The sequence below is a fragment of the Clupea harengus genome, chromosome 12 (genome assembly GCF_900700415.2).
Source record: "Clupea harengus chromosome 12, Ch_v2.0.2, whole genome shotgun sequence".
In the NCBI taxonomy this organism is placed as follows: domain Eukaryota; kingdom Metazoa; phylum Chordata; class Actinopteri; order Clupeiformes; family Clupeidae; genus Clupea; species Clupea harengus.
The window spans coordinates 18578952-18649688 of NC_045163.1; the positions used below are offsets into that span (position 1 = coordinate 18578952).

Below are 70737 nucleotides of genomic sequence, written 5' to 3' on the forward strand. Positions count from 1 at the left end.
AATTACTATTGTGTTCATGTTAGCACCAGTATTTACCTGTGCCTGTAATTCATTGTTCAGTTTTGAGGTTGAATGAAATTAGATTAATTACAAATATTGTGTATGTCCTCATCTAACTTCCATCTGGGTTAAAGAGCTCTGAGATCTGCCCTAATAAGCTGCAGTGCCAGTTTAATAAGTGATTCAAGTCCTCCAAAACTCAGCTTGGCAAATGGTATTCAAAATTAAAGTCCTGCTTTTTCCAGCAAATATGCCAATCAATATTATGGGACTGGTACGGCAACTCACAGATGGAATTCGGCAGATAGCATTAGATTAAGCTAGAGTAGGAACACTACTATGATCGCACAATTCTACCATAGTCAAAGAGAACAGCACGATAGAGTTAAGGTGTGGTCATGTGAGAAGAGTGGGTGAACCTATGTGACGACATCATGACGTGCAATGTCATATTCAAACTGTAAAGCAGACTCCAGGCCACTACTGAGAGTGCAGTACCATTCACAATCTCTAACACAGTAGGACTGAGATGTGTACAATACAAGGCAAGCTAAGGAATTGATCAGGCAGAGAAACACATTTTGATGCATAATCAATACAATTGAACCATGTAGACTTTAATGGATGACTGCAGAACCCAGGGGGTCACAGCGACATTTTTAGTTGAAAATCAAGAGGAAGTATCGGTCTATATATCTGATACGCCTCGTACAGCACATTGTGGGTTTGGTGAGACAGTATTTATTATAGCTGTCTGTCCTACCAGGTTAAGAACATCTAATGGTAAATGGGTGAATGGCCAGTCTACATTTTACTCCCAAGAATATTTTGGAGTCTTGTGCAAAGGCATAAAAGCACAACTACCGGTAAAAGTTATACGTGTTTTGATTGCATTAATCTGTTTCATTGTCTTCAATAGCATGGTGACCAGTGAGTTGATGTGCTTTTGAGTTGAACTTTGATTAAACTCATGTAACTATCAGAGTTGAGGATGTTTAGACCATAGAAGTGACATAATGACTCTATGTAACTCTAGGCTGGTCTACTCAGAGATGGTGGGCAAGCTGGCGTAAATGTTGGTCCAGTAGTAGACAAACCGCATCCTCATCTTCTGCTTGACAGAGTTTCTGCCCATCCTGTGGTCGATATCCACATACTTGTGGGTCTCTTTGTTAAATGCAGGCCAGGTGACAGGAACCTTAGACTCACCTTCGTTAGGGTTTCTGTTGATGAGGGAGTAGAGAGAGAAAAAACATTAAATGGAACTTTAGCATTTCTCATTATCTTGATTGAATTTAGATTTAAAATATGTACATAATTCAGTTACAAAAAAAGTTTGTCTTTGTCCATTACTGTCTCATTCTATGATCACAGTTTGAATGTAAATTACATATTGGGGTATTTATCTCTCTACTATACCCTGTCTTAGCAAAGTTGGTCCAGTAGGCGATCATGTATCCAGAGACATCACGGTGCTTGGGCCAGTATCCCAGAGGGCTGTTGAAGGGCTTGCCAAAGACAAACTGCAAGTCGTCAGCGTGGTCAGCCCCCATCCAGCTGGGGAACGTGGGATTTCTAGAGGCCTGAGAGAACAGGTAGGAGTAGGTACGGCCGGTCCTGAGGAGAGAGGAGGGGGAGAGTAATGAGTCCAGAATGTTCCTTTTTGTCCATACTATATATGTATTGCTTCTAGATGTGAGAAGAATTTCACAGAATATTATGTAGTTTAAAATCAGTCATGCTGCCTTTAAAGGTTCAGTGTGTAGTTTTTAGTGGCATCGATTAGTAGAAGAAATGAAAGATAGTTTTAATTAGTGTATAATAACCTGTACATACGAATTGTGTTTTTGTTAGCTTAGAATGAGCTCTTTCTGTCTATATAGGGAGGGGGTCCTCGTCCACAGAATCCGCCACGTTGCGCTGCCATGTTTCTAGATTAGTCCAGAACAGACAAACCAAAATCACTGGCTCGAGATGAGGCTTTTCGTGTTTAATAGCATTTGACGGCCACCTTGCTTGCCTTACTCACACATGCTTGTAAAGGGAAGGGTATTCAACTGGTTGCAATTCAGCTACCTCACCACTAGATGCCATTAAAAACTACACTGTACCTTTAACTTGTCAGGTTATGCATGCCTAAGATATTATTCCCATAGCAAGACAAAGTGGTCATGTTTGAGTGATTTTGTGTGTGTGTCTGTGTGCCTTGCAAGTGAAACCCTTTGATGCCTGGGCTTTAACTGTTTCACCCATAAACTGAGTCTCCATCAGGGAGCCTTACGTGGCAACACTGTTGTGCTGGTAGAGAGCGGCCTGGGTGGGCACCAGAAAGATGTAGTCGGTCTCCGCCTCCACAACGGCCCTCTTTATTTCCTCCTTGGTAGGCTTTTTCCCCCAAGTGTGGGAGTACTCTCCAAAGGCCAGTTCAGCAGCTTGTGGTCCCTTCTCTTTGGTGAGAGCAGCCAAGAGGGTCTTTAAATCCTCACTAAGATGAAAGAAGGAGTGAGAATGAGATGTTGAAGTAAAAGAATAATTATAGGTTGTCAGGTCTGAGCTAACAGCAGTGAGTTTAGTTTAACAATCTGCATGGGTATGTTTCATGAGTATACACAAGGTAAAACATTGTGTTAAGACAGTAGCCAGCCACTTACAGGGGTGTATGCTGAATAGGCTGGTTGAGGGAGGGCACATCTATACCAGCGAAGAGGTGACCATCCATGTCATTGGCACCAATAATGTAATCCATCTCTGCAGCGTTTACAAACAGGTTGGCAGGCTCGTCAGGCAGGAAGTCGCCATCGATGACAGGAGAGAGAACCAGGTTGTTGACAATGGGAGCTGAGGACAATGGGAGCAATCAGAAGGTAGCAGCAACGAAGAAAGGAAGAAGGACCCCGCCCCCCACCGTACACACACCCAGTCAATGTCAGTCACTGCACAATGTCTGCACTAGAAATTCCTTTAAACTGGACACACAGTTTTTGACAACTGTAGCTGAGGGAGGGACATCCAATCAGAAGGTAGCATAAAGAGAACAGGACTCCCCCCCCCCCCCCTCGCCCCACACAAACACAAATGATACACCTTTGTTATTCACGATCAGTTATTGTCAGTCACTGCACAACGTCTGTACGACAAAATCCCTTAAACAGAACACAGTTCTCACTGTGTAGATAATCATTCATTCATTATTGTTAGTTTTAAATGACTAAAAACCTAAACCAAACCTGTTTAAATCATTCAAAAAGGGACCCACAGTCCCAACTCACCATCTGCAGACCCATCCATATTCAAAGATCCAGCAAGAGTCAGAGTAACAGGATCAGTCATCTTCAGACAAGCCGTCATCTTATCATCAGTTGGACAGCGCACCTTTGTGGCAATCTGTGAAGGATCGGTCCCATTAAAATAGTGACGAAGAGAGGAATGACTGAATGTCTCCTGTCAACAGTCTGGTACCACTAGAACAACATATGTCGCATGAACACTCAACTTTGGGAATCAGACCAATTCCTCTTTGCAACTATGCATTACGTAGGCCACAAGCCTCACTGTGGCCCAAACTACAGGTATGAGTGTGTTAATGCATGTAAGAGATGGCGTCTGACTGAAGATAACATGTTTACCAGCTCAGCAAGTTCTCTGGGGTTCCTGTTGATAGCCCAGGAGCAGAGGGCCACACCACTCTGGGAGATGCCTCTGCGGATGAGCCCCTTGTTCTTGGGAGAGATGAGCTGTGAAGAACCAAGAGGGGGGTAGCACTATAAATGTGTGCTGTAACTGGGTATGGCCAGTGGTAGCTCCTTACAGAACACCACAGTGCTACTTTGAGAGAGAGAGAGAGAGAGAAATTTCTACCTGGAGGTTGACACTGACGGCTCCAGCAGATTCTCCGAAGACGGTGATGTTGTCGGGATCTCCACCAAAAGCACGGATGTTCCTGTGCACCCAGGCAATACCAGCATGCTGATCCCACAATCCGTAGTTACCTGTAAGCGATATTGATCACTCCAGGTCAGTATGAATTCCACTTCAGATGTACCAACCTATATATAATTGTCTTCTTTTTAGTTTAATCCAGTGGTTTCCAAACTTTTCGTGGCAGGCCCCCCTTTGACAATGAAAAAGAGTGTGTGCCGCCCCCATTTCCATTTTAAACATTTAAATTAATCATTAGGTGATCAGTGGATAGAATGTTTATGTTAGGTGCATGTTCATTCTATTAATAATTAGGGTCACTATCCTTTCTAAGATATAGGCTAAATAGTAGGCCTTGGCCATATTATATAAGTACAAAGTAGGCTATAAACCCTTCACCTAATAGGTTAGTCATAGGCAACTATGCTCTACGAGCAATGGCATACAAAGTTTGACCTGTAGCTGTTTTCTAGTTGTTTTTTCACCCTCAACTCGCACCCCCCTTGCTGAAATTCCAGCCCCACAGTTTGGAAACCACTAAATCCAAATTCAGATCAATTTCAGTTCAAGTTAATTCTACTCAGTTCAATTCTATTCCATTCAATTCATCTCAGTACCTACAGTGAGTGACTACAGATTCTCTTGGCTCCTAAAGAGCTTGCCCTGAACTACAGTGAGTGACTACAGATTCTCTTGGCTCCTAAAGAGCTTGCACTGATGCCTGTTTACCAGGGAGGCCGTCGTCTCCAGTGCTGAGGAAGCCCATAGCGCCGACACGGTAGTTCAGTGTCACAACAATGACGTTGCCTCTGTTGGCGATCTCCTCTCCATCGTACAGGTAGTTGTTCAGGATGTTACCCCCCATCGAACCACCGACAATGAAGCCACCCCCATAGATCCAGATCATGACAGGGAGGTTGTAAGAAACCTCTGCAGGAGATGAGATGTTAGTTGCTATTTTACAGAACAATACATTTTACATGTTGGTTGTTTGGTTTACTGTTGGAATAATCTGAAATGTACTAGTATATGATATTGAATAACAAAAAATGTTTCCTGCAGCTGTGTGGACAAAACGTGGAGCTTTGTAATCATGTAATAAGTACACACCATAGTGTTTGAAATAAACATCGTCCAACGTGCGGCTAAATGTACGAACAAACCCCACATGATAAAAACTGCATTCTTCCAGCTGCAAGAACACAAAGACAAGTTGTGCATTTTTGATTTTAACATATGCATCCATGGGAGGGCCGTGGGAAAAGTGGGCATTTGGGTTCAAAATGGTGGAAAGAGAAGCAAGGAGTGACTGATTACGTATTCCGTTGTATGTAAAACTGCGAGGAACTTTTCAAAGCTGGTGTAATGCAGATTGGAGAAACCTCAACAAACAATGGAATCAGTATTCTGAGCACCAGTTTGCTCATTTGTACCATATTTGCCTTTCTATGTCTTGCCATCGCTTTCTCACCTCATCCACTTCCCTACATGTAGATGCCTGCTACACTTGAATTCGTTACTTATAGCTGAACAAATAGTATTTTTGTTTTTGAGTGGTGTAGAATTACTGACCTGTATTGGCTCTCTGTTTGATGCCACCTTATTAGCGTGTATATCTATTTCCTGATCTATACATTATTGATGCCTTTAAATGTAGGCGGTTATATGCAGTGGTGTAGTGGTCCCTGGAGAAGTGGGTATACTCTTAATTTTGCAATTTTTTTAAGCAGCCCATACAGCACAGGATAAACGCCCTGTTTTGAGAAGTGGGTATACGCAATGCTGACTGAAAAATAAGTGGGTATACTCCGTATACCTGCGTATACCCTGGACTACTACTGGTTATATGATTCAATGGAATGATACCATTCAGTTGCGGGCGCGGCAAGTTACAGTTAGAGGGCAATTACATGCGCAAGGTTTAGTAAATCCAAAGTAAAATCAAATCAGCGTACGCTTTCCACGTACACCCCTGTGTAGATGTATTGTATCGAGTGTGAACACCCAGGATGCCTAAGCCATGACCTTGTTTTTGCCAGCAGTAAAGCATATGTTAAGTGCTAGCCTATGTGGTAGTGGTGTTTAGGGTTAGGCAACGGGTTCTTGTGTGTGTGTGTGTGTGTGTGTGTGTGTGTGTGTGTGTGTGTGTGTGTGTATGTGTGTGTGTCTGTGTGTGTGTGTGTGTGAAAATTTGTTGAGTAAGCTACCTTTACGTCCCTGAGGTACCCAGACGTTGAGGTAGAGACAGTCCTCATTACCGCGGGTGTCTGTCTGGAGGAGGTTGAGCTGCAGGCATCTATTACTGAAATCTTTGGCTTTCAGAATACCTGTGGACAGGAAAAGAAATATGACTATTGCAGCTGCACATCAATGTCTGTGAGTAATATTGCTATTGCGTTTTTAGGATATTGTCCAAAGTTGTGTCACTTTTATAGTAGTAGCCTATGCAAATAAGTATAGGCCGCATTCTCCCATGCCCTTAAGTAAAAGAAAGAAAAGAAAGAAAAGAAAAACCGCACTGCTACCCACTTTACAGTCTACAGGTATTCTACTCTTGACGCACTTCAGGCAGAGAAACCCCCCTAAAACCCCTAAATTCGGGCATTTCCTATGTAAACCTCATCTAGGCATTTTCTACCGCTTTCCAGCTACTCGCTTTCCAGCTACTCGCTTCCGAGGCGCTGTGGGTGTTTTCGAAGTGCATAGAGGAGAATATCCTTAACTGAAATGTGCATAATTGGAGGCGTGCAAAAAAGGACGAATAGGAGAGCACGGCCCCTAAATCACCAGCTTTAAAATAGTTGTTCTTTCCTGATGTTCACATTGCCTTTTTAATAAAATATCCTTATCTTTCAGAGCCCTGCATTAGTTATAATGCTGCTTTGGAAGCTATTTATGTTTGTGTCTCACTTTAAAATAATCACCAATGACACCTTTTTATGAGAACCCTCATAACCATAACCAACATAACCATATCATAAACATGCCAATGAAAATGCTGTTTACTGCCATAAACCGTCCTGATAAATGATGTCCACTTTCATCAATGTGTCATGGAATCAATAACAGTACCTTTGCATACATTCAGTCGTTGCATATTGACTGTATCGATGACTAATGACAGTTTAATCAAGAATCAAGTGTTACCACACTGACCATGCAGTTTTACTAAATCATGCTTCCCATAAGTAAATCTTAGCGACACTTATCAGATGGGTCACCCACCATCCCAGCCAGGGTGGGGTTTGGGCTTCTCGAAGCGACCAGGAGGAGCGGCGAAGGGGATTCCTTTGAAGACGTCCATGTAGCGGAAGAGTCCGGAAACAGCATAGTTGTCTCCCGAGACCATACCGCCTTCAGTCAACACAGCTCCCAACTGCAAAAAAAAAACACAACAAAGTAGCTCAGATCCTGAAGATCTATATGTAAATCAACAAAAAGGAAATGGAACTGGTGAACCATTAATGTTACACTTGTTACAATAGTAACTCTAAGGTTTCTAATGACTTTGTAATGTCTAGAACACAATTATACAGTGAACACAACATGCCATACATTGTATACATGATCATCTGTTTAATGGTTAAAACATTTATTAACCAAAGTCAACCAAAGTCAATAAGGCTCACAGAAGCTGCAGAGGCAGAGCCCAGACAAAGGGCCGCGACCAACATAAGTCCCAGCATGGCCATGGTGAACTATCAGCAACACCTATAGGACCAAGGGGCTTTTTCTCAGGCCATTTATACCCCTGAGATCCCCTCTCCCTATCGCAGTGTGCTTTAGCCAGCGTTGCATAATCACACGCTAACCTTTAACTAACACGTGAATCTGTACCTCTCTCTCTCGGAGGGTTAAAAAAAACACACTACATGTGGACGGGTTGTCTGTGGTCAAGTGTTGCCAAGTGAATGGGCCCTTTTCCAATGGAGATTTGCATTATAATAATCCTCAATTGAGCAATAAATTCACATGTTGTCTAATTTAATATTCTGAACTCCAGATTCATTACCAGAAGGTTTAGTCCAGTAATTATTAGTTGCTTTTTATCTTTAAGCAAGGGCATGGAGACAGGGGGTGACATAAAAGGACCTTGGTACACTGAAACAAGTAGGAGTCTTTCATTTATTTGCCATGATGTATTTTTCATTTTTCAATTTGATTTATTTTTCCATCAAAACTGTCCCAAGGCACTCACTGACATCTTAATCAGCAGGACCTCTAAATTCAAACCTCCTAAAAACTATGAGCACCTCTAGGGCCCAGCCCTATTGAAGCATCATCTCCTAACCCAAACCCTACTGCCAATGTGACCTATCAAAAACTAATTGCGTTAGTGCTGACAAGTACTACATAAATACACACAAACTGAAACTTTGACATTTTAAGAAAAACATTTATTTTTTAGCAACAACAAAAAACCAACAAACACAGTATTCTTCAATGGTCCAGATTTACATGCAGTCAAGCATTCCGATTTCCATCTCAGTGGCTTAGGTGCTTGCACTGCCGCCTCACAGCAAGAAGGTCATGGGTTCAATTCCCGCATGGGGCGCTGTTGGCTCTGGGGGGCAGGTCCTCCCCAGACCTTCAGTGCTCAGGTGGGCTATCTCCCGGGCCTTTCTGTGTGCAGTTTGCATGTTCTCCCCGTGTTCACAAGGGGTTTCCTCCACTAAGAACCCCAACAGAGAAACATGCAAAAAGATCAGAACACTCCTGTCCATCCCTGACTGAGACGGACGGTTCACTTGGTCCCCGGGCGCTGAGAAGCTGCCCACTGCTCCTGGAGGGTCCTGGAGGAAGGACGATCCGGGATGGGTTAAAAGCAGAGAGTGAATTCACAGCGACCTCAGGCCTGCGTGTGTGTGTGTGTGTGTCCTGTGTCGCCATATATAACACGTGTGTGTTGCAGTGAATCGCTTGTGCAATAAAACTGACTGAAAGTCAGCCTTGTTTTGTTTTGTTTTTGTTTTCTCACGGCCATCAGACGGCTGGTACTCCTGATCATCTTCCTCATCCTCATCATAATCACCTTGGCTGCTACCACTTTGATTGGTGCCACTTCTTTTGGTACAGTCCAGCTAGAGATAAAAACAAGGTAGTCAGACAGAGTGTGGTCATGGCCATGTTGTGAAACTAACATGACTAATAGAATGGCAGAGGCTCAATGTGTATATGACAATGTGAATGTCATCATCGACAGAAAGGACTGTTGTGCAAACTCCCACTTTTCCTGTGTGAATCCTTTGTATTTCCTGTGTCTTTATTACACTTTCAAGGTATGCGGTCAGATGGTCCTATTGTCCAATGTATGTTCTAGCCCGATCCTCGTTGGAACAGCTGCCAGTGACTGTGTTGTTGGTTAATGTGTGACTGTGGTCCTTGAAAAACTTGCAGGTAGTGCTGGTACACAATCATCACATCTCTGATAGGAGCCTTGGTTTCCTCTAGAAAAAGGGGCTCGCCTCTACATTTGCTGACCATTGTTTATTTAACCCCCACTGTCTACATATTCAACATTGTCACATGACAGAATTCTTAATAAAATGTTGCACAAGTTGGACCTGAGACTGCTCCTGTACTCCACTGAACCACTAAGGCAGGGGTTCTCAAAGTGTAGGGGGCGGGGGGGGGGGTTGTACGATGTTACTACTGTAGACATCTGGGCCATCATTACAAAATGGAGGAAAGGCCCACTGGGTCATCTTTAGAAAGACAGATTCCTAATGGCATGTCAATCATGCCAAGCCTCAGGCAAAGCGAGAAACAATTACCCTATAATAACCTATTTATATCCAGATGCCAGAGGGAGCAGCCTGAAGATATTGTCAGTTGAGACAGCCAAACAAGGCCGGATTAACCATTAGGGCAACTGGGCACATCTAAGGGGCCCTGGACATCGTCAACTAAAATGTTATATCACGTTATGAACGCAGTCCTTACTTTCCTTAATGTGAGCACTTTATTGCAACTCGTCCGATCAAAATATTATGTTAAATCACGTCAAAAACAGTGTTTGGGTAGTCTAGTAGCTGCCTGCACAAATGCCGCTTGCGGCTTGCCAGCTCTACGCCACGGACACTGCGAGCAAGAGTCACGTGATTTGAAGCGCTGCGGCTGGAGGAGAGCGTTCTATGGGGAGAGGCAGTGTAGCAAGATGGTTTACTTTTACTCAATACACACTAATTGCCTGCTTCATGGCTAGTGATAATTTCACATTTTTGCATTTTTAAAATGTTCTCTGGTTTTAAGTTAAGGCTTCCCTAGCTGTCTGCTTTATTTCACTGTTGCAGTCAACAGATAATTGATTGGCTACATATTGAAACATTCAATAAGTACTCATCAAGCCACCAAGTTCTGTGAAAGATTCATTGTAAAGTTATGCACAGTTGTGCATCTGTTTTGTCTTTTGAATGCATGCACTTTATGCTGAGGCTATTGTACACACATACACCTCCACTGAGCCATACAGAAGCATATAGAATAGAAGTGTAGGCTATATGATCTTGATGATAGCGTCTTTGCGATTGTTTGGCCGGGGGGGGGGGCTTGAGCCTTGCTGCCCAGGGCACAGACAATTGTTAATCCGGCCCTGCAGCCAAAAGACTTCTGTGTGTCCTCTGTGAGATGCGGGGTGTACCTTGAATAAGTAGCGGGCTGCGAAGGCTTGCGTGAGGTACTGGGGCTGTCCTCCATGATCTTTTTTCAGGCTGGCAGGCTAGGGACCTTCAACAGAACAGATCATGGTTACATTCACCACAACAGCCACGTCATCTCAGAACACTCAGAACACTCAGTCAGTCTTTTCTGTACGTCCTAGACGTGGCTGCAAAACGTGTGCAGTGATTCTCAAATTGTATCTTGGCCTTCACTGGCATATCACCAGCACCATAACCTTTATGGGGGACAAGCAGAACATACAGACGATGTATCAATATTTGTAGTGGATGCATGTTCTCCCAGTGTTCACAAGGGGTTTCCTCCACTAAAAAACCCCAACAGAAAAAACATGCAAAAGATCAGAACACTCTTCGTCGGTCCCTGACCAAGACAGACGGTTCATCTCACCTGGTCCCCAGGCGCTTAAAAAAAAAAGCTGCCCACTGCTCCTGGGGTCCTGGAGGAAGGACAGTCCGGGATGGGATAAATGCAGAAGCTAAATTCACAAACGACCTCAGGCCTGCGTGTGTGTGTGTGTGTGTGTGTGTGTGTCCTGTGTCGCCTCCATGTATTCACGTGTGTTGCAGTGTGCGGTGTGTCGCTTGTGCGATTAAAGTCTGACAATTATATTATTATACACTCACCAGATGGTGTATCATAATACTGTGTTTGTAAATTGTATTAGCTCAGAACTGATTATCATTGGACTTTGGAGCTCTCACCATGCTTCATCCCACAGCGGATTCGGAAGTCCAGTACTTGGTTAATCTAAACTTCTGGATTCTTCCGTGGGTCAAAGCCAAACCTCACCCACAAGCTCATCCAAGGACCAGTCAACTGAACAAAAGACAAACACACACACACACACACACACACACACACACACACACACACACACACAAAGTTCTAAAAAACATCAGAATTCAAATGCACATGGGAAAATACTGATTGTACTGTGTAATTATCATTATCAGGGGCCTGGCTCATTCACACGCTTACCATGTAATATGCCACGTAGGGCAGAAGCAACGTGAGCTTCTCTGGATGCACGTCCATGTTGGCCTTGACTGCATTGCGGGACCAGATCTCAAACAACTGTGGTAGAGTGAGAGCGAGAGAGAGAGACAGACAGAGAGAGAGAGAGGAGAACAGGTGGGGAGGACGATAAGTGTAATAAAACATTGCACAATATCTCACAGTTTCACAGAATTCTGATGCAAGCTATACTGCCAACGGTTTCACCATATGGCTACTCTCGATTTTTGAAGACTAGTACATCATGAAGTCATTTAATGGTATGACAACTTCCATGCCAAAGGCCAACAAATAACTAAAAAACATAACAACAAATAAATTATCACACAAGATTTCAATTTGACCCGGCCTCTCTCTCTTTCAAACACAAAAATAGACACACACACCTTTAGGATCTCTTCTTCGGCCCTTCTCAGTGGGATGGATGCTGACTTTCTTCCAGTTGACCATGGCTGCCTCCAGAGGTCCATATGGCACCTCCTTGTCCTCAAAGATGATAAAGATGACATTTTGTGGGCGCCATGCCTGACTCAGGCCAATAAGGTAATTGCTGGAGGCCAAAAAAGCAAAAAGAAGAATCAGGAAAACCTCCCAAGATTGTGTTGAAATATTTAAACTACCACGACTCCACAGTGGAAGAAACAGCAGTTTAACACTAATGCATAAGATTTTCCACACAGTGAGAACTGCTCTGGGCTCTGTAAAACGCCTTGAGACAATTTTATTGTTTAGGTGCTATACAAAATAAAATTGGATTGAGTTGAATTTGTTGAACTGGACAGAGGGAAGTGGATGTGCTTGTGTGACATGAGGGGGGAACCCTATTTGTTTTCATTTAAACCCACAAGCCTTTTAGCCTTTTTCACTCTGGCTGGGGGACTGCCAATGTAAATGAGCCTTTTGGCTCTAATTGGGTGCATTTACATTTTAATGTTCATGAATGTACACTGTCCCTCTTGATCAAATAAACTAATTGATTGATTGATTGATTGATTGATTGATTGACAAGTTCAAGATGGGAATTGGGACATCTGACAGTCAAAGTGTCCCACCAGAAGTGACTCAGACGAGGCTTCTGGGGTCACCAATGATCGCCAAAACAATACAAAATTCGCTGGATGCCACAGGAGGACCATAACCCTCTCTGCAGAATCAAAAACTAGAGTCAGGATAGCCTCCCAAAAAGCCTCAAAAGCCTCAAGAAGATTCGACAGTGGAAGAAACAGCAGTCTACCTTGATCTTTATGTAACCCTTCTGAACACACCAATATTGAGTAGAGGCAAACCTTCACTAAATTCTACTATGTACTATGGAATTGTATCCCCTATTATGCAAAAAGTAACTATACTTTGACTCTGATAACAATTTCAAATTCATGTAGAAAACCTTCAATATACCTCTACCTTTCTGTAATAAAGCAAAGTAAAATGCAATTGCTTTAGACCAACATTACACCTAAAACACTTTAGCATTTGGTGTTGCTCCTGAGTACATCGTAGCTGAGTATCCTTCAGAAAGTAATGGCCAGTGAGAGCAGTGTATTTCTGACTGTAGCTAAAAGACAAAACACCATGACTTCTGCTTAAGGTTCCTTCCTGACTAACAGGGAGTTTTTCCTTGCCCCTGCTGCCATTGTGCTTGCACTAATCACTTATGGCAAGGCAAGGCAATTTTATTTATATAGCACAATTCATACACCGTGGTAATTCAATGTGCTTCACATAAATACACAACAATGTGCTTCACATACATAAATATGCTACACAATGGCAATACAATGTGCTTCACATAAATAAAAGCAAAAGGTCACTCTAAATTATTATGGAGATAATTTCCAAACACTGTTAATGACTTAATAATATAATAATCAAGTGCCTTGTATTATTGTCAAGTCAAAGATGAGTCTTAACTTTACTTTGGGTTTTTAAAGAAGATGCACGGGGGGGGAAAAAAACAGAAAGAAGAAGGGAGGTGACAATTTCACCTTGAATCAACGCAGCGACATGCACGCGAGGCAGCAGCGTCATACACGCGCAAAGAGAGAGGCTACAAATTAAGCTAAGCAGGTACGAGTTGTTCGAAACGCCACAGCAAACGCTGAGAATAACCTGCTTGCGCTGTATGAACAGAGTGTTGTGCCAACCTGAAATATCTACAAAGTCTGGAGAGGCAGCCGGTAAGAGAAGGAACTTTTCAATCGTGTTTCAAATCGTACCTCCATCAGAGTCTTCCGCTGCTCCTGCATTGTAGCTTGTGCTAAAAATAGTTCGTTACTATAGCGACTGTCTGCTACTGGTTCCGTTTTGAATGGGCATTAAAATAGTTAGTTATTAAATGCCAAATGAAATATTTTGTTCATACTGAGCATTGTGAGAGAATGTATTTGCACTTCGATTTGTTACATTTAAGCTATGAAAGTTTTAACTACATTTCAAAGTGTATTTTTAATAAATATCAAATGTGAATGTGAACTGTTAAGCTGTTTGCATAGCTTATGCTAGCTAGAGAGAGCATTATACTGGTGAAGATGTACTGGAGTGAAGATCACCTGATAACCGTGCTGTGGTGGTCTTTGTATTTTTGTTTATTTCAAACTCAAGTTAATTATTTAAAGCATTTTTCACATGTTAGTGCCTGTGTGCTGTTACTGTGTATTGCTGGGGACTTATGTGTGTTCTATGTTTCTGTTTATCTTGATCTTTAGGTTTTTACCTAATTGCTGATATTGACCAGATTTCCCAGACCTAAAACCGGGACACTTTGCGCGCGACCGTAATGCTCGTGCACGCACACGCTTTTTATCCTGAACATGTGCCCAGGTCAGACATAGACATAGATTTTGCCAACAGCACACGTAGGCCTACTGTTCACAACATAATGGGGTATCTCAGTTATTATTATTTATGCATTTTCTATGTAGCCTACATATCTAAGAAAAAATATTAAAAGACATTGAGTGAGTTTTGTGTGGGACCAACTTTATTTTTCAGAATTAAAGCATTCTTTTGGAAAATGTACCCACTGAACTTGTGAAAAAGTTTGTGAAAAGGTATTTTTCATTGCATGGCAATAAACAAACTATTTTGAACTGCTGCCACAGGCTTGAACTAAAGTTATGGTGACACTTTACAGTAAGGGTACATGAATTATGAATTATTATTGTGCTTTACATTCCTTTATATCTTATGAATCATCAGAATGACATGGTTCATAGCCTCTCAATTCATGACCTCATGCATGAACAACACATCAACTAAGCATTAGGTGGGTACATTATTAGGCACAAGTTGTGTTCAAATCAGAATTTGCGCAGTGATGACCACATTGTTTTGCATAAAAAGAAATAATCATGATCATACTTATTAAAGCACAATTCATAATGATGTGCCGTACCTAATGCTTTAGTTGTGTTGTTCATTTATGAGTTCACGAATGACAAATGAACACGTCAATTCCTGATGATTCATGGGATATTAAGGAATGCAGTAATACATAAATCATTAATGACATAATGCATAATATTACATATACTACATCAATGAATTCATGCGTGAATTCATGATAATTGTATCCTGTACCCTTAGCGTAAAGTGTTACCAGTGTTATTCCAAACAACACACACACCCTATTTGGAAACATTCATTCCGTATATTTGTTAGAGGAGTGAATTTGCTGAAGTATCATTTTATTGGCTAACGTCCCCTCCTCAGCAGCCCGCTTGAGCTCACCACTTCCAGCGCTAACATTGCTAAAATAGGTGGCTATGCTGCTAACCCCTGCCTCTACCCACCTGGGGTTATGTTTGGCTGTTTTCACATGATCTTTCACATCTGCGCTACCACCATGGCTTACAGAAAAATGAGGGTTTTGCAGTGTGTGCAGAACGCTGCATAATCATCGCCCTGGACTAGCTATGGATATAGCCTGACAATTAAAACGAGACAGATAGAAGAGGCTTTTGCAACAATGTTTACAAATATACATTGTAACGCTGGCTGCACAGATTATGCAGACACAGACCACTACGATTGACTGACACACACACACATTGTTCAAATCAACTGCTAGACGCTTTATTAGTCCTTCTACAAGGGTTTAGTTAATGATCGGGCTATAATAAGTAGGGATGGGTATCGTTTGGGTTTTTTCCAATACCGGTGCTAAACCGATACTTTTAAAACGATACCGGTGCCTGAACTGGTACTTTAATTTTTTTTTAAGCACAAATCGACGATTGACCACATTAAAGAAAGGCTTTTTTTATTCCCAAGGCAATTTTTTTTCTTCAAATTGAACAATATATTAACTGTTTAAAGTATATTATAAATAAAAAAACATACAAAACACTTGGCTTCAAACTACAGCTTCAAACTTTTTGACTTCAAACTATGAACATTATATTAACTGTAAACAACAGTTTATAGTATACTTAAATAAATATAAATAAATACAAAAAACAGCTTCAAACTTCTTTTGCAAAATAAGAGCATATTTGCCTTTGGAGTCAAAAATGTATTATTTTGTTTGCATTTATTTCATGAAATTTCACCATTTTATGAGTTGTTTACCTATCTTTTCTATCTTGTTTATATTTAATCTTGTTACTTGAACACACTGAGTACGAGAAAATGTGTACTGCCCCTTTAAGAGACTACCGTAGGTTAGCTGTCATCTCCGTTTATTTTTCAGTCTTCGGTTGCTGATCTGCCTTTGACTCTTGCCTTGTCTCCCCTCTTTTCACGCAATTGTTTTGTTGCATTTGCTGCACGTCGCGATGTTTGAATCTTTTTGTGCGAAATACAGCCACACTTTTGACCGTTTACCTTTCGGTATTTTCTCTGTTAAAAGGGTGATGGCTAGTTCTGTTTGTGCTTGCTCTGTGAAATGCTGCCTGCTCTTCACCGTCATAAGACTGTTGCTATGAAAACACCAATGAGCGTGAGTGACACAGGACAAAGTTTACATTGGGAGCTGGGGCAGTTTTACATGTGCCCCACGGAATCTGCCTAGCGACCGTGTTCAATTGGCGCAGGCACCGAAATGAAGCACCGAAATCTGCGTTGCATTTCGGTCCGGGTAGGTACCGGTTGTATTGGAACCGGTTCCATATTGGTACCGGTTCTTGGTACCCAACCCTAATAATAAGACCACATCGGCTATGTAATCGCTGACAACCGGGACAATTTCATAGTGGTTGGTGTAAACCGGGACATTTTAGCGTCCCGACAGGTTTTTGTCGGGACTCGGGACACGCAACTCAAAATCGGGACTGTCCCGGTCAAATCGGGACTGTCCCGGTCAAACCGGGACGTCTGGTCACCCTACCTAAACTGCTAATCTGAAAATAAAAAGAGAAGAAAAGGAGGAGTGGAAACGTAGCTTCTGCCTGGAACTCAGTTATTCAGCAGCAATTTGAGTGGAATCCAGTTAACTTAAATCTCCATGTAGAAAATTCAGTCCCTTTTTCAAGTTGGGGAAAAGTGCAACAAATCTAAAACTCCGGCAACTTGACAATTATTAATGACCTTATATGAATCATGTACTTGTGTAAGCAGGAACATGGCTTTTCTGTGTTTCTGCGTGTGTGTAACTTAGAATATTAGTTGCCACTTAGTCTGCATTTGTACAAGAGCATGTTTAGACCAGAAGTGATAAGCTTCTTCCGACCTTGTGCAAAACTGACATCCTTGCAATATAGGGAGCCTCGGACGTCAGAGATCCAACACTGGGTTATCCCTGCTGAACGCTAAACTTCTGTCTATATAAACCTTGTGCGATGTGTTTATCAAGGCTTCACTTTCAGCCTTGTGCTGGGAGTGAGCCTGATTGCAATTGTTGTTCTTGTTTGTCTAATAAATATACTAGCTCCGGAGTCCTGAGGTAACTAGGGTGAATTTTCACCTAACAGGGGTCCAGGCTCTGGGCTCTGTAAAGCACCTTGAGACAGTTATATTGTTATGGCGCTGTATACATAAAATTGAATTGAATGACAGTGCTGGCCTGCACTGACTTGTGCTGGAAGTATAGCTGTTTCCATACACTGGATGGCAGTATGTGTCACAGGGACATTTTTAATTGAAAATCAAGAGAAAGTATCGGTCTATATTTCTGATAAGCCTCATAGAGCACATTGTGGGTTTGGTGAGACTGTCCTACCAGGTTAAGAACATCTAATGGTAAATGGGTGAATGGCCAGTCAACATTTTACGCTCAAGAATATTTTGGAGTCTTGTATAGGAGGCATAAAAAAACAACTACCGGTAAAAGCTATACGTGTTTTTATTGCATCAATCTGTTTCATTGTCTTCAATAGCATGGTGAACAGTGAGCTGTTGTGCTTTTGAGCTGAAACTCCATTGTGTAATTATCAGAGTTCAGGGTGTCTAGACCATAGAAGTGACACACTGTCATGGACTATGTAACTTTAGGCTGGTCTACTGAGAGTTGGTGGGCAAGCTGGCGTAAGTGTTGGTCCAGTAGTTGACAAAGCGCAGCCTCATCTTCTGCTTGACAGAGTTTCTTCCCATCTCGTGGTTGATATCCACATACTTGTGGGTCTCATTGTTAAATGCAGGCCAGGTGACAGGAACGTCAGACTCACCTTGGTTAGGGTCTCTGTTGATGAGGGAGTAGAGAGGGAAAACATTTAACGGAATTGTTTTTATATTTCTCGTTATCTTGATTCTTAATTTAGATTTAAAATATGTACATAATTCAGTAAAAAAAAACATTTGTCTTTGCCCATTACCGCCTCATTCTATGATCACAGTTTGAATGTAAATTACATATAGGGGCATTTATTGATCTGACTAAATAAATAAGCTCTCTGCTTTACCCTGTCTTAGCAAAGTTGGTCCAGTAGGCAATCATGTATCTAGAGACATCACGGTACTTGGGCCAGTATCCCAGAGGGGTGGCGAAGGGCTTGCCAAAGACAAACTGCAAGTCATCAGCGTGGTCAGCCCCCATCCAGCTGGGGTACCCGGGCATTCTAGAGGCCTGAGAGAACAGGTAGGAGTAGGTACGACCGGTCCTGAGGAGAGTGAGAGAGAGATGGAGAGACCAGAATTTTAGTTACATCGTTAGTAAGCGTTGTGAAATTAGCCGAAATTCAACAGCCAAGATAGCATACTCTATTCTTCCAGTGTTTCCTTGAAATCCCCTCCCCGTTTGTTTGCAGACTGCTAAGATCTATTGTTAAAAAGGGCTGTCTCACCAGTTGCCTCCAGCTGTGTACCCCCGCTGTGCAGGCCACTCACGGGACCTGGGGTCCAGGCAGAGGTCAGCCTATCAGTTGATCCCAGGAGTCCGTGGGGCTCGTGCACAGTGGAAATTCACTGGCCAGATGGTCACCCCATGCTGGGTTTCCAAAGCAGGTCTGAACATGCCCTCTGGCCTATATAAGCTTGGGCTACCACTGGCCAGTTGTGGGTCAGAAGAAGCTGGAGAAAGTCATCATCAAGGAGTTCGGTGGACTGTTCAACATCATTATCAGAGACATTCACTTTCATCATTGCCGTGCGTCGATAAGATTGTGAGTGTTCTGTTGTCATATGTGTGTTTAGTAGCAAGTCTGTTTCATGTCAGTGTAGATCATATATGTACGTTATTTGTGTAGGAAGCATTCACTGTCAGATCTCATTCATGCTACTTTAAAGATTTACCGTTGGTAACGGAGATACTGGAATGTACACCGTTATGCGGCACGGTATTAAAGGGACATATCCGCATTTATAGCCGTAATATTCATCATGTAGGCTATACTATATTCATTCTTGTTGTTTATATACTTGTTAATATTTGTATATATTTGTTATTCATATCATTCATAGAAACCACGGATTCTATCAGTCAGTTCACTGTCATTCACGGATTCAAGTGTGGATATGAGTCCTTTACACGGATAATCATATTCACAGTCCATTATCATTCAATTCAAGGCTTGAGTGTGTGTTTTCAATAAACATCAGTGTTTCCATCATCATTGGGACTTGACATCCGTTCTTGTTCTAACCGGACAGACCTGTGGCGATTGTCACCTATTTCAAGTACACCAGCAATACAGTCCTTTTGGGTTTCATTCCATCAATATCACCCTATTTTATATCTATACACAACATGATTGACAGGAAGGTCTCTGTCTCTTGGTTATTTGTTTGAACAAACTATATATGTATTGCTTCCAGAAGTGAGGAGAATTTTGCAGAATATTATGAAAAGTTCTTGGAATTAAAATCAGTCCTGCTGCCTTTAAAGGTTCAGTGTGTAGTTTTTAGTGGCATCGATTAGTAGAAATGGAATACAGTTTCCATAATTATGTTTACCTGTACCTACAAATTGTGTTTTTGTTAGCTTAGAATGAGCTCTTAGTGCTTTGACTGTTTCACCCATGAACTGAGTCTCCATCAGGGAGCCTTACGTGGCAACGCTGTTGTGCTGGTAGAGAGCGGCCTGGGTGGGCACCAGAAAGATGTAGTCGGTCTCCACCTCCACAACGCCCCTCTTTATTTCCTCCTTGGTAGGCTTGTTCCCCCAAGTGTGGGAGTACTCTCCAAAGGCCAGTTCAGCAGCTTGTGGTCCCTTCTCTTTGGTGAAAGCAGCCATGAGGGTCTTTAAATCCTCACTAACATGAAAGAAGGGGCGAGAATGAGATGCTGAAGCAAAAGAATAATTATAGGTTGTCAGGTCTGAGATAACAGCAGTGAGTTTAGTGAACAATCTGCATGGGTATGTTTCATGAGTATACACAAGGTAAAACATAGTGTTAAGAGTAGTCAGCCACTTACAGGGGTGTATGCTGAATAGGCTGGTTGAGGGAGGGCACATCTATACCAGCGAAGAGGTGGCCATCCATATCGTTGGCACCGGCAATGTAGTCCATCTCTGCTGCGTTTCCAAACAGGTTGCTAGGCTCGTCAGGCAGGAAGTCGCCATCGATGACAGGAGAGAGAACCAGGTTGTTGACAACTGGAGCTGAGGAAGAGAAATCCAATCAGAAGGTAGCAGCAACGAAGAAAGGAAACAGGACTCCCCCACCACACACACAAATGATACACCTTTGTTATTCACGATCAGTTACTGTCAGTCACTGCACAACGTCTGTACTACAAAATCTCTGGGTTTAAATCACACAAAAAATACCTAAACCAAAACTGAAGGTTTAAATCATTAAAAAAGGGACCCACATTCCTAACTCACCATCTGCAGACCCATGCATATTAAAAGATCCAGCAAGAGTCAGAGCAACAGGATCAGTCATCTTCAGACAAGTCGCCATCTTGTCATCAGTTGGACAGCCCACCTTTGCGGCAACCTGTGAAGGATCGGTCCCATTAAAATAGTGGCAAAGAGAGGAATGACTGAATGTCTCCTGTCAACAGTCTGGTACCACTAGAACAACATATGTCGCACGAACACTCAAACTTGGGAATCAGACCAATTCCTCTTTGCAACTATGTATTATGTAGGCCTCAAGCCTCACTATGGCCCAAACTACAGGTATGAGTGTGTTAATGCATGTAAGAGAAGGCGTCTGACTGAAGGTAACATGTTTACCAGCTCAGCAACTTCTCTGGGGTTCCTGTTGACGGCCCAGGGGCAGAGGGCCACACCACTCTGGGAGATGCCTCTGCGGATGAGCCCCTTGTTCTTGGGAGAGATGAGCTGTGGAGAACCAAGAGGGGGGTAGCACTATAAATGTGTGCTGTAACTGGGTATGGCCAGTGGTAGCTCCTTACAGAACACCACAGTGCTACTTTGAGAGAGAGAGAGAGAAGGAACAAGAGAGGGAAGGACACATTTCTACCTGGAAGTTGACACTGGCGCCTCCAGCAGATTGTCCGAAGACGGTGATGTTGTCGGGATCTCCACCAAAAGCGCGGATGTTCCTGTGCACCCAGGCAATACCAGCATGCTGATCCCACAAGCCGTAGTTACCTGTAAGCGATATTGATCACTCCTTTTACTTCAGGTCAGTATGAATTCCACTTCAGATGTATTCGTCTAAATATAATTGTCTTCTTTTTAGTTTAATCCAGTTCCTGGTTCCTAAACTTTTCATGGCAGGCCCCCCTTTGACAATGAAAAGTGCCCACTAAGTGATCAGTCCATACAATATTTATGTGAGACGCATGTTTGTTCTATTAATAACTAGGCTATCTATCCTTTCTAACATATAGGCTTAACAGTACGTCCTGGCCATATTATATAAGTACAAGGTAGGCTATAAACTCATCACCTAATAGGTTAGTTATAGACAACTATGCTGTAAGAGCAATTGCATACCAAATTTGACCTGTAGTTGTTTCTAGTTCTGTTTTTTTTTCAACCCTCAACTTACGCCCCCTTGCTGAAATTCCAGCCCCACAGTTTGGGAACCACTTAATTCGAATTCAGATACATTTCAGTTCAAGTTCACTCGGTTCAATTTTATACCATTCAATTCAGCTCAGTACCTACAGTGAGTGACTACAGATTCTCTTGGCTCTTAAAGAGCTCGCCCTGAACTACAGTGAGTGACTACAGATTATCTTGGCTCCTAAAGAGCTTGCCCTGAACTACAGTGAGTGACTACATATTCTCTTGGCTCCTAAAGAGCTTGCCCTGATGCCTGTTTACCAGGGAGGCCGTCGTCTCCAGTGCTGAGGAAGCCCAGAGTGCCGACACGATAGCTCAGTGTCACAACAATAACCCTGCCTCTGTTGGCGATCTCCTCCCCATCGTACAGGTAGTTGTTCAGGAAGTTAGCCCCGCTGGAACCACCGACAAGGAAGGCACCCCCATAGATCCAGACCATGACAGGGAGGTTGGTGGAAACCTCTGCAGGAGATGAGATGTTGGTTGGTATTTTACATAAGAATATATTATACATTGACAAGACCTGTTGGAAATATCTGATATGTACTATATCGTTATTGTATGTATTGTATGATATTGAATAACACAAAATGCTGCCTGCACATTCCAGGACAATGAGTGGTGCTTTGTATTCATGTCATAAGTACGAACCATATTGTTGGAAGTAAAGAAAATAAAGATTGTCGCAACGTGCGGTTTAATTTTTTTTTATGGTATCAGGGATGTATTATTGCACGGGCCTACCAGGCCCAGACACAGGGGCCCAAGTAATTTCTGAATGTATTTTCTTGTTATTGTGTTGTTAGCCTTGAGTGTTCAGATGGCTGTGCTTATTTGTGCCTATATGCGCTGTGTGTGTGTGTGTAAGGGGGGGGGGGGGTCTTTTACACGTCAAGGCCCAGGGGCCCATCACGTCATGGTGTGTTGTAGTGAACTGTAGTCTTTCCATGAGGTTGAGGATGGAGTAAGCTACCTTTGCGTCCCTGAGGTACCCAGACATTGAGGTAGAGACAGTCCTCAGCACCGCGGGTGTCTGTCATGAGGAGGTTGGGCTGCAGGCATCTCTTACTGAAGTCTTTGGCTTTCAGAACACCTGCGGACAGGAGAAGAAATAGGAGTAATGCAGCTGCACATTTATGTCTGTGAGTAATAATGCTACTGCGGTTTTACGATATTGTCCAAAGTTGTGTCATTTATATAGTCGTATGCAAATAAGTATAGCCCGCATTCTCCCATGCGCTTAAGTAAAAAAGAAGAGAAAAGCTGCTACCCACTTTTCTACCCTTGATGCGCTTCGGGCGCAGCAACCCCATTTCTTATTTAAACATCATTTACACGTTTTCTGCCCTTGATTTACGCACTTTTCAGCTACTCCATTCCGAGGGCTGCCGAAAGTCAAGCCCCACTACAAGGCGAAACAGCATACTGCGTTTGAAGTCGGCAGTAGGACTTATTCTAACACTATTATACATGTACACACAACGTTGCAAAATCAAAATGCTTGTCAAATTTTAATTTTAAAATACTGAAATAATGTTTTTCCCAATACAGTGTAACACAAGGTAATATTCTGCATTACATTACAAAAGGCTATATTGTTAAACAGAAAAAACCCGGTTCTATCACATGATCCTGCAAACAAGTAATTGGTTGAATTACAGTAAAACTCAGCAATATCGATTAAAGACGGAAAAGAGTTTGCCAAGTGTAAAGGAGATGGCCGAGTAATCCGTCATCGTTTGGATCTTACCGATGAGCAGTGCATACAGCGATTTCAACCTGACCGTGAAGCCATGCTCAACTACACTTGTGCAGACGCCTGGATGAAAAACTTCCAAAACACAGTAATCATCCACAATCTCTGCCCATCCTCGTCCAAGTAGTGTTCTGTCTCTGCATCTGGTTCGTTTCAGAGGGTGACCGATATGATGCACATATCTTCATCGGAGGAAAGATGTTACTTCATTATTGAGTGTTTAAAAATAGGCGACGCAACATGATCTCAAGGTGGGATATTTATGTCTGTTTACCATGGATTTTAATGACGTTAAGGCTAAGGTTAAGGTTAATGCGAAAGTCCATGCTCTACATTTCTTCATCACGCCTTTTTCATGAGCCTGCCTTCATGCTGAAGTTAAGCGCTGTGGGTGTAATCGAAGTGCATAGAGGAGAATATCCTTAACTGAAATGTGCATAACTAGAGGCGCGCAAAAAAAGACTTAACCGCAAATAGGATAAAACAGACCCTACGCAGCATTAAAATGGTGGTGCTTGCCTTATGTGCACATTGCCTTTTAAATAAAATGTCAATACCTTTCAAAGCCATACATTAATTTTATTGCTGCTTTGGAAGCTATTTATGTCTGTGTCTCACTTAAAAATAATCACCAATGAGACCACTTAATGAGAACCCTCATAAACATAACCATATCATAAACATACCAATGCAAATCCTGTTTACTGCCTCAAGCCTTCCTGATAGATTATGTCCACTTTCATCAATGTGTCGTGGTACCAACAACAGTAACTGTCACTGCACATTGACTGTAATGATGACTAATGACAGTCTCATCAAAAGTACTGTTACCACACTGACCATGCAGTTTCACTAAATCATGCTTCGCTTAAGTGAAACAACACTTATCAGATGGGTTGAAACAACACTTATCAGATGGGTTACCCACCATCCCAGCCAGGGTGGGGTTTGGGCTTCTCAAAGCGACCAGGGGGAGCAGCGAAGGGGATTCCTTTGAAGACGTCCATGTAGCGGAAGAGTCCGGAAACACCATAGTTGTCTCCCGAGACCATACCGCCTTCAGTCAACACAGTTCCCAACTGCAAACAAAAACACAACAAAGTCAACCAGATCCTTAAGATCTAGATGTAAATCAACTGAAAGGAAATGGAAACATTAATGTTACACTCATTACAATAGTAACTCTAAGGTTTCTAATGACTTTGTAATATCTACAAAAATAGTTATATAGTGTACATAACATGGTATTCTTTAATGGCATCATTTGTATACATGATCTTCTGTTCAATTGTTTAAAAAAATGTATTAACCAAAGTCAACCAAAGTCAATAGAGCTCACAGAAGCTGCAGAGGCAGAGCCCAGACAAAGGGCTACGGCCAACACAAGTCCCAGCATGGCCATGGTGAACTATTAGCAACACCTATAGGGACGAGGGGCTTTTTCTCAGGCCATTTATACCCCTGAGCGCCCCTCTCCCTATAGCCAGCATTGCATAATCACACGCTAACTTTTATCTACCATGTGAATTTGTACCTCTCTCTCTCGTGGAGGGGTAAAAAAACACACTACATGTGGAGGGGTTACCTGTGGTCAAGTGTTGCCAAGTGAATGGGCCCTTTTCCAATGGAGATTTGCATTAAAATAATCCTCAATTGAGCAATAATTTCATAGCTAAGAAATTCACAGATTTTCTAATTTAACATTCTGAACCTCATATTCATTACCAGAAGGTTTAGTCCAGTGCTTATTAGTTGCTTTTTGTCTTTCAGCAAGGGCATGGAGACTGGGGTGACTTGGGACACTGAAACAAGTAGGAGTCCTTCATTTATCCGCCATGATATATTTTTCGATTCGATTTAGATTTTGAAGGACTTCTACTCTCCTTACCCTTGTAACAGCAATCCTATGAGCACAGTGTATACCCTCTAAACTGGTCTTGTATGTATCATGTATACCACCGGATGTCTGTATATATATTATGTACATCTACCAAATGCATGCTGTGTACAACACTTGTTGTTTCCCTTTCCCTTCTGCCACACAACCCCCCCCCCCCCCCTTCTCCACCCGGCCGACCTCAAGCAGATGGGTCCCCCCTTATGTGCCGTGGTTCTGCTTAAGGTTCCTTCCTGACTAACAGGGAGTTTTTCCTTGCCTCTGCTGCCATTGTGCTTGCACTAAGGGGGTCCAGGCTCTGGGCTCTGTAAAGCGCCTTGAGACAATTGTATTGTTATGGCGCTATATACGTACATAAAAATGAATTGAATTTAATTGATTTCCTGTATCTTTTATTACACTTTCAAAGGCTGCGGTCGGATGGTCCGTCCTATTGTCCAATGTATGTTCTAACCCGATCCTGGTTGGAACAGCTGTCAGTGACTGTATTGTTGGTTAATATGTGACTGTGTCCTTGAAAAACTCACAGGTAGTGCTGGTACACAATCATCACATCTCTGATAGGAGCCTTGGTTTCCTCTAGAAAAAGGGGCCTCCTCTACATTTGCTGGCCAGTGTTTATTTAACCCCCACTGTCTACATATTCAACATTGTCACATGACAGAATTCTTAATAAAATGTTGCACAAGTTGGACCTGAGACTGTTCCTGTACTCCACTGAACCACTAAGGCAGGGGTTCTCAAAGTGTAGGGCGGGGGGTCTGTGTGAGAACAATACAATCAAATCAAATACATTTTTAACTGATTAAGTATTTAAGTAAAGTGAAATAATTTTCAATTGAAAATGAAAACTATAGAAACAAGAAAAGCTATGCAGCAGCTGATAAGCATCTGTTTTTTTTTAACTCAAAACAGGTAATAGGTTATATGAGGACGTTCTGCCATTTTAAGTTTGGCAACCACTGCACTAAGGACTGATCAATGATATGAAAGTTAACCGTGGAGTAAGAAAAAACAAAAACGTGTTTACAGACAACACCACTTAATATGGCAAAAACTCTGAAATTAGATTCTCAGAATGAATCGGACTGTGGCCGCTGTGACAGATATTCCATAGTGGAAAAAGAAAGAAATGGGGTCAAAAAGGCTATCTGGTGCGCTGGTCAAGACAAGTTTCCAGAAGGAGAGATAAAAACTTAGCTGCCATGGAACTGTTTGCCATAGACAGCGGTGGCCTTAGCGGATCCGTACTGCCGGATGGTCTGCTTTATCATGGCAGACATGATATCACGGAACTTTTCGCCCGTGCAGGGCACACACCAGCCATCCCACTCATCATTCCCAACTCCTTACCAGAGTTGAACAGTAAACTCATGACCCCTGATTTAACTAAACTCATTGGGTTCAGCTCTTCCAGGAAGGTAGAACGAACAAGAAACGTACATTTTATGCAACTATAGATCCACAAAAGTGTTGTTCTTACTGCTCCCCTTCCAGGTTACAGAGTTGGTATACACATTTGCCTATATGGTGGCAGCATCCCCTCATGAAACCTGCATGTAGACTCCTGAAAATGGAAGCACAGAGTATTATCATAAGTGATGGACCATTATACCAAGAGGTCGACTATCACACAAAGACTCATCAGGGCTTACGATGTTCTACTGTAGACATCTGGGCCATCATTACAAAATGGAGGAAAAGCCCACTGGGTCATCTTTAGAAAGACAGATTCTTAATGGCCTGTCAATCATGCCAAGCCTCAGGCAAAGCGAGAAACAGTTACCCTATAATACTCTATTTATATCCAGATGCCAGGAGGAGCAGCCAGAAGATATTGATTTTTTTCACTCTCATAAACAGACAATTACTACTATAAGCCTGTATTGGGTGAGAGAGGGACAGGAGTTGAGGTTGAACCCTTGTTCTAAGCCCAGACAGAAGGGAGGCTGAGCTGAGCTGACTGTGACAGAGGGACTGCAGCACCACACATGTTGGGGGCCTGGCTCATTCACACGCTCACCATGTAATGTGTGAGAGAGAGAGAGAGAGAGAGAGAGAGAGAGAGAGAGAGAGAGGGAGAGAGAGAGGGGGAGGGTTTTGAAGACTGGTACATCATGAAGTCAGTTAATAGTATGACAACTGTCATGCCAAAGGCCAACAAATAACTACAACAAATAACAACAAATAAATTATTACACAAGATTTTAATATCACTCTGTCTCTTTCTTTCAAACACAAACACACACACTCACACACACACCTTTAGGATCTCTTCTTCGGCCCTTCTCTCAGTGGGATGGATGCTGACTTTCTTCCAGTTTACCTTGGCTGCCTCCAGAGGTCCGGATGGCACCTCCTGGTCCTCAAAGATAATAAAGATGGCATTTTGTGGGCGCCATTCCCGTCTTAGGCCAATTAGGTAATTGCTGGAGGCCAAAAAATCAAAAAGAAGAGTCAGGAAAACCTCCCAAGATTGTGTTGAAATATTTAAACTACCACGACTCCACAGTGGAAGAAACAGCAGTTTAACACTAATGCATAAGATTATCCACACAGTGAGAACTGCTCTGGGCCCTGTAAAACGCCTGCTATACAAAATAAAATTGGATTGAGTTGAATTTGTTGAACTGGACAGAGGGAAGTGGATGTGCTTGTGTGACATGAGGGGGGAACCCTATTTGTTTTGGGAATGATGGGATGGGATGAGATGGGAATTGGGACATCTGACAGCCGAAGCGTCCCACCAGAAGTGACTCAGACGAGGCTTCTGGGGTCACCAATGATCGCCAAAACAATACAAACTTCGATACGGAGCTCTGTCTGGAAGTGCTTGACGTTCTCGACACAAACTTCGATGCCTCTGTGTCAACAAAACGGTAACACCACTACCCACTTATATGGCCAAATTTATGTGAATAATAATGATAACGTGAAAAGTAGTGTCAAAAAGTTAGAAACTATGCAGGGTCAATGGCATCCTCACCCCCCCTCCTCCTACAGCAGGGGTACTCAATAGGCGGACCGCGGTCCGGATCCGGACCCAGACGCAATCAAATTTGGACCGAAGCCAAAATCAACATTCTAATTAAATCATGATCCAAGCGAGTTTTCATTGGTGCGAGTTTTCATTGGTGCATGATTTCGCGCTGTATATTTTTTTCCTACTCAATGTGGTTTCTATCTTCCGTGTCCAATTCAGAGGTCCAATCAGGAGCTGTAATAACAACATCACTATGACAACTCATTCACTCAATGTTGGCTGCGAGCTCTGTGGGTCACGCAGGTTGTGTGTGTCAATGGCAACAACGCGGGCAGATAGATTTGTGAACGGTATCTTTTTCTCAGCAAACGAAAATCATGGCGTGCTTTAAACCCGACAAAAAAAGAAAAGTTGATTCCAAAAATCGCTAATTTAAGACAGAGTGGACTGACAAGTATGTATTTGTGCTGCCTGTGGGGAGTGTCATGACTTGGGATTTCTGTTTGCGCCGCTGGGGTCATTGGCGACCTCTGGTGGCCTAAAGACATTATTTCGGACTTATTGAATTGTTTGCCTCTGTCTTTGTCCCACACCTGTTTTTCATTGTGTAATGATTGTTCAATTAACTTTGTTTGACCAGGGTATAAATACCTGGTAGTGTGCTAGACACGTCATCGCAACGTTTGTTTAGACGTAATGTTCCTTGTTACCCTCTCGTAACTTTCTCTGCTTGCTAACGTGGTTCTCGGCCGCTGTTTTCGCTGCTTCTTTAAGCGGTGGTCTATGGATACTTGTTTTTTGATTTCTTCGCCTGGGTGAGCAAGAGCTATAATTTCATAGCCTCCTTAGTTAAGCCTTTTTCATATTGACTGTTCTTCTGTGCTTTGGACTTACTACTTTGTTTGGATTATTACCTTTTTGGATTTTACGCTTTCGTTTGGATTACTACCTTTTTGAGTTCTTCTGTGCTTTTGGATCTACCTCTTGTGTTCGAGTTTTTTGCTGTTTCAAGACCCGTTTGCATTTTGTGAAACTCCGTTTTTGCGGGGAGAAAATAAAACAAACTTTTGACCATAATCTCTGCATCTAGGTCCTCAATAGCCCACTGGGTAAATCGTGGGTTACTAATCCAGCGACACGGGTTCGCTTCCCGACTCCGGTGTCCTGACAGGGAGCACAAAACCGATGTGTTTTATCTGCAAGGAGACGGTTGCCCTTGTCAAAAGTTGTAACGTGAAACGTCACTATGAAACAAAGCATGCACACTTAGAACAAAAACACCCGCAGAACTCTGAGGTAAGGGGCAGAAAAATAAACCATCTGCAATCATACCAAGCAACGTGCAGTGTAATAGACAGATCAGCCACACAACAAGAGCGTGCATACCTCATATGAATATGGTGAAAAACAAATACAGGAGCACACTCACTAATGAAGACTTACATCAGTGCCTCTGCCTGGCCTTCACACCTTTTGTGCCCAAGTTTAAACCACAAAAAAGTGTCACCTTTCACACAAATAAGGCCACATCATCTTTTGTGCATAGTTCGAACGCTTTTGTTGGAGTTATGTTTTTGGATTTTGACCGTCACTGTTCCGGACCCTGGACTGAATGGAAATTTGGCGAGTGGACCTTTTGCGTTTCTAATTGAGTACCCCTGTCCTACAGAGACCAATGGCCTCTTACATGGTAGGCATTTATCGCACTCCAGTGGTGTTTTGGTGTATTGCAGCTGGCTCCAAAAGGTAAGTACATTACATCCTAGTGTATGGTGAACCAGGAGCCTGGACGTGCTAACAGATTCAGAGATTCATTCTCTTCATCTCTCCAAGATGTTTAGAAATACCTTAAAGCGTGGTGTATTTGCAAGGGTGGAATGACAGGGCTGCTACTTTAAAAACTGCTTTTAACAAGTAATGCTTTAGTGAACACAGCAGAAGCCCCATATCCTTACAGGATATCCACTCAATCCTACTGCCCCCTGACACTTACAGAAACAGGAACCCTTTGTGCTTGAAAATGACTACTGTGTTCATGTTAAAACCAGTATTTACCTGTGCCTGTCCCTGTGACTAATTCATTGTTCAGTTTTGAGGTTGAATGAAACGAGATTAATTACAAATATTGTGTATGTCCTCATCTAAATTCCATCTGGGTTAAACAGCTCTGAGATCTGCCCTAATAAGCTGCAGTGCCAGTTTAATAAGTGATCCAAGTCCTCCAAAACTCAGCTTGGCAAATGGTATTCAAAATTAAAGTCCTGCTTTTTCCAGCAACTGTGCCAATCAATACTATGGGACTGGTACGGCAACTCACAGATGGAAGTCGGCATATAGCATAAGATATAGCTAGAGTAGGAACACTACTATGATCGTACAATGCTACCGTAGTCAAAGAGAACAGCACGATAGAGTTAAGGCGTGGTCATGTGAGAACAGTGGGTGAACCTATGTGAAGACATCATGATGTGCAATGTCACATTCAAACTGTAAAGCAGACTCCAGCAGACTCTCCTACTGAGAATGCAGAACCATTCACAATCTCTGACACTGTAAGACTGAAATGTGTACAATACAAAGGCAAGCTAAAAAATTGGTCAAGCAGAGAACCCCATTTTGATGCATAATCAATACGTTTTGACCATGTTGAGACTTGAATGGCTGACTACAGAACCCAGGGGGTCACAGGGACATTATTTATGGAAAATCAAGAGGAAGTATCGGTCTATATTTCTGATACGCCTCGTAGAGCACATTGTGGGTTTGGTTGAACTGAATTTATTATGGCTGTCTGTCCAACCAGGTTTAGATCATCTAATGGTAAATGAATATTTTGGAGTCTTGTGCAAAGGCATAAAAGCACAACTACCGGTAAAAGTTAAAAGTGTTTTTATTGCATCAATCTGTTTCATTGTCTTCAGTAGATGGTGGGCAAGCTGGCGTAAGTGTTGGTCCAGTAGTTGACAAAGCGCAGCCTCATCTTCTGCTTGACAGAGTTTCTGCCCATCCTGTGGTTGATATCCACATACTGGTGGGTCTCTTGGTTAAATGCAGGCCAGGTGACAGGAACCTTAGACTCACCTTTGTTAGGGTCTCTGTTGATGAGGGAGTAGAGAGGGAAAACATTTAATGGAATTTATTAATATTTCTCGTTATCTTGATTCTTAATTTAGATTTAAAATATGTACATAATTCAGTTAAAAAAAATGTGTCTTTGCCTATTACCGCCTCATTCTATGATCACAGTTTGAATGTAAATTACATATAGGGGCATTTATTGATCTGACTAAATAAATAATCTCTCTGCTTTACCCTGTCTTAGCAAAGTTGGTCCAGTAGGCGATCATGTATCCAGAGACATCACGGTGCTTGGGCCAGTATCCCAGAGGGGTGGCGAAGGGCTTGCCAAAGACAAACTGCAAGTCCTCAGCGTGGTCAGCCCCCATCCAGCTGGGGAACCCGGGATTTCTAGAGGCCTGAGAGAACAGGTAGGAGTAGGTACGGCCGGTCCTGAGGAGAGAAAGAGAGGGAGGGAGAGAGGGGAGAATATAATGTGCTGGAACAGTGATACTTCCTGTTCCTCTTATGTTTGTAACTCTGTTAAATAGACACTGCCTGTAAGAGAATATATCTGATTCTCAGACTGCTGTGTGTTTCTGATCCTTCTGCAGAAGTATATGAACGTATTACTAATATCTAATTATAAGACTGATCTCGCATTAGACTGGTTATTATCAGATTTCCACAACCATATGCATTTCTTCCAGATGTGAGGAGAATTTCATAGAATATTATGTTAAGTTTAAAATCACTCATGCTGTCTTTAAAGGTTCAGTGTGTAGTTTTTAGTGGCATCGTTTAGTAGAAATGAAATATAGTATTCATAATTATGTTGTCATTGGTGTATAATTACCTGTACCTACGAATCGTGTTTTTTTGTTAGCTTAGAATGAGCTCTTAGTGCCTACATAGGGAGTGGATCCTCTTCCACAGAGTCCGCCATGTTTCTAGATTAGTCCAGAACAGACAAACCGAAAAACTAGCTTGAGGTGGGGCTTTTCGTGTTTTATGGCATTTGGCGGCCACCTTAGGTACTCGCACATGCTTGTAAAGGGAAGGGTATTCAACTGGTTGCAATTCAGCAACCTCACTTCTAGATGCCACTAAAAACTACACACTGTACCTTTAACCTGTCAGGTTATGCATGCCTAAGATATTCTTCCCATAGCAAGACAAAGTGGTCATGTTTAAGCGTGTCTGTGTGCCTTGCAAGTGAAACCCTTTGATGCCTGGGCTTTAACTGTTTCACCCATGAACTGAGTCTCCATCAGGGAGCCTTACGTGGCAACACTGTTGTGCTGGTAGAGAGCGGCCTGGGTGGGCACCAGAAAGATGTAGTCGGTCTCCACCTCCACAACGGCCCTCTTTATTTCCTCCTTGGTAGGCTTCTTCCCCCAAGTGTGGGAGTACTCTCCATAGGCCAGTTCAGCAGCTTGTGGTCCCTTCTCTTTGGTGAGAGCAGCCACAAGGGTCTTTAAATCCTCACTAACATGAAAGAGGGGGCGAGAATGAGATGCCAGGTCTGAGCTAACAGCAGTGAGTTTAGTTTAACAATCTTCATGGGTATGTTTCATGAGTATACACAAGGTTAAACAGAGTGTTAAGAGTAGGCAGCCACTTACAGGGGTGTAGAATGAAGAGGCTGGTTGAGGGAGGGCACATCCAGACCAGCGAAGAGGTGGCCATCCATGTCGTTGGCACCAATAATGTAATCTATCTCTGCAGCGTTTACAAACAGGTTGGCGGGCTCGTCAGGCAGGAAGTCGCCATCGATGACAGGAGAGAGAACCAGTTTTTGGACAACGGGAGCTGAGGAAGAGACATCCAATCAGAAGGTAGCAGCAACGAAAAAAGGAAAAAGCCCCCCCCAACACACACACAAATTATACACCCTTTGTAATTTACGGTCAGTTACTGTCAGTCACTGCACAATGTCTGCACTGAAAATTCCCCTTAAACGGAACACTTAGTTCTCACTGTGTGGATAATCGTATTCATTAGTGTTGAATGACTAAAAACCTAAACCAAAACTGTAGGTTTAAATCACACAAAAATAACCCAATGAAAGACCCACAGTCCCAACTTACCAGCTGCCGACGCATGCATGTTCAAAGATCCAGCAAGAGTCAGAGTTCTAGCATCAGTCATCTTCAGACAAGCCGCCATCTTGTCATCAGTTGGACAGTGCACCCTTGTGGCAACCTGTGAAGGATCGTTCCCATTAAAATAGTGGCAAAAAGAAGAATGACTGAATGTCTCCTGTCAAAGGTGTGGTAACACTAGAACAACATATGTCGCATGAACATTATAACTTGGGAATCAGACCAATTCCTCTTTGCAACTATGTATTATGTAGGCCTCAAGCCTCACTATGGCCCAAACTACAGGTATGAGTATGTTAATGCATGTAAGAGATGGCGTCTGACTGAAGGTAACATGTTTACCAGCTCAGCAAATTCTCTGGGGTTCCTGTTGACGGCCCAGGGGCAGAGGGCCACACCACTCTGGGAGATGCCTCTGCGGATGAGCCCCTTGTTCTTGGGAGAGATGAGCTGTGGAGAACAAAGAGGGGGGTAGCATTATATATGTGTGCTGTAACTGGGTATGGCCAGTGGTAGCTCCTTACAGAACACCACAGTGATACTTTGAGAGAGAGAGAGATGAAGGGAGAGAGAGAAGGAACAAGAGAGGAAAGGAAAAAATTCTACCTGGAAGTTGACACTGGCGCCTCCAGCAGATTCTCCGAAGACGGTGATGTTGTCAGCATCTCCACCAAAAGCACGGATGTTCCTGTGCACCCAGGCAATACCAGCATGCTGATCCCACAAGCCGTAGTTACCTGTAAGCGATATTGATCACTCCTTTTACTTCAGGTCAGTATGAATTCCACTTCAGATGTATAATATACATATATATCAGTTAAATTATATACCATTCAATTAATCGTCATACCTACAGTGAGTGACTACATATTATCTTGGCTCCTAAAGAGCTTGCCATGAACTACAGTGAGTGACTACAGATTATCTTGGCTCCTAAAGAGCTTGCTCCGATCTACAGTAAGTGACTACAGATTCTCTTGGCTCCTAAAGAGCTTGCACTGATGCCTGTTTACCAGGGATGCCATCGTCTCCAGTGCTGAGGAAGCCAAGAGTGCCGACACGGTAGCTCAGTGTCACAACAATGACGTTGCCTCTGTTGGCGATCTCCTCCCCATTGTACAGGTGGTTGTCCAGGAAGTTAGCCCCGTTGGAAGCACCGACAAGGAAACCACCCCCATAGATCCAGACCATGACGGGGAGGTTGTAAGAAACCTCTGCAGGAGATGAGATGTTGGTTGGTATTTTACATAAGAATACATTTTACATTGACAAGACCTGTTGGAAATATCTGATATGTACTATATCGTTATTGTATGTATTATACACCCTGGCCCTGCGTGTGGTGCGTGTTCAATGGCTACATGTATTCAATCCGGAATGTGAATACCCAGGATGCTAAAGCCATAACCTTGATTTTGCCAGTAGTAAAGCTTATATGTTAAGTGGTAGCCTATGTGTTGGCTTCTTTGGTGTGTGTTGTATTGAAAATGAGTCTTTCCATGAGGTTGAGCATGGAGTAAGCTACCTTTGCGTCCCTGAGGTACCCAGACGTTGAGGTAGAGACAGTCCTCATCACCGCGGGTTTCTGTCTGGACGAGGTTGACCTGCAGGCATCTCTTCCTGTAGTCTTTGGCTTTCAGAATACCTGCGGACAAGAGAAGAAATAGGAGTAATAAAGCTGCACATCTATGTCTGTGAGTAATAATGCTAAGGTGGCTTTAGGATATTGTCCAAAGTTGTGTCATTTATAGTTGTATGCCAATAAGTATAGGACCCATGTGCTTAAGTAAATAAGAAAAAGAAAATAACACTGCTGTCCGAGGGCTGCAGTAAGTCAAGCGCCATCACAAGGCGAAACACCATATTGCATTTGAGGTCGGCAGTAGGCCTTTTTCTAACATTATTATACATGTACAAACAACGTTGAGAAATCAAAATGCTTGTCAAATTTATTTTAAAACTAATGAGATAACGTTACGTTTTTTTCCATTACAGTGTAACACAAGGTACAGTGTAACACAATGCTTGTCAAATTTAGTTTTAAACTACTGAAATAATGTTACGGTTTTTTCCATTACAATGTAACACAAGGTAACATTCTTCATCACATTACAATAGACATGACTACATTGTTGAACAAACAAAAAAATAAGTTTTATCACATTGATCTTGCAAATAAACCCGGTAAATAATTAGTTGAATTACAGTAAAGCTCATCAATATCGATTAAAGACGCAAAAGAGTTTGCCAAGTGTAAAGGAGATGTATATAATGAATCTTACCGATGCGCAGTGCATACAGCGATTTCAACTTGACCGTGAAGCCATACTCAACTATACTTGTGCAGATGTCTGGATGAATAACTTTCAACTCTGCCCTTGTTTTCATTTACAAAATCAGAGTCTGGTGTCTGTTTTCCATGGCTAAGGTTAATGCGAAAGTCCATGTTCTACATTTTCACATCACGCCTTTTTCATGAGCCTGCCTTCATGCTGAAGTTAAGCGCTGTGGGTGTAATCGAAGTGCATAGGGGAGAATATCCTTAACTGAAATGTGCATTACTGGAGGCGCGCAAAAAATTACTTAACCGCGAATAGGAGCACACAGCCTCTAATCAGCAACTTTAAAATAGTTGTTCTTGCCTTATGTGGACATTGCCTTTTTAATAAAATGTCATTATCTTTCAGACCTCTGCATTAACTTGTTTTGATGATTTGTGTTTGTGTCTCATATAAAAATAATCACCAATGACACCACTTTATAAGAACCCTCATAACCAGAACCAACATAACCATATCATAAACATGGCAATGCAAATCCTGTTTACTGCCATAAGCCTTCCTGATGGATTATATCCACTTTCATCAATGTGCCGTGGTACCCACCATCCCAGCCAGGGTGGGGTTTGGGCTTCTCGAAGCGACCAGGGGGAGCAGCGAAGGGGATTCCTTTGAAGACGTCCATGTAGCGGAAGAGTCCGGAAACACCATAGTTGTCTCCCGAGACCATACCGCCCTCAGTCAACACAGCTCCCAACTTCAAAGAAAAACACAACAAAGCAAATCAGATCCTGAAGATTTATATGTAAATCAACAAAAAAGAAATGGAACAGGTGAAACATTAATGTTACCCTTGTAACAATATTAACTCTAAAGTTTCTAATGACTTTGTAATGTCTAGAACACAATTATACAGTGAACACAACATGCCATACATTGTATACATGATCATCTGTTTAATGGTTAAAACATTTATTAACCAAAGTCAACCAAAGTCAATAAGGCTCACAGAAGCTGCAGAGGCAGAGCCCAGACAAAGGGCCGCGACCAACATAAGTCCCAGCATGGCCATGGTGAACTATCAGCAACACCTATAGGACCAAGGGGCTTTTTCTCAGGCCATTTATACCCCTGAGATCCCCTCTCCCTATCGCAGTGTGTTTTAGCCAGCGTTGCATAATCACACGCTAACCTTTAACTAACACGTGAATCTGTACCTCTCTCTCTCGGAGGGTTAAAAAAAACACACTACATGTGGACGGGTTGTCTGTGGTCAAGTGTTGCCAAGTGGATGGGCCCTTTTCCAATGGAGATTTGCATTAAAATAATCCTCAATTGAGCAATAATTTCATAGCTATAGGTTTTGTAATTTAATATTTTGAACTCCAGATTCATTACCAGAAGGTTTAGTCCAGTAAATATTAGTTGCTTTTTGTGTTTAAGCAAGGGCATGGAGATTGGGGGTGACAAAAAAGGACCTTGGGACACTGAATCAAGTAGGTGTCTATCCGCCAAGATGTATTTTTCATTTTTCAATTTGATTTATTTTGCCATCAAAACTGTCCCAATTCACCTCACAGACAATATACTCACTGACATCTGAATCAGCATGACCTCTAAATTCAAACCTCACTAAAACATATGAGCACCTCTAGAGAACCATTCCCATCTCATTCTCACGGCCATCAGACAGCTGGTACTCTTCATCCCCTTCCTCATCCTCATCATCCTCATCATAGTGTCCTTTGCTGCTACTACTTTGATTGGTGCCTCTTTTTTGAGTACAGTCCAGCTACAGATAAAAAAACAACAAAGAAGTTGACTGAGTGTGGTCATGGCCATGTTGTGGAACTAACATGACTAATAGAATGGCAGAGGCTCAATGTGTGTATGACTATGTGAATGTCATCATCAACAGAAAGGACTGTTGTGCAAACTCCCTCTTTTCCTGTGTGAATGCCTTCGATTTCGATTCTATTTCGATTTCCTGTGTCTTTTATTACACTTTCAAGGGCTGCGGTCGGATGTTCCGTCCGTGTATTCTAACCTGATCCTGGTTGGAACAGCTGTCAGTGACTGTGTTGTTGGTTAATGTGTGACTGTGGTCCTTGAAAAACTCACAGGTAGTGCTGATACACAATCATCACATCTGAGATAGGAGCCTTGGTTTCCTCTAGAAAAAGGGGCTCGCCTCTACATTTGCTGACCATTGTTTATTTAACCCCCACTGTCTACATATTCAACATTGTTACATGACAGAATTCTTAATAAAATGTTGCACAAGTAGGACATGAAACTGGTCCTTTACTCCTCAAAGTGTAGGCTGGGCACCTCAGAACCCTAAAGGCCACCTACTGGTCAAATTAAGTATGGCAGTAATCTTAGAGTATAGTAGCCTGTGACTGACCTATTTGGAGTTTATAACACATGTTGGACATGAAACTGTTCCTGTACTCCACTGAACCACTAAAACAGTGGTTCTCAAAGATCTTCTCAGTGATCTTACAGCATAGTTGCCTGTGACTGACCTATTTGGCGATGAGTTTACAGCCCACTTTGTACTTGGACCTTCCATTTAGCCTATATATTAGAATGGGTAGCTAGCCTAATTATTAATACAACAGACATGTGCCTCACATGAACCAATCCAAAGAATGGAACGATACACAGTCAATCATAAAACCAGATTTGATCAGGCCAAATTTAATCGATTTTAAACAGAACTCTGGGCAATAAAATTAGATTAATAAAAGTTTAACTAATCAACTATTAAGGAAAGTGAAATCATATTAAATTGAAAATGAAAACAGGTAATATGTTATATGTAAAAGGCCCCCTCCCCTTCACGCAGATTTGAGTTTGTGAAAAGGAGGACACTTCGTCGCAGGGGGAGGGGGCGGGGCAGTGTATAGCATGCCGACCGCGCCCCCTCCCTGCGACGAAGTTTTGCCATATTTTTCATATGCAAATGACCCCGCCCCCTCCTCCGTGACAAAGTTTTTTCCGGAGGACGTCTGGTCACCCTACATAAAAGCGACTTCAAGCAGAGGCTCTGGCTTAGGGGCCCCCTGACCTCATGGGCCCCCGGGCCTCGGCCCGGTAGGCCCTTTCGGTAATCCATCCCTGGGCCCACTGGGTCATCTTTAAAAATAAATGGTGTTCATTGTTTAACCAAAGTTTTATAATGCCAAGAAGAGCAGCCTGAAGATATTGTCAGTTGAGACAGCCAAAAGACTTCTGTGTGTGAGCGAAGTCACATAGATCTGTTCTCTGTGAGATGCGGGGTGTACCTTGAGTAAGTAACGGGGCTGTGAAGGCTTGCGTGAGGTACTGGGGCTCTCCTCTGTGATCTCTTTCAGGCTGGCAGGCTGGGGACCTACAACAGAACAGATCATGGTTATATTCACCACAACAGCCACGTCATCTCAGAACACTTAGTCAGTCTTTTCTGTACGTCCAAGACATGGCTGCAAAACGTGTGCAGTGATTCTCAAATTGTATTTGGGCCTTCACTGGCATCACCAGCACCATATCCTTAAGGGATCAGGCAGAACAAACAAACGTCATAATCCTGTGTTTGTTAATTGTATTAGCTCAGAACTGATTATCATTGGACTTTGGAGCTCTCACCATGCTTCATCCCACAGCGGATTCGGAAGTCCAGTACTTGGTTAATCTAAGCTTCTGGATTCTTCCGTGGGTCAAAGCCAAACCTCACCCACAAGCTCATCCAAGGACCAGTCTACTGAACAAAAGAACACACACACACACACACACACACACACACACACACACACACACACACAAAGTTCTTTCGTTCTGACAAAAAACCTCAGGAAAAAACCTCAGGAAAATACTGATTGTACTGTGTAATTATCATTATTTATGTTACAAAAAACAAACATAAACAGCTTTCACTACAGCAAGTTCAGTGGAAACCCATTATAACTCAAACTAAACCATGACTTATTTTAACCACATTTTCACTTTCTGCATGAGACATAGGTTAGATTTTGTATTTTCACTCTCATAAACAGACAGTTACTACTATAAGCCTGTATTGGGTGAGAGAGGGACAGGAGTTGAGGTTGAACCCTTATTCTAAGCCCAGACAGAAGGGAGGCTGAGCTGAGCTGACTGTGACAGAGGGACTGCAGCACCACAAATGTTGGGGGCCTGGCTCATTCACACGCTCACCATGTAATATTCCACGAAGGGCAGAAGCAACGTGAGCTTCTCTGGAGGCACGTCCATGTTGGCCTTGACTGCATTGCGGGACCAGATTGTCCGTCTCTCAAACAACTGTGGTAGAGAGAGGGAGAGAGAGAGAGACAGACAGAGAGAGAGAGAGAAAAGGAGAGAGAGAGAGACAGACAGACAGAGAAAGAGAGAGAGTGGAACAGGTGTGGAAGAAGATAACTAATAAAACATTGCATAATATTTCAGTTATATTCTCACATAGTACTCTGATCGCAGGAGACACTGAGTGTGCGGCGAGACACTGGATGTCTGCCATGGCTATAAAAACAAAGCCACCAAGACATCAATGCAACAGTAACCACCAATGTTGTTACAACATTCCCTGGCTTGTTACCATTTTTACCATAGAAGAATGTCAGTGGAATTGTCGGGGACAAATGCTTACAAGACCCAGGACAGGGCACCACATGAATGACAACATTTGAAGTTTTGGGATTCTATTTTATTGTCACCTTGAAACTTGTAGGTCGTCTCAATCACACCCAGAATTTCCGTGCTGATTTGCTCGTCCTGTCTGTTTCCTTTCCGAACACTTCGACGAATCCGAAGCAGGAGGTTGGTGGAGGGATAGTGGTTTCCATACACTGGCTGTCAGTATGGGTCTTTTGGGCAATACCCAGGTTCAAGACATTTAGGTTTGAGCTTAAGATTTTATAAGTGGTTTGAGGTGAGGTGAGAACAACATGCCTATTTTACTTTGAATCCAATAACTTATTTTATAACATATGTATGAAGTGAGTCATTGCGTCAGTTTTGTAATAAATTACATCTCCATTCACTGATACGAGATTTTTAAATAAAACAGCCCTTTGAGCCTAATTGGCCCATTCAGACCTAGTTGGACACAATCATTAAAGTGGGGAAACCCTCCCCAAATAAGTCTGGAGAAAAGGGGGTAATTTGTTGAACCAAACATGTGCTTGTGTGACATGAGGGGGAAACCCTATCTGTTTTCATTTAAACCCACGAGTTTGAGATGAGAATTGCGACATTTTATTGTCGAAATGCCCCACCAAAATTGAACACCTGCTTGAAGCAGTGGACTCAAATGAGAGCAAACTTTTCAAGCCTCGATACGGAACTCTGTCTGGAAGTGCTTGGCGTTCTTGACACAAGCTTCAAAGCCTCGGTGTCACGGTAACACCACTACCACTAATATGGCCACATTTATGTGAATGATAATGATTACGTGAGAACTAGTGTCAAAAAGTTAGAAACTATGCAGGGTCAATGGCATCCTCACCCCCTGTCCTCCTACAGAGGAGCCCAATGGCCTCTCACATTGCAGGCATTTATCGCTCTCTAGTGGTGTTTTGGTGTATTGCAGCTGGCTCCAAGTACATTACATCCCAGTGTATGGTGAACCAGGAGCCTGGACGTGCTAACAGATTCAGAGAAACATTCTCTTCATCTCTCCAAGATGTTTAAAAATACCTTAAAGTGTGGTGTAGTCATTTGCAAGGGTGGAATGATAGGGCTGCTACTCTATAAACTGCGTTTAACAAGTAATGCTTTAGGGAACACAGCAGAAGCCCCATATCCTTACAGGATATCCAGTCAATCCAGGCTGACTACAGAACCCAGGGGGTCACAGGGACATTTTGAATGGAAAATTACAATTGCATTTCACTCCCAAGGATATTTTGGAGTCTTGTGCACAGGCATAAAAGCACAACTGCCGGTAAAAGTTATAAGTGTTTTTATTGCATCAATCTGTTTAATTTACTTCAATAGCATGGTGAACAGTGAGCTGATTTGCTTTTGAGTTGAACTTTGAGGAAACTCCCTTGTCTAGACCATAGAAGTGACATACTGAAATGGACTCTATGTAACTCTAGGCTGGTCTACTCAGAGATGGTGGGCAAGCTGGCGTAAGTGTTGGTCCAGTAGTTCACAAAGCGCAGCCTCATCTTCTGCTTGACAGAGTTTCTGCCCATACTGTGGTTGATATCCACATACTGGTGGGTCTCATTGTTAAATGTAGGCCAGGTGACAGGAACGTTCTCCCCTTTGTTAGGGTCTCTGTTGATGAGGGAGTACAGAGACAAAACATTTAATGGAATTTATTAATATTTCTTGTTATCTTGATTCTTAATTTAGATTTAAAATATGTACATAATTCAGTTAGAAAAACATTTGTCTTTGCCCATTACCGCCTCATTCTATGATCACAGTTTGAATGTGAATAACATAAAGGGGCATTTATTGATCTGACTAAATAAATAATCTCTCTGCTATACCCTGTCTTAGCAAAGTTGGTCCAGTAGGCGATCATGTATCCAGAGACATCACGGTGCTTGGGCCAGTATGCCAGATGGTTGACGAAGGGCTTGCCAAAGACAAACTGCAAGTCCTCAGCGTGGTCAGCCCCCATCCAGCTGGGGAAGGTGGGATTTCTAGAGGCCTGAGAGAACAGGTAAGAGTAGGTACGACCGGTCCTGAGGAGAGAAAGAGAGGGAACGAGAGAGAGAGAATAATAAGTCAGAGACAAGAATTTGTCCTTTTTGTCCATATGTAAGTCAGCGTTGTGAAATTAGCCGAAACTCAACAGCCAAGATGGCAGACTCTATTCCTGCAGTTTTCCTTGAAAACCCCTGCCCATTTGTTTGCAGACTGCTAAGGTCCATACACAACATGATTGACAGGAAGGTCTCTGTCTCTTGGTTATTTGTTTGAACAAACTATATATGTATTGCTTCCAGATGTGAGGAGAATTTCATAGAATATTATATAAAGTCTTCGGAATTAATATCAGTTAATATCAGGCTAATTGCCTTTAGTTTGTAGTGGCAATTTTGTAGTAGAAATAAAAAATAGTATTCATAATTATAGAGTATAATTGCCTGTCCCTACGAGTCGGGTTTTTGTTAGCTTAGGGAGTTTACATAGGGAGTGGGTTCTGTGCTGCACCACCATATTTCTACAGTAGCCCTGAACGGATAAGCCAAAACACTGGCTCATGTTTTTATGGTATTTGACGGCCACTATAGGTACTACAAGGTACTACACCTTATGAAGGAAAGGGTTTTCAGCTGGTTGCAATTCAGCTCCCTCACCACTAGATGCCACTAAAAACTACACACTGTACTGTTAACCTGTCAGGTTATGCATGCCTAAGATATTCTTTCCATAGCAAGACAAAGTGGTCATGTTTGAGTGATTTTGTGTGCGTGTCTGTAAGTAAAACCCTTTGATGCCTGGGCTTGAACTGTTTCACCCATGAACTGAGTCTCCATCAGGGAGCCTTACGTGGCAACGCTGTTGTGCTGGTAGAGAGCGGCCTGGGTGGGCACCAGAAAGATGAAGTCGGTCTCCACCTCCACAACGGCCCTCTTTATTTCCTCCTTGGTAGGCTTGTTCCCCCAGGTGTGGGAGTATTCGTTGAAGGCCAGGTCAGCACCTTGTGGTCCCTTCTCTTTGGTGAGAGAGGCCACGAGGGTCTTTAAATCCTCACTAACATGAAAGAGGGAGCGAGAATGAGATGTTGAAGCAAAAGAATAATTATAGGTTGTCAGGTCTGAGCTAACAGCAGTGAGTTTAGTGAACAATCTGCATGGGTGTGTTTCATGAGTATACACAAGGTAAAACATAATGTTAAGAGTAGCCAGCTACTTACAGGGGTGTATGCTGAATAGGCTGGTTGAGGGAGGGCACATCCAGACCAGCGAAGAGGTGGCCATCCATGTCGTTGGCACCAATAATGTAATCCATCTCTGCAGCGTTTACAAACAGGTTGGCAGGCTCGTCAGGCAGGAAGTCGCCATCGATGACAGGAGAGAGAACCAGTTTTTGGACAACGGGAGCTAAGAAAGAGACATCCAATCAGAAGGTAGCAGCAACAAGAAAAAGGACTCCCCACACACACACAAAATAAACACATTTGTTATTCAAGATCACATAGTTCTCACGGTGTTATCTTGTTCATTGGTGTTTTAAATGACTAAAAACCTAAACCAAAACTGTAGGTTTAAATCACAAAAACAAAAACGACAACAATGAAAGACCCACAGTCCCAACTCACCAGATGGAGACGCATGCATGTCCAAAGATCCAGCAAGAGTCAGAGTTCTAGCATCAGTCATCTTCAGACAAGCTGCCATCTTGTCATCAGTTGGACAGCCCACCCTTGTGGCAACCTGTGAAGGATCGTTCCCATTAAAATAGTGGCAAAAAGAGGAATGACTGAATGTCTCCTGTCAAAGGTGTGGTAACACTATAACAACATATGTCGCATGAACACTCAAACTTGGGAATCAGACCAATTCCTCTTTGCAACTATGCATTACGTAGGCCTCAAGCCTCATTATGGCCCAAACTACAGGTATGAGTATGTTAATGCATGTAAGAGAAGGCGTCTGACTGAAGGTAACATGTTTACCAGCTCAGCAAATTCTCTGGGGTTCCTGTTGACGGCCCAGGGGCAGAGGGCCACACCACTCTGGGAGATGCCTCTGCGGATGAGCCCCTTGTTCTTGGGAGAGATGAGCTGTGGATAACAAAGAGGGGGGTAGCACTATAAATGTGTGCTGTAACTGGGTATGGCCAGTGGTAGCTCCTTACAGAACACCACAGTGCTACTTTGAGAGAGAGAGAGAGAGAGAGAGAGAGAGAGAGAGAGAGAGAGAAGAAACAAGAGAGGGAAGGACAGATTCCTACCTGGAAGTTGACACTGGCGCCTCCAGCAGATTCTCCGAAGACGGTGATGTTGTCGGGATCTCCACCGAAAGCACGGATGTTTCTGTGCACCCAGGCAATAGCAGCATGCTGATCCCACAAGCCGTAGTTACCTGTAAGCGATATTGATCACTCCTTTAAGTTCAGGTCAGTATGAATTCTACTTCAGATGTATTAATCTATATATAATATAATTGCCTTCTTTTTAGTTTAATCCAGTGGTCCCTAAACTTTTCATGGCAGGCCCCACTTTGACAATGAAAAATAATTTGTACCCCCCCACCACCACCACGGTGTGAAGATTGAGACACTCACAAATTACAAAAACAGATGCCAGCTGTTGCATAGCTTTTCAACATTGTTTCTAAATTAGAACGGTTAAACATCAATCAGTTAAACTAAAATATTTCTTTATTTTTAACATTTTAATTCAACACTAGGTGATCATTTTATTAATAATTAGGCTATCTATCCTTTCTATCATATAGGCTAAACGCTAGGCCCTGGCCATATTATATAAGTACAAGGTAGGCTATAAACTCATCACCTAATAGGTTAGTTATAGGCAACTATGCTCTAAGAGCAATGACATACAAAGTTTGACCTGTAGTTGTTTCTAGTTCTTTTTTTTCCACCCTCAACCCCCTGCTGAAATTCCAGCCCCACAAGTTTAGCCAAAGTTAATTCTACTCGGTTCAATTCTATACCATTCAATTCATCTCAGTACCTACAATGAGTGACTACTAATTCTCTTGGCTCATAGAGAGCTTGCCCTGAACTACAGTGAGTGACTACATATTCTCTTGGCTCCTAAAGAGCTTATCCTGAACTACAGTGAGTGACTACATATTCTCTTGGCTCCTAAAGAGCTTATCCTGAACTACAGTGAGTGACTACATATTCTCTTGGCTCCTAAAGAGCTTGCCCTGATGCCTGTTTACCAGGGATGCCGTCATCTCCAGTGCTGAGGAAGCCCATAGCTCCGACACGGTAGTTCAGTGTCACAACAATGACGTTGCCTCTGTTGGCGATCTCCTCTCCATCATACAGGTAGTTGTTCAGGACGTTAGCCCCCATGGCACCACCGACAAGGAAACCACCCCCATATATCCAGACCATGACAGGGAGGCTGTGAGAAACCTCTGTGGGAGATGAGATGTTGGTTGGTATTTTTTACATTAGAATACACTTTAGAGTGACAAGACCTGTTCGGAAATATCTGATACGTACTATATAGTTATTGTATGTATTATATGAGATGAACTCATATGAGATGATATTGAATAACACAAAAAGTTGCCAGGACAAAGAGTGTTTTTTTGTATTCATGTCATAAGTACGAACCATCGTGTTGGAAGTAAAGAAAATAAAGATTATCGCAACGTGTGCCTGGTCAGCACAGAATGACAAGTTGCGCTGTTCTGGGGGCAAAATGGTGGAAGAAGAAGCACAAGGAGTGTTCTGTTGTATGTATAAAAACTGCAAGGAATTCTTTGAAGCAGGGGTAATCCAGATTGGAGAAACTTCAACAAACAATGGAATCAGTATTCTGAGCACCAGTTTTGCTCATTTGTACCATGTTAAAAGCAACATTTACTCTTCTTTGCTTTTTTATGTCTTTCCATCGCTTTTTCACTTCATCCATTTCCCTACATGTAGATGCATGCTAAACTTGCTTTAGAGTGGTGAAGAATTACTGTCCTGTATTCTGTCTCTGTTTGATGACACCATATTAGCGTGTATATCTATTTCCTGATCTCTAAATCCCTGTTGCCTTTTAATGTAGGTGGTTCTATAATTCAATTCAATTGCGCCCATTGAATGAACGATACCATTCAATTGCAGACACCGTAAATGTGTGTGGTGTATGTTCAATGGCTACATGTTTTCTATCGAGATGTGAACACCCAGGATGGTGAAGCCATGACCTTGGTTTTGACAGCAGTAAAGCCTCTATGTTAAGTGGTAGCCTATGTGGCGGCAGTGTAGGGTTTAGTGTTGAGTAACAAGTTATTTGGTGTGTGTTGTATCAAAAATGTGTCTTTCCATGAGGTTGAGGATGGAGTACCTTTGCGTCCCTGAGGTACCCAGACGTTGAGGAAGAGACAGTCCTCATCACCGCGGGTGTCTGTCTGGATGAGGTTGAGCTGGGTGCATCTGTTCCTGAAGTCTTTGGCTTTCAGAATACCTGTGGACAGGAGAGGGAACACGATTAATGTAGCTGCACATCTATGTCTTTGAGTAATAATGCTACTGTGGTTTTAGGATATTGTCGTGAAGTTGTGACGTTTTTATAGTCGTATGAAAATAAGTATAGGCCGCATTCTCCCATGCTCTTAAGGGGGGGAAAAGAGGAAGAAAAGCTGCTACCCACTTTTTAGTCTACACGTCTACAGTCTACAGGTGCAGCAACCTCTAAATCTGGGCATTTTTTATGTAAACATAATTTACGCGTTTTCTGCCCTTGACTCCGAGGGCTGCAGTTAGTCAAGTTCCACCACAAGGCGAAACACCATATTGCCTTTGAAGTCGGCAGTAGGCCTTATTCTAACATTATTGTACATGTACAAACAACGTTGCAAAATCAAAATGCTTGTCAAATTTATTTAAAAACTTTTTTAAATGTTTAAAACTACTGAGATAACGTTACGTTTTTTTTACATCACAGTGTAACACAAGGTAATATTTAAGCAATAAGGTACGAGAGGCAGTACTGTATCGTCAATAATGTACTGTTCAAGGGTGTTGTTAGGCCCGACGCGAAGCGGAGGGCCGGCAAACCCTTACACAGTACATTATTGACGATACAGTACTGCCTCGAGTACCTTATTGCTTTTATAATACAGTTGCCAGCAACATTATAAATAGTAACTAAATAGTAAGCTGCCTTTCAGCAAGAAATAGTTGTAGTAGCCACCAAACGTTGTGTATCGGATTTCAGTAGCCTAGACTCTAGAGAAAATAGTCCCCGAATGTGTGGCTGTTGCTATGCAACAGACAAACAGCATTGGGAACATCACGTTTGTTAGCCTGTACTCTCCTGAGCAAGCTAAAGTGGTAATAGCTAGCGAGCTGTTTACGGTCACAACCCACAGAAAGTTCAAAATGCCCGGGATATGTTGTGCTGATGGATGAGACAACAGTCGCCAGAGAAAACCTAGATATACAATTGATACAATCGTGAATAATTGCTGTGTCTTATTAGAGCTAAACTCCCCTGAGCGAGCTAAAGTGCTAATAACTAGCGAGCTGTTTAGCCCTTTGGGATTTGGCTACAACTCGTTAGCCCATATTGGCACTCTTGATTGCTCAAGAACGGTTAGCTTTGATAAGATCCAGGATACATGTCCTGTGATCTCATACATATTGTTTTTGTCTCCAAATGCCATATCTTGGTGTCGTTCACCCATCCTGCAACTGCATATTGAAAGGCATCTCTACTCTTGAAATCTCCAGTTTATGGGGATGGATTATGTACAAGATAAATGTAAATGTCGGGAAAAGAAAGTTGGGGCAGATGCTTTGCAAAAACACAGAGGAATTGCTAATCGCTAACGGCTAGTAGCATGCTAACCTTTGATAGGTGGCTAATACACCTCGCAAATCCTCTTAGACATATTTTTCAGTTACAATAATGGCGTTTTTATATTGTACAGTGTCTATTTCTCGGTAACTTTCTAAAAATCTAATAAAAAAAAAGTCAAACTTAAAACTTTTAGGTACAAATACGATGATCTACGGAGATTTGGTCCGCCATTTTTTTTTCGAACTAAGGTAGTATATTTTGAGTGCGCATTGATATGGAACGCTCAGGTAAATGTAAACAGCTGTACAGTACATTATGGCTCAATACAGTACACCCCGTGACCTCCTTTCAACCAATCAGAATGCTTGATTTCATCTACCCGTATTATAATCTACATTACATTACAATAGGCTACCTTGTTAAACAGAAGGCCGAGTATTCCGATCTCGTTTGGATATACTGGATCTTAGCGATGCGCAGTGCATCCAGCGATTTCAACTTGACCGTGAAGCCATAATCTTGTGCAGACGCCTGAATGAATAACTTTCAAGCCACAGTAATCATCGACATTCGACATCGACATTCTCTGCAGATCCTCATCAAATTAGTGTTCTGTCTGTCCCTGCACCTGGTTCGTTTCAGAGGGTGGCTGATATGATGCACATATCTGCATCAGTGGTAAGGTGTGATTACTTGATTATTGAGAGTTATAAAAATAGGCGACGCAACATGATCTTAAGTTGTACTTCTTTGTTAGGTTTATGTATGAGATAGAAACAAATATTTTCATTTGAGGTTGTTCGTAATGCAACTCTCTCCTTGTTTTCATTTACAAAGTCTGGTGTCTGTTTTCCATGGATTTTAATGACGTTAAGGCTAAGGTTAAGGTTAATGCGATAATCCATTATCTACATTTCTACATCACGCCTTTTTCATGAGCCTGCTTTCATGCTGTGGGTGTAATCGAAGTGCAAAGGGGAGAATATCCCTGAAATGTGCATAACTGGAGGCGCGCAAAAAATAGACTTAACCGAGAATGGGAGAACACAGCCCCTACGCAGCTTTAAAATAGTTGTTCTTGCCATATGTGGACATTGCTATTTGTGTTTGTGTCCCAATGAAAAATAATCACCAATGACACCACTTTAGGAGAACCTTCATAACTATAACCAACATAACCATATCATAAACATGCCAATGCAAATCCTGTGTACTGCCATAAACCTTTCTTGATGGATTATGTCCACTTTCATCAATGTGCCGTGGTACCAATAACAGCAACCGTCATGGCACATGGATTGTAATGATGATTAATGTCAGTCTCATCAAGAGAATTGTTACCACATTGACCATGCAGTTTCACTAAATCATGCTTCCCATAAGTAAATCTTAGCGACACTTATCAGATGGGTCACCCACCATCCCAGCCAGGGTGGGGTTTGGGCTTCTCGAAGCGAATAGGAGGAGCAGCGAAGGGAATTCCTTTGAAGACGTCCATGTAACGAAAGAGTCCGGAAACAGCATAGTTGTCTCCCGAGACTAGACCGCCTTCAGTATACACAGTTCCCAACTGCGAACAAAAACACAACAAAGTAAAGCAGATCCTGAAGAACTAGATGTAAAGCAACAAGAAGGAAATGGAACAGGTCAAACATGAATTCAATTCAATTTAATTTATTTAGCGCCAAAACAATAACATTGTCTCAAGGCTCTTAGTGTTACATTTGAACACAACTATATAGTGTACATAACATGCCATACTTTAATGGTATCCCTTGTATACATTATCTTCTGTTTAATTGTTAAAAAAAAATATTTAACAAAAACTGCAACAAAAGTCAATAAGGCTCACAGTAGCTGCAGAGGCAGATGCCAGACAAATGGCCGCGACCAACAGAAGTTCCAGCATGGCCATGGTGAACTACTAGCAACACCTGTGGGGCCTAGGGGCTTTTTCTTAGGGCTTTTATATCCTATCGCAGTGTGATTTATCCAGCGTTGCATAATCAAATCAAATTTTAACTCACGTGTGAATTTGTATCTCTCTCCCAGAGGGTTTAAAAACACACTACATGTGGACGGGTTGTCTGAGGTCAAGTGTTGTCAAGTGAATGGGCTATTTTCCAATGGATATTTGCGTTCAAATAATCCTCAATTGAGCAATAATTTCATAGCAATAAAGTCACATGCTTTTCTAATTTAAAATATTCTGAATTCTAGATTAATTACCAGAAGGTTTAGTCCAGTGATTATTAGTTGCTTTTTGTCTTTCAGCTTGAGGTGAGGTGAGAACAACATGCCAATTTTACTTTGAATCCAATAACTTATGTTATAACATACGTATGAAGTGAGAGTTTGCGTCAGTTTTGTAATAAATTACCTCTCCATTCACTGAAACGAGACTGAGGAGTCTGTCATTCCCATCAGAGGATTACATCAGTGGGCTACTTGTAAGGTACAGTCTGTATAAATTTGTTTCTGTTTGCTCTTGTTAAGGTATCAGATCCTTGCATTAACTGCAATTCAGAGGGATGTAAGGCAGGATGCAAATCTTTGGATTGGAAAACCACATATGGCCTTCTTCCACTTGTAATTACTCATTAGATGTGGGTTAGGTGTTGGTTTACGGTGCCTCTAACAAACATTCTGTACCAGTTGTTGATCTTCCCACCCTCCTGCTGGGACTCTTATCTCTCTCCTCTGTCTCTGGCTTTTTCCCTGTGCTTTTCCATGCCAGGGTGAAACTAGGGGCAGGGAAATTAATTTAAGAGTGACACACCCACTATAACCTTCAGGACACCTATTCCGCCATTGGTTTAGGAGGCGCGTCTCACAGGGGGAATGTTGAGGGAGAGCAGCAATAGATGTCTGTGCATCTAACATTTATGACCATGTGTCATAAAGGCCCCATGCACACGAAGTCTAGTTTGCCTGAACCCGGATTCATTTTTCACACATATCCACTTTTTAATCGCGTGCACATGAACCCAGCGAATCAGATTGAATCCGCTGTAGTACATCCCCCACGCCTGTTGGTGGCGCTTTAACAGTGCTACAGACAACTGAAGAAAATGGAGAAGAAGACAGGAGCATGCTAATAAAGTGACATATGATGTCGCTACCGGACGGTAGTCCTTTAGCGGATGATAGTCCCTCACATTGCGCATGCTCAGACACAAACGGTTTACGGCATAAGGCTCAGCATAATCGCGCATGCTCAGACAACAAAACGGTTTACAGCATAAGGCTCTGGCTTGTCTTAACGCATAATGTAGGTTTATTTAATGTAATATTTAATAATATTGTAAACGGTTTAAACGTCAACATATGGGGCTTGTCTTAACACATAATGTGGGTATATTTAATGTTATATTTAATTATGTTGTAAATGGCTAACAGCAAAAGGCTCTACGTCAACATATGGGGCTTCTCTTAACGCATAATGTGGGTATATTTAATGTTATATTGAATTATGTTGTAAACAGCTAACAGCATAAGGCTCTACGTCAACATATGGGGCTTGTCTTAACGCATAATGTAGGTATATTTAATGTTATATTTAATTATGTTGTAAACGGCTAACAGCATAAGGCTCTACGTCAACATATGAAACGAAACTGGGGAGAGATTTTTTGATCCTCCACCTCATCTGTTTTGTCCACTGTGACAACATCTTCCTCGTTTTTAAATAAATGGTCATGTTTTGAGATAACTGGCTTTCGTCGCTTTTTTCCTCCATGATTGAAAATGGATCTGTCGTTGTGACGCCTGCGCGGCTTCGCTGTTGACAGCAGTCAACAGTGTCGCAAAGTGACGCATGCGCAATGTGAGGGACTACCATCTGCTAAAGGACTACCGTCCGGTAGCGACATATGACAGTAGTCGAGCTCCAACTAGCAACGTTTAGCCTAGCCGCATAGCCTACATTTAATCTGCACAGTAACACATTATGGTGGTTTATAAAATCAGTGGTCAGAGCAGACTGTAGGTTGAGCGAAAAATAATTATATTTGTTATTGATAATAAAGAGTTTAGAACAGAGCAACAAAGCAATGTGCAACATGACATGTCTGAGTTGTTTAAATGCCTGTGCTTTATGGAGATGCTGAGCTTGAGCACGAGAGACCACAATGCAAGTGCTGTGGATCCTGGATGTTTCGTGGTTTACAATTGCTTCCAATTTCATGGTTTTATTACTAACAACAAATGTAGGCTATTGTTGAGGGCTTTGTCCTTCACGTACTGTAGGCTACCTCTGAAGTAACGTTAACGCTAGCTAGTAGCTATCGCTATCGTTGTCTGACAGGACTAAAGCTAACGTAACATTCATCTTTATTACAGACCGTTTTGAAACTTCCGTCTATAATACAAATCTTTTCACGTCAGATTTGCTCATATAGGCTATTGCTGACACTTTTAAAAACTGGTTTTTGAAAAAATGGTCTGATGCAAATAGATTAAACAGTGATAGATTAAAGTGTGGCTTGTTAATGTAACCGAGCGTTGGCACTTAGATCTTTATAGCACAAGAATGACACAGGCTTGGAAGGGAAAACAGTCTCGTTTACTTCGTAAGCAGATAAGAAGTGAGTTAGTTACAATGTGAGAGCCGGAATACCTTTTTCCAAGTACGGAAACCCCGAGGGGATAAAATACATTCACTCTTCACCAGTCCCATACTAGTCTGTTACATACGTCCCCCCCAACGAGAATAAACGTCCACGTTTACAACAGAACACCCACCAGCTAGGCATGCCATGCAGTGAAGAAACAACACAGGAAAAAAACATGTGCAAGCATAAACAAAATGTAGGTCAAACAGCAACCTGAATCTATGGCTGACAGAATAAAGCATTCCATGAACACAAAATTACAAAGACAATTATTTTTTTTCAGTATGTTTTCCTTTTTTTTCACATTTTCCACACATATTCAGTAAACAACAAAATCACTTAAATGTTCAGGGGCCCTCAGCACCCTTCCTTGCCTACTTCTGACAGGCACAGACAACGTATCGTTCCCCTCTGAACAAGGCCCATCGACTGAAGGAGACAGCCCTAACTGGTCAGGGCCCGGAAACACAGTCCCAGGAGAACAAGGGGTAGGGGACAAAGGAGGGTCATTCACTTGTGGCTGTGAAGGCAGGCGAGTTGGCAGTGTATACGGTCTAAGTCTGTCATAGTGTACTACCTGCTTCCGCTCATCACAGTCAAAGGGATTGGCAATGCGGTAAGTGATGCCTGGCACATCACCTGAGTCCATCACCTGCAGGACTTGATATGGCCCCTTCCAGTGCGGGGCTAACTTCATGCGGCTCTCCACTGGGTTGTTAAGCCACAGCAGAGCACCCACCTTGTAGGGTTTGTGACGAGCTCTCTCGTCATGATAGAGCTTCTGCCGTTCATGAGCCTCTGCACCATGCATACTGGCCCTGCTGAAGGCGATTTCCAGCATCGCTCGCAATGAGGAGGTAAATCCGACATGGGATCCAGGTGCTTTTGACTCCATAGCACGGGTAGGTATCAGTATGTCTGCAGGAACTCTCGCCTCTCGTCCATGGGCAAGGAAGTATGGGGTGAAATGTGTGCTGGCATGTACTGATGTGTTGTAAGCAAAGGCCACCTGTTTCACATACTCATCCCATTCACCCCCACAGTCAAGCAGAGTCTTCGCTAGCTGATCAATTAAAGTCCTATTAAAGCGCTCCACCATTCCATCCGATTTCGGATTGTAGGGAGTGGTGCGCGTTTTTGTGATTCCAAGCAGTTGACAGAGGCTCTGTATAACCTCTGCTTCGAACTGGCGCCCCTGATCAGTATGCAGGCGTTCCGGCACGCCGTGCACCAATACATAGTCTTCAAAGAGACACCGGGCTACAGTTTGTGCTGTCTGATTGGGTAAAGAATACAAATTGACAAATTTAGTAAAATAGTCCTCAACTACTAGTACATACCGGTTGCCCTTTGTTGTCAGTGGCAACTCAACAATGTCAGCGGCCACTCTTTCCAATGGACGGGTCACACAAGAGCCACCCATTGGTGCTCGATGGGATGGCACCGGGGACCGGCGTGTCTGGCATGCTCTACACTGCTCACACCAGTTCCTGATATCCTTGAACATGGATGGCCAGTAGTAGACTTGACGTGCTTGTTCCCATACACGTTCTGCTGAGAAATGCCCAGAGGCTGGGCTACCATGTAGCTGACGCAGGAGATCCGGTACAAGGATAGAGGGAACCACAATTTGATTGAGTCTGTCACCAGTAAGGGAGGAGATAATACATCGACATAACAGTCCATCTCGCATTATCAGGCGATCGAATTCTGCTGAAAACTTCCTTAAACTATAAGAGGCCCCTTTAAGTTGTGCTCGAGACGGCCTCCGTGATGCCTCCAGCCATCCGAGAACAACTTGTAAATCCGCATCAGCCTCCTGTTGTGCTCTGATATCTGCCAAGTCATGTCCCAGAGTGAGAAGTGATGGCTGGGGGTCTGGTGGCGTTGGATGTACGGCGTTAACTCCAACCATGGTATCCAAGGGGCTCAATCTGCTATCAGCCAGGTAGTCTCTTTCTGGCCGTCGGGAGAGAGCATCCGCATTCATATGGCGCTGACCATCCTTGTACACAATGTCCCAGTTGAGGGGATCCAGCTCTAAGATCCATCTACCCCTTCTGCCTGTTGGATCATGATCAAGAGTCATGCGTCGGAGGCTTAACAGAGGGCGATGGTCTGTAACAATGGTGAAGGACGTAAGCCCGATGTAATGCCGGAACTCGCGCACCGCCCACACAACTGCCCACAACTCACGGTCAAAAGTGGACCAGCGCCGCTGTGTTTGATTCAGCGTTTGGCTGGCATAAGCCACTACATGCTCCACCCCCTCCTTCACTTGGGCAAGGACAGCCCCGACAGCCTCTTTGGATGCATCCGTGAACACTTTGAAGGGTACACTGAAATCTGGTAAGGCCACAATAGGAGCAGAGGACAGCATATCCTTCAGGTAAGTGAATGATGTTTCACAGTCTACAGTCCATTCAAAAGCTACATATTTTCCCATTAGGTGATTGAGAGGGGCAGCATGTTTGGCAAAATTTCGTACAAAACGCCTGTAATATGAGCATAGGCCCACAAACGCCCGGACCTCTGATGCAGACTGAGGAGTAGGCCATTTCCTGACCTTCTCTGTGTTCTTTGGATCAGGTTGGAGGCCCTGCTGAGAGATGACGTGACCCAGGAAAACCACATGATTTCGGGCGAGATGGCATTTTGATGGATTTAGCTTTAGCCCGGCAGCCTTGATCCTTGAAAACACTTCCCTAAGGCTGGAAAGATGGCGCTCGAACGTGTCACTGTAAAGAAGGACATCATCTAGGTACACCATGCAGATGTTCCATGGTAAACCCCTCAGCACTAGTTCCATCATCCTCTGATAAGTAGCAGGAGAATTGGACAAACCCATTGGCATTGACCGCCACTGGTAAAGGCCCTGCCCAGTGGTAAATGCTGTCTTTTCACGATCCTCTTCCGCGACTTCCAATTGCCAGAATCCGTTAGAAAAGTCTAGTGTGCTGAACCACACAGAACCTGCCAGTGCATCCAGTGTGTCATCTACCCGTGGCAGAGGATGACAGTCTTTCACAGTCACACTGTTGAGGCGTCTGTAGTCAACGCAAAATCTCCATTTACCATTCTTTTTCTTCACTAAAACGACTGGAGCGGCCCAGGGGCTGCAGCTCTCTTCAATCACGCCATCTGCAAGCAGCTCTGCCACCTGTTTCTCGATCTCAGCCCTCTTTCCAGGTGAGGTTCGGTACGCGCGTTGCTTAATGGGAGGATGGTTATTTGTGTGAATACGGTGATTCACCAGTGTGCATTTGCCTGTGTTTCGGTTATCGCCAGAGAAAATGTCCCCATACTGCTGGAGCAATGCAGACAATGTTGCCTTCTGAGATGTTGAGATGGGGGAATCTTCTAATGACACAGGGGGAATGACATGGGATGACGGGTTAGCTGTCACTGCAGCCACATCATGTGATAGTGAGTTTATGTCTGTGTCATTGATTGTGTAAAATTCCCCTAAATGAGTGCCCTGCTGTAAAACAACATCACTTTTTGTAGGATTTAAAACTCGAGCACATGTCACTCCATTTCTCACTGCTGTAACCGTGTGAGCTACAACTAAGTTTGAGCTATCAGGAATATTGGGCTCTAAGTATCCAACAAAGTAATTTGAATAAGCCACAGATGAGCTAGGTGGGTGGACATTCACAGGCACAATAATCTCACTAAGTGGGGGGAAAGTCATGGTGTTGGCAATGGCAACGTTACAGCACACAGGGGTTAGATCACTGCCCCGGAGTAGAGGAATGGTGGTATCCCATAGTTGAAGCTTGCCGTGGGTGATGTCCAAAAGGGCATGGTTTTTCACTAAAAAGTCCCAGCCCAATAGCACCGCTTGTGTAGTTTCCCTCAACACATGAAAAGTATGCTGCCATGACTCTGTGCCCAGACACAATATGACAGGAATTGTGCCTAATGTGTCCAACATTTGTCCGTTCACTGCACAGGCACTTACATAGTCTTTCTTTAGGGGGCGGTTACGAAGGGAGGGGACAGACATTCTGAAGTCAGCACTAATGAGAGACACACTTGAACCTGAGTCCAGTAACATGGGAACCACCGTGCCTTCAATCACACCTTGAACATAAGATATTGGTGTCTCACCTTCAATGCTGTTCACAGAGTTTGTAATTACAGGGTTACTGTCAGTGTTGGTCGGTGAGCCCAAAGAGAGTGCAGCTGGCGTTCGGCCCACAACATCAGCTACATCCCGTTTCCCTGGCGGCTGTGCTGGTGGTCACCGTGAGGGGAGATGAAGCGCACGCCCCGTCTCCTAGGTGTCTCCTCCTCATAACGTGTGTGTCGGCCCGGGCTTGAACTGCGTCTCCCAGGTGACCCGGCAGGACCAGGACTTCCATGGCCGCGAGATGCTGCGAATGGCCTCCGGTCCCCACCAGGTGATGGGAATCCCCTGTCCGGTGAGCGGCCCCGCTGTAGCTCACGGGAGGCTTGCGACTGGCATCCATATCCACCACAAGTGCAACAACATGGGCTCCTCCCTGATGAAGGAGAGCCACGCCATGCCATGATTATCCTCGGCCATCAGTTTCATTTCGACTTTCATATCCCTCATCTCTTCAGTCAGGCTGTGTATCGCTTTGTGTAGGCCCCCATAATCAGTCACTGAGTGAACGGAGGCTACCTGTCCTCCAACACTGGTCATGCAGCCAGTGACTTTAGCAGCATAGTCTTGTTTGACCGCCTCTCTGCCATTCTCACACCGCTCAGCAATTATCAATGCTTCTTCCATGTCTGTAGCTCCTTGTTCGTGACACTTTAACCTCAAATCAGCATCCAAACCAGCGAGGAAACGGCGGAACTTTTCCTCTCCAGTGGCATTTCTTTCATAGTCAGGAAATGCCTCCGCAACAAGCCGGCTGATATCAGCAGCAAACACTACGAGACTCTCGTGTGGGGCACGGGAGCGGGCAGAAAGATTGGCTCTGAAACGATCCAAAAACTGTTTGCGTCCAAAGGCTTCCTTAAGTCTCTCTTTCACAGCACTATAATCAGCCTGGACTGTAGTAGGAAGGCTATCCCACAATAAGAATGCTGCTCTGCTCAAACGAGTTGGAAGAATTCTCACCAGTTCATAGTGATAGGTTGTCTTCTCATCCCCTTCCACGAGAGCGCGGACTGCCACTTCAAATTGACGTGCCCAGCAGAGAAAACTTTGCTTCTCATCCTCTCCAGAAAAAGGAGATGGTAAATCAATCTTCACCCTGGCGGCATGGTAATCTTTGTCCCGTCGGGTGTCAAACAGCATAGAACCCTCTTCTTCTTTGCACCACATGTTAGCTACTATTAATATTTTTTTTTTTTTTTTTCGCCGTCTGTATTAGCCTAAAACGGCCGTGCTAAGCCAGACATCGGATAGCTAACCGCTAGCAGAATAAACAATACAAATCCACTACACTCTAAAAATAAAACGACTATTGCAAACAAAACGAAACTATAGAATTCATCAACCTTTTGGAAACCGCTGCCACCAATGTAACCGAGCGTTGGCACTTAGATCTTTATAGCACAAGAATGACACAGGCTTGGAAGGGAAAACAGTCTCGTTTACTTCGTAAGCAGATAAGAAGTGAGTTAGTTACAATGTGAGAGCCGGAATACCTTTTTCCAAGTACGGAAACCCCGAGGGGATAAAATACATTCACTCTTCACCAGTCCCATACTAGTCTGTTACATTAATGTCATCCCTCTCCTAACAACATCGATTTAGATAGATAGATAGATACATTTGTATTAATCACGTTAGGGAAATTCACGTGTAAAAGCAGCAAGGTAATAGGAAGAATTTTTTTTGGAGAGCTGTTATAACTGGCTGCCACACTTACTGCGCCATGGCAACCCATTCAGTTATTAAATAATGCCGGTTGTGTCCGTTGTTCTGGCTGGTCTAAAAAATTATGTCCAACTGGCTAAGTAAGACCACGAAAAACTATCCACATGTAGGTAAAGCAGCACACTATCCCAATACAAACAACTAAGCACAGTAGAAAAATGTAAGTCACGAAAAAGGAGCCACGTCATACATTTAGTTTATGTTGTTGCTGTTATGAAGTGAAGCAGTGGGGTTAATACGGGTTCAGCCTGAGGTTGCATGCAATCACGTGATGCGATCACGTGGGGCAATCAGATTGGGTTTGCGGATGCCGTGCATATGAACACCAGCCCGCGACCAGATTCGAGTTTACTCACTTTGGACCCCCGATTCGAAGGAGTGCGGATACAGTGTGCGGATACAGTGGGTTCGTCTGCACGATAGGGCTATCCGGAGACGTTTCTCTCCGGGTTCAGGCAAACTAGACTTCGTCTGCATGGGGCCTAAGGCAGGGGTCTTCAACCTTTTTCAGCCCAAGGACCCCTTGGCTGAGAGAGACACTGAGCAGGGACCCCCACCCCCACCGCCACAAATTTGGGCCTGATATTCATATAATTTATTGGGAACTAAGTGTCAGTCACGCACACACACACTCCCCTACACATGTTTGAACAGAATTACAAATCATCTGTGACACACAACTCGTTTCAATTTATTCTGTTTATTATTGACATTTGTTCTCCCTTACAGTTAGCCATAACTCTGTATTCAATTAGGTAGGGACAAAGAAGTGAGTAGCTTGAGAAGCTTAAGTATGGATGAAATATCTCATACTTAGTGAGAGATCTGACGTTTGAGAATTCATCATTCATGTCTTTGGCAACAACATTCTCTCTATGCAGTGCGTCATACATGGCTCTTGCACCGTCTGTGCACATCGCAACACATTTTGGCCAGCGTATTATATCGTGTTCACAGGAAAAATTGTCGATCACTTTGAAAATCTCTGAACTTTTTTTACCTCCAGGCAGCTGCTTACAGAATAGAAATTCCTCCTGCATCTCATTTTGGTCGACAAATCACAAAAAAGCTAAAAGCTGAGCGTCGTTTGACACATCGGTGGATTCATGTAATTGTAGTGCAAAATAATCTGCCTTCGGGAGTTTTGCGACTAGTAGTGCCCTGACATCAGCTGGCAATTAATCAATAGGGCGAGCATTGGGATGCTTTTCAGTTTTTTTACGTACTCATCCTTCCCAAACATTGTTTTGCACATATCACTAGCTGTTGGCAATATTAAACTTTCCGCAATTATGTATGGCTGTTTGGTCTGAGCGACACGTAATGCAACTTGATAAGAGGCTTGATAGCTCTCACACTTTGGCTGATTGTCTCATCAAGGTCTGCTGGCCCTCAAAAGATTTTAAACGGGAAATATTAAATGTTTTTTTTCTTTCAAGTGAGCATGGGTTGTCTTTGAGTGTCGTCGCAGCTTTGATGGTTTCATAGTTTCATTTGGTAGCACGGAAGAGCAAACCAGACACACTGCTAATTCTTCACCATCGGTCTCTTTGTAGGTGAAGGCAAACTTCAGATAATTCTCTGAATATGTACGCGTCTTCTCCCGTTTGCCAGTCCATATCCAGTCAATCCTACAGGCCACTGAATATCTGACTACAGAACCCAGGGGGTCACAGGGACATTTTTTATGGAAAATTACAATTTTACATTAAATACATTTTACTCCCAAGAATAATTTAGAGTCTTGTGCACAGGCATAAAAGCACAACTACCAGTAAAAGTTATAAGTGTTTTTATTGCATCAATCTTTTTCATTTACTTCAAAAGCGTGGTGAACAGTGAGCTGATTTGCTTTTGAGTTGAACTTTGATGAAACTCCCTCCCATTGTAATTATCACAATGATATGAGTTGAGGATGTCTAGACCATAGAAGTGACATACTGAAATGGACTCTATGTAACTCTAGGCTGGTCTACTCAGAGATGGTGGGCAAGCTGGCGTAAGTGTTGCTCCAGTAGTTCACAAAGCGCAGCCTCATCTTCTGCTTGACAGAGTTTCTGCCCATCTTGTGGTTGATATCCACATACTGGTGGGTCTCATTGTTAAATGTAGGCCAGGTGACAGGAACTTTCTCACCTTTGTTAGGGTCTCTGTTGATGAGGGAGTAGAGACACAAAACATTTAATGGAATTTATTAATATTTCTCGTTATCTTGATTCTTAATTTAGATTTGAAATATGTGCATAATTCAGTTAGAAAAACATTTGTCTTTGGCCATTACCGCCTCATTCTATGATCACAGTTTGAATGTAAATTACATATAGGGGCAAAAATCTCTGCTATACCCTGTCTTAGCAAAGTTGGTCCAGTAGGCGATCATGTATCCAGAGACATCACGGTGCTTGGGCCAGTATGCCAGAGGGGAGGCGAAGGGCTTGCCAAAGACAAACTGCAAGTCCTCAGCGTGGTCAGCCCCCATCCAGCTGGGGAACGTGGGATTTCTAGAGGCCTGAGAGAACAGGTAGGAGTAGGTACGACCGGTCCTGAGGAGAGAAAGAGAGGGAGGGAGAGAGAGAGAAAATAATAAATCAGAGACTCTGTTTTGTCCATATTTAAGTCAGCGTTGTGAAAGCCAAGATAGCATATTCTATTCCTCCAGTGTTTCCTTGAAAAACCCTCCCCATTTGACTGCTGTCTATACACAACATGATTGACAGGAAGGTCTCTGTCTCTTGATTATTTGTTTGAACAAACTATATATGTATTGCTTCCAGATGTGAGAAGAATTTCATAGAATATTATATAAAGTCATGGAATTAAAATCAGTCGTGCTGCCTTTATTTTTTAGTGGCAATTTTGTAGTAGAAATAAAATATAGTATTCATAATTATAGAGTACAATTACCTGTACCTACGAATCGGGTTTTTGTTAGCTTAGAATAACCCTTTGTGTTTACATCGGGAGTGGGTTCTCTTCCACAGAGTCCAACTTGCTGCGCTGCCATGTTTCTACAGTAGCCCTGAAAGGACAAACCTAAACACTGGCTTATATTTTTGGTATTTGACGGCCACTGGTACTTGCACCTTGTGAAGGAAAGCGTTTTCAGCTACCTCACCAGTAGATGCCACTAAAAACTACACACTCTACCGTTAACCTGTCAGGTTATGCATGCCTAAGATAAGATATTCTTCCCATATCAAGACAAAGTGGTCATGTTTGAGTGATTTTGTGTGCGTGTCTGTGCCTCGCAAGTGAAACCTTTTGATGCCTGGGCTTTAACTGTTTCACCCATGAACTGAGTCTCCATCAGGGAGCCTTACGTGGCAACACTGCTGTGCTGGTAGAGAGCGGCCTGGGTGGGCACCAGAAAGATGTAGTCGGTCTCCACCTCCACAACGGCCCTCTTTATTTCCTCCTTTGTAGGCTTCTTCCCCCAAGTGTGGGAGTATTCGTTGAAGGCCAGGTCAGCAGCTTGTGGTCCCTTCTCTTTGGTGAGAGCAGCCATGAGGGTCTTTAAATCCTCACTAAGATGAAAGAGGGAGTGAGAATGAGATGTTGAAGTAAAAGAATAATTATAGGTTGTCAGGTCTGAGCTAACAGCAGTGGGTATGTGTCATGAGTATACACAAGGTAAAACATAGTGTTAAGACAGTAGCCAGCCACTTACAGGGGTGTATGCTGAATAGGCTGGTTGAGGGAGGGCACATCCAGACCAGCGAAGAGGTGGCCATCCATGTCGTTGGCACCAATAATGTAATCCATCTCTGCAGCGTTTACAAACAGGTTGGCGGGCTCGTCAGGCAGGAAATCGCCATCGATGACAGGAGAGAGAACCAGTTTGCTGACAGCGGGAGCTAAGGAAGAGACATCCAATCAGAAGGTAGCAGCAACGGAGAAAGGAAAAAGTACCCCACACACACACACACACACAAATGATACACCTTTGTAATTCAGGATCACATAGTTCTCACTGTGTTATCTTATTCATGAGTGTTTTAAATAACTAAAAACCTAAACCAAAACTGTAGGTTTAAATCACTAAAAAAAAAACAGCAACAATGAAAGACCCACAGTCCCAACTCACAAGCTGGAGACACAACCGCGTCCAAAGATCCAGCAAGAGTCAGAGTTCTAGCATCAGTCATCTTCAGACAAGCCGCCATCTTGTCATCAGTTGGACAGTGCACCCTTGTGGCAACCTGAAAAGGATCGGCCCCATTACAATTGTGGCAAAAAGAGGAATGACTGAATGTTTCCTGTCAAAGGTGTGGTAACACTATAACCACATATGTCACATGAACATTCAAACTTGGGAATCATTTACCAGCTCAGCATATTCTCTGGGGTTCCTGACGATGGCCCAGGGGCAGAGGGCCACACCACTCTGGGAGATGCCTCTGCGGATGAGCCCCTTGTTCTTGGGAGAGATGAGCTGTGGAGAACCGAGAGGGGGGTAGCACTATAAATGTGTGCTGTAACTGGGTATGGCCAGTGGTAGCTCCTTACAGAACACCACAGTGCTACTTTGAGAGAGAGAGACAGAGAGAGAGAGAGAGAGAGAGAGAGAGAGAAGGAACAAGAGAGGGAAGGACAAATTTCTACCTGGAAGTTGACACTGGCCGCACCAGCAGATTCTCCGAAGACGGTGATGTTGTCAGCATCTCCACCAAAAGCGCGGATGTTCCTGTGCACCCAGGCAATAGCAGCATGCTGATCCCACAAGCCGTAGTTACCTAGCAATATTGATCACTCCTTTTAGTTCAGGTCAGTATGAATTGTATTCATCTATATAAAAAGTATTTGTACCCCCCACCACCACCATGGTGTGAAGATTGAGACACTCACATATTACAAAAACAGATGCCAGCTGTTGCATAGCTTTTCAACATTGTTTTTAAATTAGAACAGTTAAACATCAATAAGTTAAACTTAATTTATTTTTAACATTTAAATTCAACACTAGGTGATCAGTCCATACAATGTTTATGTGAGGCACAGATTCGTTTTATTAATAACTAGGCTATCTATCCTTTCTAACATATAGGCTTAACAGTACGCCCTGGCCATATTATATAAGTACAAGGTAGGCTATAAACTCATCACCTAATAGGTTAGTTATAGGCAACTATGCTGTAAGAGCAATGGCATACAAAGTTTGACCTGTAGTTGTTTCTAGTTATTTTTTTTCACCCCAAACCTACGCCCCCCACAATTTTAGCCAAAGTTAATTCTACTCGGTTCAATTCTATACCATTCAATTCATCTCAGTACCTACAATGAGTGACTACAGATTATCTTGGCTCCTAAAGAGCTTGCCCTGAACTACAGTGAGTGACTACATATTCTCTTGGCTCCTAAAGAGCTTGCCCTGATGCCTGTTTACCAGGGATGCCGTCGTCTCCAGTGCTGAGGAAGCCCATAGCTCCGACACGGTAGTTCAGTGTCACAACAATGACGTTGCCTCTGTTGGCGATCTCCTCCCCATCGTACAGGTAGTTGTTCAGGAAGTTAGCCCCCATGGAACCACCGACAAGGAAGCCACCCCCATAGATCCAGACCATGACAGGGAGGTTGGTAGAAACTGTACGAGATGAGATGGGTTTTTTTTGTTGGTATTTTACATAAGAATACATTTTACATTGACAAGAACCGTGGGAAATAGCTGACACGTACTATGTCGTTATTGTATGTATTATATGATATTGAATAACACAAAAAGTTGCCTGCACATGCCAGGACAAAATGTGGAGCTTCGTAATCATGTCATCATAACGAACCATAGTGTGGGAAGTAAAGAAAATAAAGATTGTCGCAACGTGTGCCTAAAAAACATGGCATGGTATCAGGGATGTATTACTGCGAAAAACTGCATTCTGCCAGCTGCAACAGCACAGAATGACAAGTTGCGCTTTTCTGGGGGTAAAATGGTGGAAGGAGAAGCACAAGGAGTGACTTATTACGTATTCCGTTGTATGTATAAAAACTGCGAGGAACTTTTCAAAGCTGGTGTAATCCAGATTGGAGAAACTTCAACAAACAATGGAATCAGTATTCTGAGCACCAGTTTTGCTCATTTGTACCATGTTAAAAGCAACATTTACTCTTGTTTGCTTTTTTATGTCTTTCCATTGCTTTTTCAATTCATCCATTCCCCTACATGTAGATGCATGCTATACTTGAATTTGTTAGTAATAGCTGCAGAAATAGTCTGAGTATTTTTGCTTTTGAGTGGTTTAGAATTACTGTCCTGTATTTTGCCTCTGTTTGATGACACCATATTAGCGTGTATATCTCTTTCCTGATCTCTAAATCCTTGTTGCTTTTTAATGTAGGTGGTTCTATGATTAAATTAAATTAAATTGCGCTCATTGAATGAAGGATACCATTCAGTTGCAGACACCGTAAATGTGTGTGGTGCATGTTCAATGGCTACATGTATTCTATCGGAATGTGAACACCCAGGGTGCTGAAGCCATGACCTTGGTTTTGCCAGCAGTAAAGGGTCTATGTTAAGAGGTAGCCTATGTGGCAGCGGTGTAGGGTAGGGCTGAACGATTTGGGAAAATAATCTAATTGCGATTTTTTACCAAAATATTGCGATTGCGATTTAATATGAGATTTTTTTTTTTATCCTCTTTTTTTCCCAACAAAACGTAATGAATTATTTAAATATGACCAACACAATATTAGATACATTTATTGTAAAATATTCTTTCCCATATTTTACATTTTTATTTAACTGCTCATTACAGAAACAAGAACCACTGTGCATTAAAGTAATTTAAAAAAGTCATTTTAAGTATAAACACTAGGCATGCACTTTTTAAACACTGTGTGCAAAATGTATCATCTTAAAAAAAAAAAAAAAAAAAATATTTTTTTTTTTTTTTTTTTTTTAGACCACGTTTTTTAATCGCGAACGTTGCGGTTAGAAAATCGCGTTCTATCATATCGCGATTAAATCGCAAATGCAATTAATCGTTCAGCCCTAGTGTAGGGTTTAGTGTTAAGTAATGAGTTATTTGGTGTGTGTTGTAGCAAAAATGTGTCTTTCCATGAGGTTGAGGATGGAGTAAGCTACCTTTGGTTCCCTGAGGTACCCAGATGTTGAGGAAGAGACAGTCCTCATCACCGCGGGTGTCTGTCTGGATGAGGTTGAGCTGGATGCATCTGTTCCTGAAGTCTCTTGCTTTCAGAACACCTGTGGACAGGAGAGGAAATAGGAGTAATGCAGCTGAAGATCTATGTCTGTGAGTAATAATGCTACTGTGGTTTTAGGATATTGTCCAAAGTTGTGACCTTTTTATAGTCGTATGCAAATAAGTATAGGCCGCATTCCATAAGGGGGGGGGGGGAGAAAGAAAAGCTGCTACCCACTTTTCAGTCTACACTATTCGCTTTGGCAGCAACCCCTAAATCTGGGCATTTCTTATGTAAACATCAGTGGCGTATCTAGCCCTATTTTGGGGGGGCTGGAGCAGGGGTTACAGGGGTAACAGGGAAATTGTAATGATGACTAATGTCTGTCTCATCAAGAGAAGTGTTACCACATTGACCATGCAGTTTCACTAAATCATGCTTCCCTTAAGTGAATCTTAGCAACACTTATCAGATGGGTTACCCACCATCCCAGCCAGGGTGGGGTTTTGGCTTCTCGAAGCGACCAGGGGGAGCAGCGAAGGGGATTCCTTTGAAGACGTCCATGTAGCGGAAGAGTCCGGAAACACCATAGTTTTTTCCCGAGACCAGACCCCCTTCAGTCTTCACAGTTCTCAACTGTGAACAAAAACACAAAAAGTAAATCAGATCCTTAAGATCTAGAAGTTAATCAACAAGAAGGAAATGGAACAGTTGAAACATTAATTCAATTCAATAAAATTGTCTCAAGGCGCTTAATGTTACAATTGTTACAGTAGTAACTGTAAGGTTTCTAATGACCTTGTAATGTCTAAAACACAATTTATATAGTGTACATAACATGCCATACTTTAATGGCATCCTTTATTTACATAATCGTGTTTAATTGTTAAACAAAATGTATCAACCAAAGGCAACCAAAGTCAATAAGGCTCACAGAAGCTGCAGAGGCAGAGCCCAGACAAAGGGCTGCGGCCAACAGAAGTCCCAGCATGGCCATGGTGAACTATTAGTAAAACCTGTAGGACCGAGGGGCTTTTTCTCAGGCCATTTATACCCCTGAGCTACCCTCCCCCATTTGCAGTGTGATTTATCCAGCATTAAATAATCACACACTAGTTAAATTTTTTTAACTAGCGTGTGAATTTGTATCTCTCTCCCAGAGGATTAAAAAAACACACTACATGTGGACGGGTTGTCTGAGGTCAAGTGTTGACAAGTGAATGGGCTATTTTCCAGTGGAGATTAGCATTAAAATAATCCTCAATTGAGCAATCATTTCATAACAATAAATTCACAGGTTTTCTAATTTAATATTCTGAACTCTAGATTCATTATCAGAAGGTTTAGTCCAGTGATTATTAGTTGCTCTATGTCTTTCAGCAAGGGCATGGAGACAGGGGGCGACGTAAAAGGACCTTGGGACACTGAAACAAGTAGGAATTCTTCATTTATCTGCCATGATGTATTTTTCATTTTGATTTATTTTTTCATCAAAACTGTCCCAAGGCACCTCACAGACAACACGCTCACTGACATCTGAATCAGCAGGACCTCTAAATTCAAACCTCCTAAAAACTATGAGCACCTCTAGGGCCCAGCCCTATTGAAGCATCATCTCCTAACCCAAACCCAGAATGTTTCTGGTAATCGCCAATTTCACAAACCATGACATGATCTCTCAGTTTCAACCTGAAACCTCACTTTTGGAATGGGTCATCTTTACATGTTATGGTACAATAAAAAAAATGTAATAAAAAATAATCAACCATCAGTTCTATTGGCACTTAATATGACAAAACCTCTAAATTTAGATTTTCTTTTCCCCCAACAGCAGATACGTATCACCTAGTCAAACAGAGAGACTGTGCCACTTGCACAATAAATTGGCCTGTGGTCACAATAACAGATACTCCATAGTGCATATGAAAAGAAACAGGTCCAAACGGCTATCAGGTGTGCTGGCAAAGATAAGTGGGAACATAATGTTTCCAGGAGGAGAGATAAAAACCGAGCTGCCATGGACCTGTTTGCCATGGACAGAAGTGGCCTTACCGAATCCGGAGACCCTGATGGTGTGCTTTATCATGACAGACATGATGTCTCAGAGCTCATCGTCGTGCGGGGCACACACAGCCCTCCTCCTCTCCCGGATGGTCTGCTTTATCATGTCTCAGAGGGATTGCTGACTGAGCACTTGATTGACGCGTTTACTTGTTCCATGTAAAATAACGCTCAAACTTTGAGTTCAAGTTAACAGTTATGATACTTTATTTCTCACCATAAAAGTGTCCATACATCCAAACAGGCACCTTAATTACACAACGTAACAGACCTTTGGCGACACAATGAAGCGGTCAAAAAGCTATGTGTGCTCCCCCTCTATCAAGCAACACCTGACACCTGCATGAATGTTCCCACCTGTATTGTGTGAACCCAATTGAGGTAGAGCGACATCTAGTGTCCCAAACTAAAATAAAAACATGAACCCCAATGGCTCCTACACACCGACCCCTAATTGTGATGGCCGACATACATAACAATTCCAATACAATACACAATAAAAGTGGGCAGAGTGAAATCACACCTATAGATAATCCGCAAGTTCGAAACATTAGCAAGGTAAAATGATGACACAAGTTAAGGCTAACCTATGACTCGTGCAGCAAAGTTTTGTCACAGGCCTTTCAATGATGCTCGTCTTTGTCTGCTGACGTACTAATCGGGCAAGCCCTTTTTATCATGAAAAGCCTCCAAGACTCTTCCAAGTGGCCAAGAACCACGTGGGGCAGTAGGGTACATGATGATTACAATATCTCCAGGTTTAAGATTGCTCCTCTTTTGATTCCATTTCTGCCGTTCCTGCAGGAAAGGTAGGTATTCACGTATTCATCTTTTCCAAAAGAGGTCAGAGATATATTCGACTTGTCTCCACCTCCGTCTGACGTATAGGTCATGTTGTTCAAACAGTCCGGGTGGTAAAGCTTGTTTTCCTTTTATAAGCAGGATATGGTTAGGAGTCAGGGGTTCGAGATTGTTTGGATCATTTGTTTATGGTCGGTCGTGTAGAATAGCCTCCGCCTCGTACATGATTGTATGAAATCCATCATTGTCTAGCCTCTGCTGTCGAAGCACTTCACAGGATTGTCCTCACCATGCGAATCACACGCTCCCATACACGGCCATAATGTGACCCTGCTAGAGGATTTGACGCTCCTTCGATCTGTGCCTGGTTCAGACAAGAGAGTGCCTCCCTTAATTATCTTTCAGTTCCTGTAAAGTTGGTCCCGTTATCAGATTGAGTATGAACAACTTGACCCCTTCTACAGATGAATCGTCGGATCACATTAATGCATGCGTCTGTATCCAAGGAGTGGGCTACTTCTAGGTGGACTGCTCTACTGGACAAACAGGTGAAAGGCATACCATAGCGCTTGACTGTGCCTCGTCCACTTTTCACCTCTATTGGTCCAAAGTAGTCGACTCCCACATTGGTAAATGGTGGATGATCGGGAAGAATCCTTTCTTTTGGCAAATCTGCCATTTTTTGCTCCATCATCTTACCTTTGTGTCTTCTACAGACAGAGCATTCAGTGATGACTCTCCTCACCGCTGAATTTGCACCTGTGATCCAGTACCGTCTCCTCAGTGTGGATAACACATGATTACGACCACTAGGGCCAAGTTGTTGATGGATGTGTTTCAGAATCAGAGTAGCTACATGTTGGTCTTTGGATATTATCATTGGGTGTTTAGTTTCCTCTGGCAAGGCACCTTTAGTCAGCCGCCCTCTGACTCTCAGGAGGCCGTCATCCAAACGTGGATCCAACTTGTAGAGAACACTCTGTCTGCTTACAGCACCATTCTCAGTTGACAACATAGTAATCTCTTCACTGGCAAGTTCAGCCTCCCACAGATGATCTGCCGACAGCTTTTTCTCCTGACACAATCACACACTGTTTGTGTGCATCAAGGGCCTCAGGTCCCTTCTGTGAATCTTGTGCCGAAGTATCCCTTCCAACTTAAGGAACCAGGCTGCTGCTACCTTCAATCTCCTCCAGTCTGAGAAGTGGGCAACAAGACGGTTGGTACCAGTAAGGAAGTCCCTCACATTGACTGCATTCACAACAGCTTCCTTCTTCATCTGCTTCAATCACAGTATCCACTGTTTGGCTGGCCAGTCCTCTTCTGGCTTACACAGAAACCCTGAGCCGCCAATCCACCTGTTGTTATCGATGAAGTCTCCAACCCTCAATCCTCTGGATGAATCGTCCGCTGGGTTTTCCCTGGAACTGATATATCTTCTGGTTCTTTATTGAAGTCATGATTGTTTTTTGCGTTTCATCTAACTTTCACACAGAGATCCTATTAACCATGGCTGATGTACACTCTGCTCCGGATCTGCTGTTGTTTCCATGCAACGGACCATTAATAACCCAACCTAGGGCTGTTCTCATAGCATATGGGCCATCGCCTCTGCTGTTGACCACTTCCGATGGCTCCAACATTTTGGGTGCGTTGCTTCCGATCAACAGGTCAACATTAGCCTATTAGCAACCTTTGATTCAGTCATTCCAGATGTCTTTTTTATGAATTCCACCAGGTCTTTGAACAGGGCTC

The 70737-nt window shown here is 42.9% G+C and overlaps 5 protein-coding genes and 1 long non-coding RNA gene across 7 annotated transcripts; 1 reads left to right on the forward strand and 5 right to left on the reverse strand.

Annotated features, from left to right (window-relative positions):
• Positions 1–1042: 1042 nt before the first annotated feature.
• On the reverse strand, positions 1043–7610 carry LOC105902567 (bile salt-activated lipase-like). Its single transcript, XM_031577175.1, has 11 exons — positions 7548–7610; positions 7144–7294; positions 6126–6245; positions 4648–4848; positions 3859–3989; positions 3627–3734; positions 3270–3384; positions 2652–2838; positions 2282–2485; positions 1420–1617; positions 1043–1223 (listed from the first exon to the last, which is right to left on the reverse strand). The coding sequence occupies exons 1-11, from the start codon at positions 7608–7610 to the stop codon at positions 1043–1045; spliced, it is 1659 nt and encodes a 552-aa protein (XP_031433035.1).
• A 10244-nt stretch (positions 7611–17854) lies between these two features.
• Positions 17855–25128, reverse strand: LOC105902485 (bile salt-activated lipase-like). Its single transcript, XM_031577174.2, has 11 exons — positions 25066–25128; positions 24655–24805; positions 22944–23063; positions 22232–22432; positions 21420–21550; positions 21170–21277; positions 20813–20927; positions 20401–20587; positions 20034–20237; positions 18450–18647; positions 17855–18229 (listed from the first exon to the last, which is right to left on the reverse strand). Exons 1-11 carry the CDS (start codon positions 25126–25128, stop codon positions 18049–18051), a joined length of 1659 nt encoding a protein of 552 aa, XP_031433034.1. The 3' UTR covers positions 17855–18048.
• A 5112-nt stretch (positions 25129–30240) lies between these two features.
• Positions 30241–33733, forward strand: LOC122133340. Its single transcript, XR_006152698.1, has 3 exons — positions 30241–30296; positions 31929–32094; positions 33392–33733. It is a non-coding gene; the product is annotated as an uncharacterized LOC122133340 (long non-coding RNA).
• LOC105902484 (bile salt-activated lipase-like) lies at positions 31479–37119 on the reverse strand. The gene is made up of 11 exons (XM_042709344.1): positions 37057–37119; positions 36654–36804; positions 35294–35413; positions 34782–34982; positions 34375–34505; positions 34111–34218; positions 33754–33868; positions 33289–33475; positions 32948–33151; positions 31919–32116; positions 31479–31701 (listed from the first exon to the last, which is right to left on the reverse strand). The coding sequence occupies exons 1-11, from the start codon at positions 37117–37119 to the stop codon at positions 31524–31526; spliced, it is 1656 nt and encodes a 551-aa protein (XP_042565278.1). The 3' UTR covers positions 31479–31523.
• Positions 37120–41989: 4870 nt separating this feature from the next.
• Positions 41990–50450, reverse strand: LOC105902500 (bile salt-activated lipase-like). Its single transcript, XM_012830087.2, has 11 exons — positions 50360–50450; positions 49927–50077; positions 47050–47169; positions 45923–46123; positions 44964–45094; positions 44686–44793; positions 44329–44443; positions 43924–44110; positions 43557–43760; positions 42548–42745; positions 41990–42329 (listed from the first exon to the last, which is right to left on the reverse strand). Exons 1-11 carry the CDS (start codon positions 50420–50422, stop codon positions 42152–42154), a joined length of 1656 nt encoding a protein of 551 aa, XP_012685541.2. The 5' UTR covers positions 50423–50450; the 3' UTR covers positions 41990–42151.
• On the reverse strand, positions 41990–67159 carry LOC105902507 (bile salt-activated lipase-like). 2 transcript variants are annotated; one of them, XR_004164763.2, is made up of 12 exons: positions 67055–67159; positions 66606–66756; positions 66062–66181; positions 64364–64561; positions 63583–63713; positions 63305–63412; positions 63065–63179; positions 62648–62834; positions 62301–62504; positions 61326–61523; positions 60898–61130; positions 41990–42096 (listed from the first exon to the last, which is right to left on the reverse strand). XR_004164763.2 is itself a non-coding variant. In XM_012830095.3 (11 exons), exons 1-11 carry the CDS (start codon positions 67115–67117, stop codon positions 60953–60955), a joined length of 1653 nt encoding a protein of 550 aa, XP_012685549.2. In that variant the 5' UTR covers positions 67118–67159; the 3' UTR covers positions 60756–60952. The 2 variants fall into 2 exon arrangements, 1 of the variants encoding a protein (XP_012685549.2); XM_012830095.3 differs by lacking the exon at positions 41990–42096 and having other exon boundaries at positions 60756–61130.
• Positions 67160–70737: the final 3578 nt, after the last annotated feature.

Excerpts from the sequence above, each read along its gene's own strand:
- LOC105902567 (XM_031577175.1), bottom strand. The coding sequence starts at position 7,610 with ATGGCCATGCTGGGACTTATGTTGGTCGCGGCCCTTTGTCTGGGCTCT. Across the intron at positions 6,246-7,143 it reads ACCCCACCCTGGCTGGGATG|GTATTCTGAAAGCCAAAGAT; the intron begins GTGGGTGACCCA and ends TCCTGTCCACAG. Across the intron at positions 4,849-6,125 it reads GGTACCTCAGGGACGTAAAG|AGGTTTCTTACAACCTCCCT; the intron begins GTAGCTTACTCA and ends CATCTCCTGCAG.
- LOC105902484 (XM_042709344.1), bottom strand. The coding sequence starts at position 37,119 with ATGGCCATGCTGGGACTTATGTTGGTCGCGGCCCTTTGTCTGGGCTCT. Across the intron at positions 35,414-36,653 it reads ACCCCACCCTGGCTGGGATG|GTATTCTGAAAGCCAAAGAC; the intron begins GTGGGTACCACG and ends TCTTGTCCGCAG. Across the intron at positions 32,117-32,947 it reads CAGCACAACAGTGTTGCCAC|GACCGGCCGTACCTACTCCT; the intron begins GTAAGGCTCCCT and ends TTCTCTCCTCAG.
- LOC105902507 (XM_012830095.3), bottom strand. The coding sequence starts at position 67,117 with ATGGCCATGCTGGGACTTCTGTTGGCCGCAGCCCTTTGTCTGGGCTCT. Across the intron at positions 63,413-63,582 it reads CGGCCAGTGTCAACTTCCAG|CTCATCTCTCCCAAGAACAA; the intron begins GTAGAAATTTGT and ends GGTTCTCCACAG. Across the intron at positions 61,524-62,300 it reads CAGCACAGCAGTGTTGCCAC|GACCGGTCGTACCTACTCCT; the intron begins GTAAGGCTCCCT and ends TTCTCTCCTCAG.
- LOC105902485 (XM_031577174.2), bottom strand. The coding sequence starts at position 25,128 with ATGGCCATGCTGGGACTTGTGTTGGCCGTAGCCCTTTGTCTGGGCTCT. Across the intron at positions 24,806-25,065 it reads GCTCTGCCTCTGCAGCTTCT|TTGGGAACTGTGTTGACTGA; the intron begins GTGAGCTCTATT and ends TTTTGTTTGCAG. Across the intron at positions 22,433-22,943 it reads GGTACCTCAGGGACGCAAAG|AGGTTTCCACCAACCTCCCT; the intron begins GTAGCTTACTCC and ends CATCTCCTGCAG.
- LOC105902500 (XM_012830087.2), bottom strand. The coding sequence starts at position 50,422 with ATGGCCATGCTGGAACTTCTGTTGGTCGCGGCCATTTGTCTGGCATCT. Across the intron at positions 44,794-44,963 it reads GCGCCAGTGTCAACTTCCAG|CTCATCTCTCCCAAGAACAA; the intron begins GTAGGAATCTGT and ends TGTTATCCACAG. Across the intron at positions 42,330-42,547 it reads ACCAACTTTGCTAAGACAGG|AGACCCTAACAAAGGGGAGA; the intron begins GTATAGCAGAGA and ends CCTCATCAACAG.